At 42.2% G+C, this 71,443-nt stretch overlaps 4 protein-coding genes and 1 long non-coding RNA gene across 5 annotated transcripts; 2 read left to right on the forward strand and 3 right to left on the reverse strand.

The window, feature by feature from the left end:
- Positions 1 to 2,811: 2,811 nt before the first annotated feature.
- On the reverse strand, positions 2,812 to 4,386 carry LOC148790192 (uncharacterized). The gene has a single exon (XM_088892227.1). The coding sequence runs from the start codon at positions 4,384 to 4,386 to the stop codon at positions 2,812 to 2,814; it is 1,575 nt and encodes a 524-aa protein (XP_088748353.1).
- Positions 4,387 to 10,568: 6,182 nt separating this feature from the next.
- LOC104611356 (thioredoxin-like protein CITRX, chloroplastic) lies at positions 10,569 to 15,948 on the forward strand. Its single transcript, XM_010278375.3, has 4 exons — positions 10,569 to 10,928; positions 11,060 to 11,182; positions 15,216 to 15,296; positions 15,390 to 15,948. Exons 1-4 carry the CDS (start codon positions 10,686 to 10,688, stop codon positions 15,504 to 15,506), a joined length of 564 nt encoding a protein of 187 aa, XP_010276677.1. The 5' UTR covers positions 10,569 to 10,685; the 3' UTR covers positions 15,507 to 15,948.
- Positions 15,949 to 26,259: 10,311 nt separating this feature from the next.
- LOC104611357 (protein CLT1, chloroplastic-like) lies at positions 26,260 to 55,060 on the forward strand. The gene is made up of 10 exons (XM_010278376.3): positions 26,260 to 26,897; positions 29,347 to 29,492; positions 30,738 to 30,775; positions 30,962 to 31,077; positions 40,099 to 40,198; positions 40,290 to 40,325; positions 40,424 to 40,474; positions 40,604 to 40,727; positions 41,671 to 41,796; positions 54,726 to 55,060. Exons 1-10 carry the CDS (start codon positions 26,404 to 26,406, stop codon positions 54,905 to 54,907), a joined length of 1,413 nt encoding a protein of 470 aa, XP_010276678.1. The 5' UTR covers positions 26,260 to 26,403; the 3' UTR covers positions 54,908 to 55,060.
- LOC148790193 (uncharacterized) lies at positions 49,012 to 50,779 on the reverse strand. The gene is made up of 3 exons (XM_088891600.1): positions 50,284 to 50,779; positions 49,811 to 50,211; positions 49,012 to 49,737 (listed from the first exon to the last, which is right to left on the reverse strand). Exons 1-3 carry the CDS (start codon positions 50,585 to 50,587, stop codon positions 49,186 to 49,188), a joined length of 1,257 nt encoding a protein of 418 aa, XP_088747726.1. The 5' UTR covers positions 50,588 to 50,779; the 3' UTR covers positions 49,012 to 49,185.
- LOC148790194 (uncharacterized) lies at positions 54,723 to 55,690 on the reverse strand. The gene is made up of 2 exons (XR_016078633.1): positions 55,057 to 55,690; positions 54,723 to 54,950 (listed from the first exon to the last, which is right to left on the reverse strand). It is a non-coding gene; the product is annotated as an uncharacterized LOC148790194 (long non-coding RNA).
- Positions 55,691 to 71,443: the final 15,753 nt, after the last annotated feature.

Here is a 71,443-nt window from a genome sequence, read left to right on the forward strand (position 1 = left end):
ACAATATTACTGTAGAGGGAGACTGTAGACCATGGGGTACTTGTTATTGGCCCGGGCATAGGATCTCGTCACGGGGCAGTTTGTTGGGAAAACTCCTTGCCTTCCCCTTGCCTTCCCTTTGCGAGTTGACCCTATGATGGCGGACTGAGGGGTGATTTGTTCAAGAGATCACCTAACTTTCCCTGTTCTCTTCTTGACTGAAAATTCGATGATTTTATTGAATAAACTAGCTCCTTAAATAGGAGATTACAGGAGAGTTTCCTTCTTGTATTCGGCTAAGGTAGTCCCTCTCTTATCGCAACTTAAACTTCTATCGAAACTCAAACTCCTACTTCTAAGGGAAACACAAAAATAGGGGATAAGGGAAAGGTACAACTGGCATGTGGGCCCCGCTCTACGTTGGCGCGCGCGCCCCACCTTGCTGCTGCTGTGAGGTGCGTGCTGCTGCCGTGTGGTGCGTGCCGCTGCTGTGCGGTGCGTGCTGCTGCCGGGCGGCTGGCAGACTGTACCGCAGCACGCTGCTGGGCGGTGCGTGCCGCCTGTGCCATGGCACGCTGCCGGGCGGTGCGTGCCGTTAGGCGTGCTACTGTGCGCACTGCTGCTTGTGGTTGCGACACAGCGTGTTGCCGGGAGTTGTGTCCATAACATTACACCCCTCCTGGGCAACGAGCTTGTCCTCAAGCTCGAGGTCGGGGTAGGCGTTGTGCAGGTCGGTCCATGGAATCCAAGTGGCCTCTGTTGATGGTAGTCCATCCCAGTCTACTAGAACCTCGAAGGTGCCCTGATTGATGCGTGACCGGACGAGAGCTCTAGGTTGGAGGATGAGTCTGCCGTCCTTGAGAGGGGGTAGAGGAGGCACTTGCGTTGGGGGAGTCCCTGTAAAAGGCTTTAGCGGGGACACATGAAAGACATCGTGGATTTTGTTGTGCTCGGGCAGTTCCAGTTGATAAACAACCTTACCGATCTGTCGAAGAACTTTGAAGGGCCCGTAAAACCTTGGGGTCAGCTTTTGGGGGCCCTGTCACCTGAGGGAGAGCTGTCGGTAGGGTTGGAGCTTTAGCCAAACGAACTGTCCTGGCTGGAAGGTGACCTCACGGCGGTGCTGATCGTAGGCTATCTTCATACGTGTCTGTGCCTGCTGCAACCGTAAGGAGACTTCAGCCAGTAGGGCATCGCAGTCTTGGAGGCTACGGTCTACTTCTTCCAACCATGTTGAACCCGATTCGTAGGAGGGAAGACAAGGAGGGTCTCGCCCATACACCACGCGGAAGAGAGTCATGCCGAGGGACGAGTGGTAAGATGTGTTGTAGTAGTATTCGGCCCAAGGAAGGTAGTCCACCCAGCGTCGTGGTTGGTCCCCCACGAAGCAACGGAGGTACATTTCTATGGTGCGATTGACAACCTCCGTTTGCTCGTCCGTCTGTGGATGATAGGCGGAGGAAAAGGCTAGGGTCATGCCTTGTAATCTGAACAGCTCCTTCCAGAAGGTGCTGGTGAAGACTGCATCCCTGTCACTGACGATGGTCTCGGGTAGCCCATGTAGGCGGAAGATGTGTGCGAAAAAGGCATGGGCCACAGAAATTGCGCTGTAGGGGTGAGACAATGGAATGAAATGAGCATATTTTGAGAAGCGATCCACCACTACGAATAAGATGGATTTCCCTCCGACCTTAGGCAAGCCTTCAACGAAGTCCATAGAGATATCGGCCCAGATCTGCGTTGGGAGTGCTAGGGGCTGCAGGAGTCCTGCTGGGTGTAAGTTCTCCCACTTTTGTTGCTGACATACGGAGTAGTTCTGGATTAAATCCCTGACCGAGCCTCTTATACCATGCCAATGAAAGTCTGCACGGACGCGGTGTAACGACTTCTGCACCCCTTCATGGGTGGCGTTGTGGATGTTGGCGAGGATAGCTGGAATCAAGGGACAGCTGGAATCAAGGGACAATCGGTTGGGAGATATACCCTTCCTTTGTACAACGCAAGTCCCTCGTGAATGGTCCAGTTTGGTTTGGTTGTGCCCGACTGTAACTCTTGCATCAGGTCTCTCCACGTGGGTGATTGGGGCAACACGCTCCTTAGGTCTTCCAGTAGGGTCACGCCGGGCTGGGAGACCGCGCAGAGGTGCGTCGTGTCCTCTTCCCGCCTGGACAATGCATCAGCGGCCCGGTTGGAGGCTCCCGCCTTGTGGTCTATGCGGAAGTCAAATCCTAGCAGTTTGCTTGCCCAGTGCTGTTGGGGTGGAGTAGTAAGCCGCTGTTCTAGAAGGTATTCGAGGCTATAGTGGTTTGTCTAGACAATGAAGGGTCTGCCCCACAAATACAGCCTCCAGTGCTGGACGGCCTTGGCCAGTTCGATCAATTCGCGCTCGTAGGCCGGTAGCTTGAGGTGCCGATCTGCTAGTTTGCGGCTAAAGAAGGCTATGGGGTGCCCTTTCTGTTGCAGTACTGCTCTGATGCCTATGCCAGACGCATCACATTCTACCGTAAATTCTTGCTCAAAGTTTGGTAGTTGCAGCACGGGGGTAGTGGAGAGTGCGTCCCTTAGGTTTGCGAAGGCAGTGTTAGCAGCTTCATCCCATTGAAATGCATTCTTCTTCAACATCTTGGTCAATGGGGCCGCCAGGAGTCCATAGTCCCTTACAAATTTGCGGTAGTATCCCGTGAGCCCCAAGAACCCGCGGAGAGCCCTGATGGTCTGCGGCTTGGGCGATTCCCAGATGGCTTGAATCTTGAAATTATCTACCGAGACTCCTTCCCTGTTGACTATATGGCCTAGGTAACGGACTTGCGGCTCTCCAAAGGAGCACTTGGTTCATTTTAGGAAGAGCTTGTGCTGTCGCAGCAGCTCCAGAACTGTCCTTAGGTGACAAATGTGCTCCACCCACGAAGTACTGTAAATCAAGATATCGTCGAAAAATACTAGGACGAACCTGCGGAGGTGGGGCCGAAATACCTCGTTCATCAGGGCCTGAAATGTAGATGGGGCATTGGTGAGACCAATAGGCATGACCAGGAATTCAAAGTGGTTGTGATGCGTTCGGAAGGCTGTTTTCTCCACATCTTTAGGGGCCATTCGGATCTGGAAGTAACCTGACCTGAGATCCATCTTAGAAAAGTACTGAGACCCGTGGAGCTCATCTAGCAATTCGTCTACCACCGGGATCGGGAACTTGTCCTTGACGGTTCTACTGTTGAGCTCCCTATAGTCCACACAAAATCTCCAGGTGCCGTCTTGCTTTGGCACCAACAAGACTGGTGAAGAGAATGGAGAGCGGCTGGGGCATATGATTCCCTGTTCCAGCATCTCTGCACACTGCCTCTCTATCTCGTCCTTCTGTAGGTGTGGGTAGCGGTACGGCCTCACAACGACGGGTCCTGCCCCTGGTATTAATGGGATCCGATGGTCACATGACCGGCTAGGTGGAAGGCCCCTAGGTTCTGAGAACACGTCTGAAAAGTTTGCAAGAAGCCTCTCCATCTCCGCGGTGTGCAAGGTGTCGCCATTGAGAGTATGCACTTGTGGTTTCCTTGCTCTCATCTTGGTCCCTTTCCAAGTGACCCGCTTCCCATGTAAGTCAAATGTCATGGTCAAGGCGCTGAAATCCCATAGGATGGGGCCTAGGGTGATGAGCCACTTAATCTCCAACACTATGTCGAACTCGTCTAAGGTCAGTACAAATAGATCTGCGAGGAATGGTTCAGAATCCACCTGGATTTGGATGCTTCGGCAGATCCCTGGACTGTGAATTCTCTCCCCATTTGCTACAGCCACCTGGAGCCGCGGCCTGTTTTCCATTGGTAGCTTCAGTCGGAGCGCAGCCTGTTTGCTGATGAAGTTGTGGGTGCTCCTTGAGTCAACCAAAATCCGTACCTGTTTTCCTGCCACCTGGGCCTGTAGCTGCATGGTTTGGGAGTTTTGGACTCCAGTGATGGCATGGAGGGAGATCTCGGGTTCTTGTGCCGCCTGTTCCTCTTCTTCCTCCTCCAGCTCGTCTACTAGGAGGTAGAATAACCGATTGTAACGGTGGCCGGCTGAGTACAACTCGTCACAGTTGAAGCATTGGCCCTTGGCTCGGCGCTCTGCCATCTCGGCCCTGGATAAGCGTTTGATGGGAGGTGCTGGCGTGCTGCTACCCATGCTAGTTGCAGCTCGGGTGGTGTTGCTGGTGAAAGGGCGTTGTTCCCTGTTGGCGGCCATTGAAGGCCCTCCTATGGTAGATCTTGGGTTCGCCCAAGTCGTTGCAGGACGCCCCATGCTGGACGACCCTCGGTTGATCTGCAGCTTGCGCTCGAACGCTCGGGCCAGATTCATTGCTGTGACCAAGTTGGGTGGGCTCTGCATCTCCACATCAACCCTCAGAGGTTCCGATAGGCCGGCTGTGAACATATCCACCTGCTGGTCTAGCCGAACCGAAGAGGCTCTGGCGAGAAGGGTCTGAAACTCCGCTGATAATCCGCGATGGTCCTGGTTTGCTTGAGGTTAATGAGCTCCCCCAAGGGGTTGCTCGTTAATGGGGGCCCGAACATGAGGAGGCAATACGACTTGAACTAGCCCCAACTAAGGCCTGGTTCCTCCTACTCCACTCGGTAGAACCAGAGCTGTGTTTCATCGGTCAAGTGGACTGTTGCCAGGCTGACCTTGTCCTTCTCTTCCGTGCGCTGATTGCGGAAGAATTGCTTACAACGGTACAGCCATCCAAGTGGGTCACCGTTGCCGCTATATGAGGGGAACTCCAGTCGAATGTATTTGGGTATGATTGCTGTTGTTGGTGTGTCACTCTGTCGCTCACCGGAGCCCTCTGCTCGATCTGGGCGGCGGCTGTGATGAGTGGCTGCCCCTTCAAGGCTCCCTTCTCTGGTGGAGAAGTATAACTCCAGTAGACGTCGAAGTTCCCTGACGTCCTCTTTAACTTCCCTTACCTCCGCGTGATTTTCCACGAGACGGTGTTCCAGCTCGTGAACCCTGGTCGATAGCTGCTCCATGTCGCCCATGACGCTCGGCTTTGATACCAAAATGTTATGGGCCCGGGCGTAGGATCTCATCACGGGGCGGTTTGCTGGGAAAACTCCTTGCCTTCCCTTTGCGAGTTGACCCTATGATGGCGGGCTGAGGGGTGATTTGTTCAAGAGATCACATAACTTTCCCTGTTCTCTTCTTGACTGAAAATTCGATGACTTTATTGAATAAATCAGCTCCTTAAATAGGAGATTACAGGAGGGTTTCCTTCTTGTATTCGGCTAAGGTAGTCCCTCTCTTATCGCAACTTAAACTTCTATCGAAACTCAAACTCCTAGTTCTAAGGGAAACACAAAAATAGGGGATAAGGGAAAGGTACAACTGGCGTGTGGGCCCCGCTCTATGTTGGCGTGCGCGCCCCACCTTGCTGCTGTTGTGAGGTGCGTGCTGCTGTCGTGTGGTGCGTGCCATTGCTGTGCGGTGCGTGCTGCTGCCATGCGGTGCATGCTGCTGCCAGGTGGCTGGTAGACTGTACTGCGGCATGCTGCCGGGCGGTGCGTGCCGCTAGGCGCGCTGCTGCCTATAGTTGCGACGCAGCATGTTGCCGGGAGTCGTGTCCATATCAGTACCCTCCAGTAAAAAGGGTTATTTAACTAGTAATGTTGGCAAGAAAGAGATAGTAATTTCAAGGTGCAACTAATTCATAAGCCACGTAAGCCTGTCCTTAATTGAGGTTGAACCCAAGGCTTCCAAGAGAGGAACCAGCAAAGCCGTGGTAGTTAATTGGGACTATTATTCAACTTTATTTTTACTAGTTAGGCTCAGCTTGTTTGCAACACTGGTGTAAATATATGGGAGTGCAAATAGGTTGGATGGGTGTAAATTCTGGCTTAGTTTTGCCTCATATTTGGCTTTATTATTTGCTTATGGGAAGTAAAATAGGAATCCAAATGATATGGCCCCCATTCCCCACCTTATATGTAAGAGAGTGGAGGTAAGAGGAGGGCTATTTGTTTTGGAGTGAGTAGCAAGCAAGTTGAGATATGGTTTCCATTTCATATGAGAGAGAATTGAGATAGGAGGACAGTTAGAAATGGCAATGGGGCGGGGCAGGGACGAGGAGTCTCTCCCCATCCCTGTCCCCACGAAAATCTCCATCCTCGTCCCCACTAACGGGGACAAGGTTATCCCCATCCCCATCCCCATGGGGATCCCTATCTCTGCGGGGATCCTCATTCCCTATGATTCTTTATAATGCTAATCATTTTGTTTTTGTTTTTTATTTTATTTAAAAAAATAAAAATAAAATAATTAATATTTACAATTGTATTAGAAAATATTCAAACTTATTCAACCATATTTTAAAAAATATTAATATATAGATGTATGTTTACATATTTACATATATAACGTATGCATACATATATACATATATATTAGTGGGGATCCCACGAAGCGGGGATTGGGGTCCCTGCGGGGCGGGGAGTGCTCTCCCCGTCCCCGCCCTGTTCCCACTAATGGGGATGAAAATTTCTCCATCCCCGTCCCCGCGGGAGGAAAGTCATCCCCATCCTTGTCCCATTCGGGGCGGATTCCCACGGGATCGGGGAAATAGGGAAAATTGCCATCGCTAAGGACAATGGTGAAATTTTAATTTGCATCAGTTTTTGGGATGCAAAATTTGCACATCCGGTAATTACAAATGAGGCAAAATTACAGAGTCTATATCAGGTAAGAATGTAAATCATAGTTACAAACAAATAATGTAAAACGGAACTGAGTGCAAAATTTGTATCCAGCTCTGATTTGCATCGCAAACAAACAGAGCCTTATTGTTTATTTGTTTCACTTTTGATATGATTGCGGTTCTCTATTTTTGCAAAGAACATTGAACATATTTCTTCCCTTTTGTCTTCTTACATGCAGATTTGGCTATCAAACTATGATGGAAAGGCCATTTCAAGGCAAAAGCATACAACGTTAGAGATGATGTTGATGGATCCATTAGACAATAGATAAAATAATAAACATGCTTATGTGGCACTACTTAAGTCAATAAATTTAGGAAATTATAAGCCATTTTACACCCTAAAGTTTGCAAAGGTCACTTTAGATGTTAAAAGTCTATCAATTAAAAAATAATTTTTTTGGTAAAATTCCCAATTAATATATACTTTGGGCTTAGTGTCACTTTGGTCCCTAAATTTTAAAACACAACAATTTTGTACCCGAACTTTCAAAACGTACCAATCCGGTACCTACCATTATTCAGCCATTAATTAGGTGTTAAGTGGCATTTGAAAAGACAAAAATGCCTTTTGAGTGTCATATAATTCTCTTTATCAATCATCCAAGTGTTGATAAAAGACAAACAGTCTCAAATCCTTGCCTCTTTTATTCAAGAAAGTTGGGGTTACGTTTCAGTGGACATTCTCGCGACCCCAACTTTCTTGAATAAAAGAGACAAAGGTTTGGGACTGTTCATTTTTTTATCAACATTTGGATGGTTGGTAAAGAAAATTAGATGGCATTTAAAGGACATTTGTGTTTTTTCAAATGCCACTTAACAGCAGGTTAATGGGCTAGTTAACCTTGAAGTTTGGGTACTGGATTGACACGTTTTGAAAGTTTGGGTATTGAATCATCACGTTTTAAAGTTTGGGGACCAAAGTATAAGGTACTAATTGAAAATTTTCCCTAATTTTTATTAACCTTGAAGTAAATTACTTTAAGAATTTTGTCAAATTAGAGTCATTAAATTAACAATAATTAATTTAATAGTAAATAGTTGTTAATAATTAAGAGTAAATTATTACTTAAACACTAACTTAATAAGCTTAACCAATAGTAAATTAACAATCACTCGATTTACTTAATTAACTTTTTCAACCCATTGTTGACCCGACTAATAGAACCTTTCGAGCTATCATGCACTCATGATTCTAGGTCTAGTTCTCATAAAACCCCTTCTTTTTTGTCAAAGTCTACTGAGTTGGTAAAAAGTGTTCAACCTGGGCAGTTGAACCGTTAACCTGTTTGACCCAATCACATGTTATAGGTTTGTCACTAAATGTGTATACAATTTTTTGGAGGCCATAACCTTGCATTTGGATGTCTAGTTGGGGTGATATTTTTTTTTTCTTTTGTTATGGGTAACTTTTCAAGATACATGTGTCCCAAGGTGTGTTCGCCCACTATTTTCTCGAAAAAACCCTTTTTGGCCTCAAATCTCAAATTTTATCACTTTTATAAATAAAAAATAAAAAAAAATGATTTAAAAATATAAAATAATGAATATATTACATGTAGAATATAATTATACATTATTTATTGAGAAAATACATGGGTATACATGTACACACACGAATAGTCAAACCAGTGACTATGACCTAGAGGCAAAAATGGTTTGTCCTCCAGTTGACTATTAAAACATTGATTCAATGTGCTTAATTAAACTAATTTACTTAATTTCTTTAATTAATTTATTATCTTAATTTACTTAATTACCTTAATTAGCTCTAATTATTTAATTACTATATTTACTTAGCTTAATTTACTTAGTTGACTTAATTTACTTAATTATCTTAATTTGCGTAATTTATTTAATTTAATTACTCTACTTACTTTGCTTATAATTAGTTAATTCGCTTAATTGCATAGTTTTAAAATTCTCATTGACCTAGGTGGTCAAACTATTAGACCAAAGAACTAGTCAACTTTTGGTTCCATTTTATACATGGCTCATAATTTTCAAAAAATGTTGACTTTGTTAGCAAATCGTTGACCTGGATGGTTGAACCGTTAAACCATTTGACTTGATGAATTTTTTGGGTCATCTTCATTTAATTATTTTTTATTTTTCAAAACATTATGGGTTGACTTGTTTAGGTTGAATGGTCGAACCACTGACCCAAAAACTAGTGGCCAAGGTGGTCTCATTTTTGGGTTGTTTTTTAAAACCTTGCATAATTGGTTCAATTTATTTTTAGCTTTATTTTTTATTTACTTAATCAATTTAGCTTTCTTAATTAATTTAAATTATTTATTTAATTTACTTATTCAATTAATTAATTTAGTTAGTTTAATTTACTTAATTATCTTAATTGTTATAATTTATTTAATTAACTTTATACCATCATAAACCATGAAGTAATTTACTTAATTAACTTTATTAAAATGATATTTTTAAACTTTAGGGTCTAAAGTGGCTTTTTTAAACTTGAATAGTGTCACATAAGCATACTTTACTTGTCTAACGGTTTTATCATGACATCTCTAGTATGTTTTTGCTTCAAAATAATCTTTTTATCATAGTTTAAGGGTGAAATGACCATTTTAATTCTTTAGTTCAGTTTGGAAGGAGTACAAAACCTTATATTTTGTATTATTTTGTATGCATTTGTACTCTTTTCAAACCGAGTGAAATAGTTTTTGGGCAAAATCCTTTCTAAATATATTTTTTTTCCTTTGTTTTTGGCAAAGCTTTTTATAATTCATGTCTATGTACCATCTCCGATCTCCCTCTCTATTAGAATTGTATGTAAAATTAATTCCACGAAACTCTCTGAGAGAGAGAACAGAGAGCGAGACAGTTGGTCGCCTGATCGGACGGAGGGCCGGAGGCCATCGGTCCCTTGAGGAAGAAGAGAACTGAGACTGAGAGTCTAAGAGAGTGACAAAGAAAGTTCAGAGTCTCAAGAGAGGAAAAGAAAGGAAAAATTGGAAAGGCACGGTGGAGGTAGGAGGCTTATTAGGGACCAAGAGACTGCCAGACACTGATCAGACTGCCATGTTTGCCTACACGCCATTTTGCCAGCCTTTTAAAAGAGAAAGGCTGAAAGCTTGAAACCTGGAAGTCTCAGTTTGGCAGTCTGACACTCTCAGACTGCCGAACTTTTTTATTCGATTTTCAAAAAAAAAAAAAATAATATTATATAAATATATATTAGTCAGTTTTTTTTAAATGGTTAATCTAAACCGAATCAAAACTGTCAGTTTTTTGAAAACATGGAAACCAAACTGACTGGTTAGATTGATTGATTTTTCGGTTCTATTTCGGTCGATTCAGTTTTTCGAAACTTTTTGCTCACCCCGTCATTTTATTTGCAACCAGAGAGAGAGAGAGTGAGAGAGAAGTCCGAATCAGATAGATACATTTTTGTAAGCATATTAAATGAGCACGTCCACTACTTAGCTTTTTTTTTTCTTTGCATTCTCCCCTTTTTATTTTATCCTTATCTGATCTTGAGATTCATGGACCCATTTTTATTTCCATATTTAGGTATGTTTGGAAAAGCTTTTCGGCCCAATTCAGGTCCAACCTGATAGGTATTTTGTATATTAGAGTAAAGAATAGAGAGTAGAGAGTGCCAATTGCCAATTGTTGCTTAAAATTGACAGACCCAAAAAATAAAAGGATTGGATAGAAGTCAGTCACAGAACAGACCCACCAAATGGAAGGCGTAGGCCTAGACACTACACATGCCAATTCATACAGACCTAAGGCCTTAATCTGGCCTTTGAGATATTCACACTTGACACTTCATAGATACATGTTTTGGGCTTCATCCGGGCCCAACGGCCCAAGATATATAGAGGGTCATATCTGATCTTTTCTCTGCGTCGGATATTTATTTCTCTCGACTGTAAGTATAAGCAGAGCTCTCTCTCTCTCTCTCTCTCTCTCTCTCTCTCAGCTCTCCGTGGTTCGCACTTTACAGTCTCCCAGAATGGCTGTAATTCAAACCACCCAACTGCCAATCACCACCATGACCAGCTTTTCATTTCCAGCGCCACCATCGTTGCCGCTTCTTCGGTTTTCCTTATCCTCTATGAGAATCCATGAACCCAACTTCCATTCTCTCACCATACTTAATAGACCCTCTTCTCTAACTTCGACAATAACAACAACAAAAAGGAAGCTACTCTGCAAACCTCCTTCAGCAAAGTATGTGAGGGAGGACTATTTAGTGGTATTTTATGCCTTTATGGCTTACTATTGCTTTTGTTGTTTTATGCGTTGAGCTTTTGTGGGTTCTCTCTGTTTGGTCTTCTCGTTTAATAGTTTTATTTTCTCTTTACGGTTTCGGTTTTGGGTGTGCAGAAGAAATACTCAGCTCAGGAGGTTCAGGAACTCCTGAAGGGGGAAAGGACTGTACCTATCATCATTGATTTCTATGCGACGTGGTGCGGTCCTTGTATTTTGATGGCTCAGGAGCTGGAACTGGTACTATCTCCTCTCATATATCACAGTTTTTGTAACCATTTGAGTATTTTTATCTTCTTTACGTATATAAATTTGTTATTCAAGTTCAGTTTGTCTTAGTTCCTCAATTCCTCTCTACTTTGGTTTGGAAGGATAATAAGATGAGACCCGGGAGGGGGGGGGATGGAGTTGTTAAACTAGTGGGTATTGGAATGTGGATATGGAATAAGAAGGAAACTAATTTCACATGAGGCAAGTTTTCTGGGTCTGAGTTTGTTTTGATATTTATTTAACACCAAGTAGCAGCCTTACTTATTGATCAAAAAAAAAAAAAAAAAGAAGAAGACTAGCAGCCTTAATTGGAAGGGAGATTGCTAATATTGTATGTTTTAAGTTCATAGCTAACTCTGCAATTGCCAAAATAGCTTTAGATCAATGGATGACATGCTGGAGGTGTTGCAATTGATTATGCGTAGTATGGTGGCATTATAGAAGAACAAATTATTGTCAACAAATTGTAATGATGTAATTCTAGGAATAATGTCACCAACTTCAAAACCCTTATTGAACCCACTAACTGTTGTCCATTCAAGTCCCCAAAGAGAGGACTTTGGGGAAAAGTGGAGGAGCTGAATGTTTTTCTTATATGTCAATACTTTTTGTTTTCATTACTCGTTAATGGTGTATCAACAGAGTTTTTTTTCAGTCATCTAGGGGTTTGAGACAAGGGGACCCATTTCCCATTACTTTTTGTGTTAGTTGTGGAGGTATTGGCTTTGTTAATGAGAAAAAAGGTGCAGTTAGGGTTGACTGGGGGGTTCCAAGCCGGGGCAGGTGAACCTTTGATATCTCATCTGAATATGCAAATGAGACATTGATTTTCCTGATGCTTTAGTGGATCAAATTCAAAGGTGAGGTAAGATTGGAACTCTTGAAGGAGTATGCTGCTTTGTTGGGCTGCAGAGTTGGGGAACCTCCTTTCACCTATGTGGGACTTCCAGTGGGCACAATTGCTTTGCCAGCTTCTACTTGATATCCTATACTAGAAAGTATTTGATAAAAATGTTGGCTGATTGGAAGGTGAAGTATTTGTCTTTTCAAGGTAGGACTACTCTAATTAAGAGTGTGCTGTCAATACGTACATGATATTTATCTGTTTTGAAGATACCAGCTGTAGTGGCGCGAGAAAGGTGGAGACTAGGGAGTTGTCATCGTCATATGGGGTAAGCATTTGTGAAGGAATTATGTTGTTTAACCAACAATTCAAGAATCTAACATCTTATTGGGGGATGGAGCTAGAATCAGATTTTGGGAAGATGAGTGGTGTGAAGTTGGAAGGATTTCTTCTACCCATGATTATACAGCCTTAGTGATCATGATTTTTTTGATAAATAATTTCTATGAGTTAAGGGGAGATCCGTTATTATGGTATTTGGGAGGTGGAAGAGTGTCTTTCTGTTGAGCAGAGAGAAGATGAAGATCTCTAGTTCTGCAAGGGATGAACTTTGGTGAAAGGAATGCAAGAATGAGAGATTTACAGTGAAATTCTTTTATTTGGAGGAATCCTATTCCTCTGAGGGTGGAAGCTTTTGCTTGGTTAGTGGCAATGAATAGCATTCTGATTGTTGAACACTTGAAGAGTAGAAGTATCAACATGGCTAGCATGTACGATATGTGCTTTGGTCATAAGAAATGAGTTATTTCTTCATTTTGTGTAAGATGGCTGATTTTATTTGGCATTTCTTTATTGTTCTTTTAGGAGTAAGGTGTTTCCAGCCAAGGATTTTGGGAGAGATCTACTTTAGTTGGGTGAAGTTGCAAAGTAGCAAGAAAGCCAAAAAATTCTGGAGTTGTATTCCCTTTGCAGTCTGTCTGTTGGAGAATCTGAAAGGGATAAAAATAGAAGATTTTTTGAAAATGAGGGTTGGAGGATGGAAAGAGTGGTAGCTGATATTAGTAAAATGATTATAGAGTACGTGCTGGTATTGTCAGGTAGTGCTCAAGTTTGCAGATCAGAAGTTGGAGAGAGGTTTTGGGATCTATTTTTAATGCCAAAAATTGTCCCATTGTGTATCTATAGTTGAATGTACTAGGTGTTGCCTGAAACCTTTTTTTCAGTGTACTTATCTTTTATTTTTGGTTATCATAAAAGGAAAAAAAGGCAAACAATGCAATCCTCCATTTTGAGCTTCACTAAAATATTTGGGCCTTTTTTCTGGATACTTTTGGCGTGACATGTTACTTTTTTTCTGATTTTTTTTATCAGTAAACAAGCAATAAGTGTATTCATTAAAGAACAATAATATCAAAAAGATAAGAACAAGATAGTACAAAGAGAACAGCAATAGCTGACAAAATAGAAAACAAAACAGGAATATCACAAGGTTGCATCAGTCCCTGGGCCTGGTGACCTTCCATACAAGGCTGTCCTTGTTAACCCCTATCCTTGCAAGCCCATCAGCTAAGTCATTGGCTGCTCTTGGTATTTATATGAGCAGTTCAGTTTAGATGCCAGACTTCTAGCTTAACTCATTTTACGTCTTCACAACCAAGGGCCTTCTGCTTCAATCTCCATCCAGCTGATTACCACTTTACAATCCCTTTCCACAATCAGGTTAGCACATTTCAAGGTACATATCAGCTTTAGTCCTCGAGTGAGAGCATAAATCTCCGCTCTTGGGGAGTTTCCTACCCCTAATGGGCCCAGGAAATTCATTTTGAATAACCTTGATGGCCTCTGATGATTACACCCTCTATGCTTGATGGTCCCGGGTTGCTGAGATTGGGGTGAGATGTTACTTTCCAAATTGTTTTTGCAATTTTTCTCTTGTTGGAAACTAAAGGGCCTTGGAGAAAGAGGAAAGGCATCATGAAGTATCTTTCTATTCATGATATTTTGGTTGATTTGGAGTTAAGGCCATGTTTGGTTTGAAGGAAAAGGTAAAGAAAGGAAATAAAAGGAAGGGAAACATGTATAAACTTTGTATAGGTTTCCCCGCCTTCCCTTCCTTTCCTTACCTTTTCCTTTAAACCAAATACAGCCTAAAAGAAATGCTTTGCAATTTTGCATTTTGAGTTTCATTGTTTATGCAAGGAAGCAGTTCTAAGTAATGCCATTTTGATGGTGTATTCATGGTCATCTATTTGCAAGAAATTTAGGTAAGTCCTGTCTTACACCCCACCCCCCACACCCACCATCAAAGAATATATGATCATAGGTTGTGTTCTCTTGGGTACATATTAAGGGACCCCACCATATAGCTCTTTTTGTACATAGGCTACACCATTACATCTCTTAGTCCTAGACTTTTTGATGAACATAATCAATATTTTATCTTCTCAAAACACAGTCAGACACATTTTTCTCCTCAGTGATAAAAAAGTACAAGTTATTGTGGTATCATGAGAAATTAGGGGATGATGGGATGATCTTCTCCTACTTCTCCAAAGACTGCCAAATGTTATTTTTCTCATTAATGTCTTGTTAAGCTAATTCTTTTTTATGGGTGCTTGCTTGGTAACCAAAGATTTTGAAGTGAGCGAGTCTGTTTCCCACCCTTTTAAATGCAACTCCAATATGGAATCATTTTTGTCAGTTTTTTGAGCTTGGTCTATTGTAGAAAGGGGTTCTTCGGTTGAGTCTGGGAAAAAAATTAGTTAAAACATTCCATGAAATATTTTCTACTTTGTCAAAGAAACTTGAGACTTGGATATTAACATCTCCCCCTCATATTATGAGGTCTGCTGATGATTAATTTTCAATGCTCTAGAGCTGTCCGGGATATTTTGCTTCTTGGTAAGGTCTTTTCAATTAAAATTTTCTTTCTCTTGGTAAAGTTTTGTCAATTAAAATTTGCTTCTTTACTTTCTTTTCTCTTATATTTTTGTCTGTTTTTTTTTTCATTTCTATAATTAACTATTTATTATTGACAAATGAAAGGTAAAAGAAATATTTTTTAATCTTATAGAGTTCATTTTATTATAATGTTCTATCATCATTACCATTTTTGTTCATTCACTGGTAAAATTAAAATTTGCCCATTGCATGTTATAGCTTGCTGTGGAGTATGAGAGCAATGCTTTGTTCATTAAGGTTGACACAGATGATGAGTATGAATTTGCCCGTGATATGCAGGTAATGTGAACTGCTTACTGAATTTATTGATTATCAGCATTTTATAAGAAAACTTCACATCTTGAAGATTAACCTTCAATATTTGTGCCACAGGTCCGAGGTTTGCCAACCCTGTTTTTCATTAGTCCTGCTCCAAATAAGGATGCAATTCGGACTGAAGGGCTCATCCCAGCACAGATGATTAGGGATATCATTGATAATGAAATGTGAGCAAGGGAGTGCAAGTCATTCAATTACTGCAATTTCGTGTTCCAAACTTGATCAGAATTGGGTGAGGTCATCCCCTTTTCTAGAAGATCATTTGACAGGACTGATGGCCTAGGTTAGACACAAACAGGTGGATGGGTTAATTGCACGTTCATAGAAATGCTAAAATGCATTTACCTCCTATATTGATAGTGAAAGTCTTCCTGGTTCTTGGTCCAGGATGTTGGTTGCTGATGGTTCCAGGTGCCACAGATGAACTTTAAAGAAGTTGATTGTATAAAGCTTTACATGGGGTTGGGCCCTGTTTGAACCGTGTACTTTGGTGGTTAGGATAGATGTGTTATTTATTGGTTAGTCATGTGCATTGTGTGTTGAGCTTCTTCCAACAAAAATCTGCCCTTACAATTCTCTAGAAACTGTTCAAATGATTGATTATTTTAACTTACACACACTTGCCACAGCTCGCATGGAAAGAGAGTGCCCAGAGTCACAGATCCATGTTAGGCTGCCATATATCAGCTGGCTTGTATGACAATTGTGTATAAAATGGTCTTCTCACCAGTCACCACTTTAGGGTTTAAATATTAAACAACAGTTTTGGTCTCCTTTTCATCTTTTAATAACAGGGAGCGAGGGAAATAAGAAAAAGGCCATTACCCAATATTAGACTCAGCTACCTGGAGTGGAGGGGTGGACTTGACACTGGCCTAACCTTCTTCTTTTAATTATTTTTTACACCAAGTGGCTTCTCCAAAACTTGAAACCACATTCTTAGGTTTGTAATTTCCCCATCCCCGGTAACTAGGTTGGTGGAAGATCATAGATTCTATAAACAAAACAAAATTGTACAATGTTCATTGTTCAATGTTGCCACCTATGTGCCGATGACCCAGTGGTTTGGACTTTGGATGGTCACTTAGCGTTCCTCCAAAGGAGACGCAGGATCAATCTCTTGTAACTGCAAGCTCTGTGGCTTGGCCACATGCGCCCTAAAGGAAGTAACTGTGTACTCCGGATTTTCTACCCACAAATTGTTCCCACATCTATATCCATGGAACACCAATGCTGTGTATTGGGAACATCTCCCATGAATGACAAGTAGGGAAGGCAATTTTTCCCATCTCGAGTGGGGATTGTTTTGGTGGGGCGGGCATGGGGATAGGGATTAATAGGAATTTCCAATCGGGGTCAGGGTCAGGATGGGGATTGAGGTCCCCCTGCCCCACCCTATGGGTAGCCCATCCTTGTCGAGGATCAGGGATGGAGGATAAATTTTATCTCCGGCGGGGATCGGCAATGGGGACGGGGGATATGAATCCCACCCTGAACCTGCCCCGTTGCCATTCCTAATGACAGGGGAGATATTCTCAATGCGTAGTTGTACTTGGGTAGGGATGTGAGAACAACTAGTGGGTAGCATAACTAGGGGTGAGTATTCGGTTTATTCAGTTAAAAAGCGAACCTAGTAAATCAAAATTTTAAAAACCGAACCGAAATCGAATTAGAGAAAAACTAAAATAACTGAAACCGAAATTTCCGGTTCGATTTTCAATTAAAATCGAATTTCAAAAATGTATATACTATAATATATATTACATATATCATAACATATTAATCAAACCAAATTAACTAAAAACCAAAATAAACAAACCTAAAAAACCGAAACCAAAATTTTCTATTCATTTTTTGGTTTTAACCGAATAATGCTCACCCCTATCCATAACTAAGATTATCATTTTAACCGCTTCAATTCAATTGCACAGGTTTGTCAAAGACAAAGAATATGAATCCTCTTATCCATCAAAAGAAGAATATTGATGAGGGTGGCTTTGGCCTTCCAATGACATTGTGACACATGGCATCTCAGAATAGCTAGATGACAGTTAAACACCACCTAAGTGATGATTTGGAGTCCCAGATTGCGATTCGTCTTTACCCCAACCTGGCGACCTGTCTTTACCGCTGACCTAGAAACCTGCCTTCACTGCTAATCTAGCGAACTACCTTTATGCCGACCTAGCGACCTCGACCACAACTTAGGTTGGCTTGTAGCACATCGTCCAGGGTCAGCCTATAGCACCTTGTCACTAGCTGAAGTGACCTCGACGCGAGGAGTGCCCTCCCTCGAGGGCTTGCCGACCTGATTAGGGACCAGGTGGTGACCTGCGAGATGTGCTCACCGACAAATTCGACATGCATATCCTGATGCTCCTAGGTTTCTTGGAAATTGGCCCACATACCGAATATTCCAGAGGATGGTCAACGTGCATGGCGGTTACCTTCGAGGATCTCGGACCAGTTAGGCACGACCTCTCGGAAATCTCGGATGCAGTGCGTGAGGCCCAAACCAAACAATGCCTATATAAAGGCCCCAACCCCAATGACACGAGAGGCGAGTAAGCACATTCTAGGTTCATACTTTATGATTTTTTAGCTTGCGATCTACTACGAGAGTACTAACTTAATCATCAGAGCGACCTCGCCAGGTTAGCCACCCAGGGTCCTCTAACATTGATTCCTTGTAGGTTTCTCTAAAGAGCTACCCAGCTCGGCACCCAATCTACCCCCAGCTTGGCTTAGTCAGCTCGACATCCAAGTCCTCATCCAACAAAAATCCTCCACTTCGGCATCTAATTTATCGGCCACCTAGAAATAGTTCGAACAATAAGGTACTGCCAAAATACCCTTTATCAAATATGAATCATGTTCTTCCACTTGTTCAGTGCCATATTAAATTTTGGGTCAGTTGAGGAATGATCAGTCTCCCCTAAAAATGACATTTGATTACGTTTGGCACCATTGAATGTTTATACCTGAAACGTTCAGGTATAAATGTCAATAACAGGACATGTTTCAGGTTTCAGGTTCATAAATACAAAATTACAAATGCTGTTTCTACCTGAAAATGTCAATAACTACAATGGTAATGAAGTTTCACACATGCATTTTTCAAACTAAAGTGACCTCACATGTGATGTAACAGGACATGTTTCTCACCTTCTAAACTTTTTCAGAAACAATGGTGCCAAATACAACCTTGATGAGCGAGATAGCTAATGATAAGGCCTTCACGAGATGGGCCATGAAAATAACTACGCTATGAGTTCAGTAGTGGATGGAAGAATCTTTAGTCACGTGGCCTCCCTCCGGCAGAACTTAAAAAAAAAAGTGGACAAAAAGTATGTAAGCTAACATCTTTCTTTCTAATTTATTCATTGTCTTCTATCAAAAAGAAAAATAATTTAGTACAAGCTGTGACTTTGTCTATGTTGTTTTTCAAGGGGACCCTTGATTGAATCAAGATCCCTCTTATTTAGCACTTCCTTCGCTTCAAGTAAGTCTATTTTTATGAAGCCACATGTTATTTTTAACATTATCATAGTTACTAATCTCTTTCCCATTAGCACCCTCAACATGCTCATTTAATAACTTTCAATTTTTTTTTTATTTTTCTTTGATTTCTCATCCTTTACCAAGAATCTTTGATCTTTTTCTTTAATGTATCCAATTATATTCATATATTAAAACACGATATGCCATGTCAGCATGACTCACCTTTTTCTCCTACCATTTGTCTATTTTGTGGTTTTTTTTAAGTTTTATTTTTAAAATTGAACAAAATTACTCAAGTAGTCAATCAACTTTAAGTCATTCATCTTTCCTCATTAACTTGCCATTAACTCTCTCTTCTTTTTCTCATTAACTCCTTTGATTATCTCTCCTCATTAATCATTCCATTAACTCTCTCCTCTATTAGCTCACTCCACTAATTCTCTTTTCTCTTAACTACTCCATTAAATTGCTTAAAATTTATTTACTCTTTTTCCTTTTTTCTTTTATGCTATGTCCTCTCCTCATTAATTTAATAAACCAAAATCAATTTGCTTAAGGGTGATCATTTTAGTCTAACTTCAACCCAGGTCCATATTAGGCCCACAAATTCCAAGGCCAAAGTGGGTCCAACCCATCCTGTAAACAAATAATAGTTTAAAAATTAGTTAATAAAAATATCATATAGTCAAATCACCTAAAAATAATAAGAGAGAGAAAAAAGGTGTATATGTATACATAATTTATCAATTATAAACTGAATATAATTATACATAATATAATATTTATATGTATACATAATTATACTACATATATACATAATTAAGAAATGTTTACAAATTGTAACATTTAATCATTAATAAAGTAAAATAAATAAAATAGAACACTAATAGGTAATATGGAAAAAAGTAATTATTTTATTCAGTAACTAGTAGTAATTTATTATTTTTGTTAAAAATTATTTATATAATTAATCAAAACTACTAAATTATTTTTGTAACAAATTACTAAAATAAAGATTAATTATTTTAAACAACATTGCATTCCTTCCTTATAAAATTTACCAATTTCTGTTGTTTCACTTTCCCTTGACATGCAAATCTCGTGCTCTGCACGGGTCCCTGCTTATTATGGTTTAAATCTCTACCTTTCCTTTTTCTCGTCTTTTCTAGTATATAAATTCCATTTTCTCTCTGTTTAATGATTAATTTATGATAGAGCTCATTTTATGACTTAAATTTATTTTATTATTATTTTAACTTTGTTTCTTATGGTTTTATACTTTTCTAATTTCCCCTATTTTTAGTCTCTTGCCAATCTTATAGCATGTTCAATTTAATTTGATTAATTATATTTTAAACATGTTCGTTCTAACACGAAGTTTCTTTAGCATTTTATTGTTTCTTTGTAGATTCTCCTAAAATATCATTTGTTATTTTCTTTATGCAGTTGCCCGTTTTCCTTTTGATATCAACTTGTCTCTAAAATATTAGAACTATTTTCAGATTCCTAAAAATACTTCCTTTTCTAACCATATCTTTTGTTATCACCTATCCATTTCAACATTCATATTTCCTATATATGCGTTTTTTTTTTTTCTTTTTAACTTCATTTCTTCATAGTTTTATATTTTTCTACTTTTCCCTTTTTTTAGTGTTTCGCTAATCTTTATAACATGCTCAATTGAATTTGATTAATTATATTTTAAGGAAAATTCCTGAACCGTATTCTGAACTTTGGGGATTGTGTTTAGTCAGTTACTAAACTTTCAAATGTGTCTCTGCACTTCAGCAGTACCCTTTGGAAAAATACATTACGACCCTCATCTAAAAACGGGTTTATTCATCGGATGGACGCATTATTGTTCACTCAAAACAGTGTCTTTATTCTGAGGTTGCAGCGGTTGGTGTGATTGTTCGGGTAAGCGCAGTCGAAGACCACTTTCTAGTAGTTTGAAATCATCGCTGACGATTAACTGGGCATTCAATCCGGTTTGTGGTTAGAGGGTTTTCTCTGATACGGTTGTTTAACGGGAAGAAAGTAATATCAGTCCCTTACCGTCGCCGAAGAAGATACTACACAGTGGTCATCGCTAGAGAAGACAACACCCCCTTGCCGTTGCTGGAGAAGAAGGTAAAAAAAAATCGCTTTTTAACCATATTTTTTGCCCCTCTTACCACATTTACAATCCTTCGGCTGGTATTTAAGGTAACCGGCCGGCACTTGTGGGCTAGGAAGAATAAGACATCCCTTTGCATCAAAAGTGGACAAACCACATAAACAATCTTCCAAACATGCAACAAAAATGGGAGCTTAAACATAAGAAGAAACAAGCAAAGGGAGTCCATTAGTCCACCTTCTTCCTCTAGTACGGGTTTATGGTGGATGGAGGAGCTTGAACAGGGATCACAGTTGTTGTCGCCAGGGAGCTTCAATAGTGGCTCATGGTGGACGACGAAGACCGAACGGAGAACTTCAACAGTTGTTCACGGTTGACGGCGGACACTGAAAAGAGATCTTCAACAGTGGATCGTTGACGACGAGCTTGAACCTGGGAGATCATTGACGGCGGGCTTCCTGGGAGATCATTGATGGCGAACTTCGGTGTCCTTGTTCCCCTTCCCGTCTGCTTCCCCTTTCCTTCTTCCCTTCGGCTGTTTTAACACTCAAGTGCAATGGGCAAAATGGCTACATAAATATCATAATGTCATAAAGGGTAATTTTGCCAATTTAAAAAATTTTATTTACACTCACGTAACGTTATTGACTGACGGTCAACTAACAGTTGGGACTTGTCTGACACAAATTGAAAGTCTAGAGTACTAAAGAGACATTTTAAAGTTTCGGGAACTCACTAAACACAACCCCTAAAATTTAGGGTATTATTCAGGAATTTTCTCTATATTTTAAACATCTCCATTCTAACAAGACATTTCTTTAGCATTTTTCTTTAAATTCTCCTAAAACATCATTTGCTATTTTCTTTACGTAGTTGGCCATTTTCCTTTTGCTATCAACTTTTCTCTAAAATGTTGAAACCATTTCTTAGATTCCTATAAATGCTTCTTTTATGACCTTTTATCTTTCTTTTTTTCAGTCAAAGCGAAAGCCAATTTTTTATGTCCCCTTGCATACGAGGGCCATAAATAAGCCAAGTTCACTCTACTCATTTGTGAATTTCGATTACATGAATAAGTCCAAGTAATGTTGTAGAAATTTATCCAGAATTGGAGCCGTTCTAGCCAGTCCATTAAACAGATTGATGATTTGACTACTCAGATTAACGGGTTAATAACCAATTCAAAAGTTTTTGATTAGGAATCAGATTTGAGATAAGATGAAACCAATTGCATAAACGATTCGCTGAACAGTTTTAAATAACATGGGCTTCAATGGTCTTCAAAATGAAATAATGTAAAATAAAGCTCCAATTTGTTTTAAAAAACTCGACTCCGATGCATGGTTTGACTGTTTGACCTGAAAACTATCAATGATCCATTGATCTAGGTGGTGGAACTATTAATTCAGACAATAATTTTTTATTTTTTAAATTGGAATAGGCCATTCATTTCAGGTCAGTTTTGTAAACATTGCTCTAACGTTTGGGGAAGTTTAATAAATCTGAAATGGCTGAATTGAATGAGTTATTGCTTAAAGACAAAACCAACCATTCAGTTCAGTTCTCTTTAGTCTTTTCTTTCTCTGTAGTTGAAAACATGGAGACTCGACCGTCGGATTTGAGCTTCATCCTAAACTCCATCCTAATTAATCTTGACTATCTTTCATGCGACAGCAAAGCACATCTTAAGTGGGTCCTTACCTGGTTTTCACGTCACCTGTCAACATAGATAAAAGGCACAAAGCCGTGAGACATCATCTAACAAAGATAATCTACACGTCCCGTCCATAAAATTCATCTTTAATGAGTCATTGAGTCTAGGGGTGGTAATGAGTCGAGCTTTTCACGAGTTGTTCGAATTTGGCTTGGCTTGGTTTCAGTCGAGCTCGAGCCCAATTCAGTGGCTCGATTATTAAATGAACCGAGTTCGAGCCTATTAGAGATTAGCTCGTGAACCTCGCGAGCTAGCTCGAATATATATAATAAAAACATTATAATTCTTAAATTTGTAAATATAAAATAAAAAAGTTATATATATATATATATTATTTTTATAATAAAATATTTTTATAAAATATAAAATGAGCCAAGCCAAGCCGAACTCGAGCTTATGAACTCTTGACTCGAGCCGAGCTCGAGCTCAAGGTTCTAGCTCGAATCGAGCTCGAGCTCGAACCTGGTACTATTCGGCTCGGCTCGGCTTGGCTCGAATCCACTCCTAATTGAGTCCAACACACACCGCACGCCTTGCTTCATGGTTCTTAATTCTAAATCATCTTAAGCACTGTCAAAATTGGGGGTAAGGGGATGGGGATGGACTATGGTTTTTAAAGATGAACCGGTGATCGAACCAGTCAGGGGTCCAGTTATTGGTTCGAATGGTCCGATCGTTCAACCCGAACGACTGACTCGTTCTGACGAAAAAATAAAAAAAATTGAAAAACAATAAAAACCGTTCAAACGGTTAACCGACCGGTTCAGCGATTTGCTAACCAAAATCAATGGTTTTGGGGGAAAAAGCAAATTTGGAGGAAAACGAAACTGGTCAGGTGGCCGATTCCCAATTTTTCCGGTCGACTGTCCAGTCCAGTCTGGTCCGGTTTTGAAAACAATGGGATGGACTGTTCGGATCTATTCCTCACAGAACTTGTCTCACACCAATTTAACATGTCCCTGGTTCGGGAAAATCTCCCATACTTCTATTTATTATTCATGGGGAGATGTTTTCAATATAGGGTAAGGATGTGACTGTGAGGCACCCTCTATGAGGAGCAGATCCCAATTCATAAAAAATACTTCAAATCATCTCTATGTGACAGCAAAGAAGATATTAATTACAGCAGGTCCATACTTGGTTTGCCATGTCATTTGACAACAAGGATAAAAGCATAAAGTGGTGAGAGATTGTGATGAGTTCAAATCAGCCCCCCACAAGATTGCCCCCCACAACGTCCCACAGCACATCCTCGCCATGTATTGAGAATATCTCATGATGATAATATCAGAAATGATGATGTCATCATCGGGAGATGTTCCCAATACATGGCAGGGATGTGTAGTGGGACGTTGTGGGGGACTGATTTGATCTCGATTGTGATGATGTTTGGTATCATGGTGTTGTATGGGTGTTGCATTTATACTTCGAAAATTGGAAAAAAATGGTTGTGCATAAATGTTTGTCCATGAGAGTTATATGTAGGAAATGCTTCCTTTTAATGTTTATCTCAATACTGAGGTTTAGCTTGGGAAGAGTACAAATACAAATATGTCCATAATAAATGTATACAAAATATTACAAAAACATGGTTTTGCACTCTATATATTTGTATTTATATTTCTTCCAAATTGAGTCTTGAAGGAACACGAATACAAAACCTTGTATTTTGTATGTATTTTTAATTACATAGTTGTATTTGTGCTCTTTCTGTAATGAGTCTAAAGTATTTATTCACTATTCAACATGTCACTTAGGCTGCATTTGTTTGCGGTATAAATACAAAAACTGATGGAGTTTAAGAATGGCTAGATCTATTAGTTTAAAAAGCAAACCGGTTTTTACACCTATTTACATTCGTATGTGTTTGGATAATCGATGTAAAACCAACATTGCCCTTTTGCTCACATTTGGAGAATACCAATCGATGTAAATCACCATCCCTCTTTTTGTAGATCACATAATACAAAGCTTAAAGGCTACTGGCGAGATGGCAAGAGGTTCAGAAGCTCCATCTGTGCAACCCATGTGGTAGAGGGAATTAGTGTTTGCTCGTGTCCTACCGTGGGTGTCATGCTTGCATTTTGGGTATAAGGAAGGAATTGATGGAAGCAAGGTGCTCATCTCACTTCTAGCTGACGATGATGAAATGGTTTGACGGTCATTCTTTTTCAGCTGAAGAGAAAATATCAGTTCTATCCAAGCACCTACCTCCACATCTCATTAGTTCTAATAGTTTGTTTATGGCCATGTTACATAGATTATTGATGTAAAAGTCCCTAAAAGGGACATTTTACACCATTCTTTTACATTCCACCCAAACAGCCTTAAAACTGGACTGGAGTGTAATATTACACTGATCCATCATTTACACCATTGTTTTCAAAATCGGATCGGATCAGAAAACAGAGAACCGGTCACTTGATTGGTTTCGTTTTTCTCCAAAATCGCTTTTTCCTCCAAAACCGTTGATTTTGGTCAGCAAATCATTGAACCGGCCGATTAATCGTTCGAACTGTTCGAATGATTTTGACCGTTTTTCAATTTTTTAATTTTTTCATTAGAATGGATCGGCCATTCGGGTCGAACGATCAAACCGTTCAAACCGGTAATCGGACTCCTGACCAGTTCGGTCACTGATTCGTTTTTAAAAACCATGATTTACACCACAAACAAACGCAGCCTTAATGATATTTAATATAGCACTAATCATAAAAAAGAAAAACATATAAATAGTAATTTTCAACCGGTTTTCTTGTTTTCCAACTATCATACAAAACATTTATTAAAATGGTGTTTGTTTTTGTGAATGTGTATGTGAAAAATGGTATTATATAACGGGGAAACACCATTATTTGACAACACTATTTACTAAATAAATGTTTTATCGGTTTGTGTGAAAGTTAACATTAAGACAAACACCATCTTCAATGATCCCAACAAAATGCAACTGTTTATTTGACGTTGAAAATTACAAAACATTTGTTAAAATAAAGGGCAACAGTGATAAACATCCGCTAAATAAACTGCATCAGAATGAAACAACCCCATAATTAAATAAACTCTAATTGCCTACGTGGCAAATAAACACACAAACAATACCAAACACGTCCAACGAGATCATCAAACAAAGATAACCTACTCGGTCCGTCCAGACAAACCCGTTTCCCCTTTACCAATGAAAATGTGGAGAACCGTGGTCGAATTGAATTCAGCATCCTTAAACAAGTCAAGCACACCTCATTTTGGAATTCCGAATCTTCGGTTTAAAAAAAAAGAATAAAAACAAATTTCTGGTCTCAAAACTCTCAATGTCTTATATATCACCCATCACTTCCACACTTCATCCATTGACACTTGAATAAAACCATAATATAATAAATAATAATAAAGGCCAAAAAGGACTGAATTCCTCTGATAAGAATCCAAAACACGAGAGCCCTTTCAAACACTTTCGGAAGGTGCAGTGAAAGCTAAGGTAGGACGTCCTCTCTCTCACATCTCCTCGTGCTCCACCAAGAATTTCTCATTTATTTATTTATTTATTATTATTTCTTTGTCTTTTTCATTCATTTCTTTCCATTATTAGTTTCACTGTTCTCGATTCTACCCCCAATTTCCCCATTGATCTTTTGACTCATAGCTCAATCCCTCCCCTCTTTTCTCCACTCTACCATTGAGCATTCTCCCTTATTCTTCTTTTATTTTTTTTTTTGGATTTGTTTGTAATAATTGCGATGTCTGGTTGTTCTTGTGGCCGGGTGTTCACCGCCGACCGACTGATTCCATCTCGGAATCCCGGACGTCGCTTCGTGGTTTCGCCTTCACAGCAAGCTCTGTTCTTCTCTCCATTTCAGCAGCGGCAAAGGATTGCTCTAAGATCGTGGCACGCGAGGGTAGTATGGGTTGTCGGATCCCACGGTCGAGGTGGGGCTTTGTTCCGATCGGACGGAAAAGGAGGGGGAAATGCGAAGCCGTGTTCTTACGCTCTGGATGAGGAGAGCATCGAAGATGTGGAGAAGATCAATCAGGTGCTGGAGGAGGAGGAGGAGGAAGAGGAAGAGGAAGAGAAGCTCAGTTGTCGTGATCGTGGTCGCGATCGGACGGCTGAGGTCATGATGGCTGCCGCACTTACGGTGGTTCTTGGAGTAGCAAATCGGGTTCTGTACAAGCTCGCTCTCATCCCTCTCAGGCACTACCCTTTCTTCCTCGCTCAGCTCGCCACGTTCGGGTAAGCTTTCTTCTGCTGCCTTTAGCCTTTACTGATGATCTCAGGATTCACAATGATTCTAATTACCCTGTTCTTTTTGGGTAATAGAATAATAGTTTATTGAACAGTTTCACTTTGTGCTTTGGTGGGACCTTTTTGTTGATGGACGGCTAGGGATTGTTCTGCTCGGTCAAGCTGGACCATCCGATCTATTGAATGAATGCTCCTGTGGGGTTATTAGTAACCACGTGGTGTCCCACCATCTAATCCAACTGTAGTTGTGTTGTGTGAGCGAGTGATGACTGATGAAGAAAACATCTGGCAGAGTAGAGAGTCCATTTTTTATTTTTTACAATTTTTATAGTACTAACCACGTGGTGTCCCACCATCTAATCCAACTGTAGTTGTGTGAGCGAGTGATGACTGATGAGGAAAAGATCTGGCATAGTAGAGAGTCCATTTTTTATTTTTACATTGTAGTCCGTGCCATGTGGACCCCATGGAGTTAGATATCCTGCAGATACAATTTGGGCTTCGGTCTTTTGTACAGTACGTTTACTTTGGCTATGGGCCTTATAGCTGACCCCCACTATCGTGGGGAAGACAAGGACCGAACCCACTGTTATAATCGTTGATGTACATTATCTTTGAAGCTTTATAGGAAGAATCATAGCTTTGCTATGCTATTCAAATTTACAGGTGAAAAAGTGAAAACAAATTGACGCCCATGGTAGGAGTAGGACCCATTTGGTGGGTCCGGCCACCAATACGGGATAGAGAGTTTTTTTTTTATTTAGAAAATACGGGATACCGAATTGGGGTCCTTTTTTTTTTACGAGAAGGGCCTAGCCCAAACTTTGGCTTGTTTTCTTTGTTTTTTAATTTTTTATACTGGTGGGTATGTGTGTAAATAAACTGAATTCCAATACGAGGTTTGTAGCGCTCTCTGCACCCTACTTTGATCAAATCGAAATACTATCATTTGTTGTCTGTCCTCCACATTGATGAGTTGGTGGGACCCTTTTGCACTATTGCATTGCTTTTGGCCTTTTGTTTCATGTCGTGTTCAATTGACATATTGACATAATCACATAATGGCTAGGAGTGATCATTCCTAGCCCGGCTGGTCGGACCCGCAAATTTTCAGGCTGAAGTTTAGGTGTTGTCTAGGGCTCCAAGCCCACTCGGGCTGGGCCTGATGCAAGAGCACATATTAACATGGGTCAGGCTTAGGCTGGGTCTGGGCCTACATTCTAGGCTTGGTGTGTGGATTGGGCCCGGTCCTGGGCTTGCATAGATCATGTTGTAGGTCTGGCCGGCTGGCCTGGTCAATGAATCTATGATCACTCCTAAAACACTAACCTTTTAAATAATTGGTTCCATCCCAAAACAACTTACTAAGGGGTTGTTCCATAGTGTGGTTGAGAAATTAGGTGGTGTGTTTTCAATTACACCATAGGTGTGGTGTGGTTCACACCATAGCAGAATAGGTGTTCTTTACTGTGGTCAAAACTTGGTAGCCTAAACCACACCACACCTATATATAGGTGTTTTACAAAGTGTTGTGTCGTTCAGGCCACACCTTGTATTTTGATTCCATGCATCTCATATACACAATGTGAGGTGACCTACGTCATTGATCAAGAGTAAAATTTTTTGGTGTTTTTAAGTAAAATGCAAATCAATAGTATGAATTAATTTAACATGTGATAAAAATTAAAAAAAATCCTTTTTGATATTATAAAAAAATAAAAAAACTAAAAATTAATATTGATTAAAAAAATTGAAAAACACTAGTAATAATTAAAATAATTAAACAATAATAATACTACTAATAATAAATGAAAAAAACTAATACTGAATTTCGGGTCGGATTCGGATGCAGGTTTTTAGTAGTTGGGTTGGATGTGGATTTTGCTAAATCCAATTTGAGTCTGATCCGGTTACAACCCTAGTTCCCCTAGTTCTATATGTAACACATGTATTGTTTTATATTTTTTAATTATGTATTAAATTTTTTATTTGTAAAAATATATTAAAAAATGCAATTTCAAGTTTTTTTACCAGAAACAAAAAAAAAAAGAATCTACCCCTTGTTTGGCTAGAACATCAGCCATGTTTAGTTCACCATTTTACCCATAGGATTTTGACTTGCATTGTCCAGGTTAGCCACTTAAACTGTTTGAGTCCATTTCTGCAATGCCATAGGACTAAATCACTATCAATAATTAATTTACTTGTTAATATATATTATGTTATTTCACTGGGCTGCCCTTTTTATTATATTCTTGCACATATTTTAATACACACCATATACTATAAATTTTATATACAATACATATATTACTGTAATGTCATTCATATTATTCTGTTAATTGGTGAATTGGAAGTCAAAATTGTTTAGTATTAACCTACTACGTTTTCTCTTCAGGAAGTATATCTGTTTGGCTTACATATTTTCTTCTTCCAGATATGTGCTGGTGTACTTTTCTATCTTGCGTTTCCGCTATAATGCTGGCATTGTTACGGATGAGATGCTCTCCTTGCCGAAAACTTCCTTTCTTTTTGTTGGTCTCTTAGAGGCTCTTGCTGCAGCTACTGGAATGGCAGCTGCAGGTAAATCACACTTTAGTCTTTGTTGATCTCTGTCCTTTGCATTTATGCCATCAGCCTCTTTTCCTCCTGATGCTAGAGACTATTTGATTGTTGAATGTGCGGCTTTCTTCTAGGCCAATGTATTTTATAAGGATATCTTTTTTGTTAGTTGCTGAGTGGTTTGACACATTTCATTATTATGCTGGAATGCTTTCAAATTTGTAGTGTTAATGATGGAATTTTTGCATCTTAGTTGAATGGAATGTTACCTTAACTCATTTATGTTGAAAACCATCCAATAAGTGTTTGATATTTGTTGGGGGGAGGGAAGGAGGTTGTATGTGTTTTAGTTCTTCTTAAGTTAATTATGTTATATTTCTCATATATTTTGGTAATACCATTTTCTTTCTATATGATTGTTGAATAGATAATTTGGCATGCAAAGTCCTTTTCTTTTTTTCTTTTTTTTTTTCTGAATAGATATTTCTTAAACATGTCACCATTGTATTTAAATCCATGTAGCACTACTTATGAGGAGATCTAAATTTCCAATTTTCGTTCTTTTCTGATTTGGGACAGTCTTGATTTTGGGGACACAGGACCTGCAGATGGGTGTGGATCTCCCATGATTGCCACCTGCTCCATGTTTCAAGAATTTTGACCCACATCCTATCTAAAAAATGGCTAAGCCAAACATGTCAAATGATTCTTAACCATTTGTTTTGGGCATTAGCTGTAGAGTTGCTTTTTAACTTTAAGGAAAACTTTTCCCAAAAGGTAAGATGGTTGTCTTCTGAGCATGTTAATGTTTGAGCCAGCTGAACTTGTAGGTAGGACCCATCTGATGGGGGATCCTGATACTCAAGACATGGACAAGTGGCATTTTTATGGGGTACCAGATCCATATATGAGACGTGTCTTCAGACCCAAAATTTAACCTCATGATTTATCTATTGCATTGTTATTTTCTGCTGCATGCTTCAGGCTGTTCCATATCTGGAATCTTTTTTTGCAAAAACTTGTGTGGGTTTATCCATTTATTATGTTTAGCTATCTGAGGTAGTTATGCATGCATTACATAACTTAGTGCCAGATGTATTTGGGAATTGGGATTTATGCACCTCTAATTCAGAACAACCATTTCCTTTTTGTGAGAGTTTTCAGTTTGATCTTCACATTTAGTTGCATTTCTCACAAACATTATTCCATGTACTGTATACGTGTCAATTACAAAAGCACAACCTTATGTTCCCTTTTCTTTGGCAGCTGTTCTTTCTGGGGCATCAATTCCAATATTGTCTCAGGTGAGGAGTTTCATTTGATCTCTTTTATGGAAACAATGTATTGGAAACTAGATAGCCACTTTATTGGAATATTTTTCTATTCTTGTGTTTCCTTTTCCTTTTCCTGGAAAATTAATTTTGCTCTCTTGCTGTACTGTTTTTACAATTCCTTGCAATGCCTAAATTTATTTACATTTTACTTTGCAGTCTGCACTTGTTTGGCAGATTCTCTTGTCAGTCATTTTCCTTCAGAAGCAATATAGAATGAACCAAATACTTGGATGCTTTCTTGTGGCTGTTGGCGTAATAATAACTGTTGCAAGGTAATTAATTTAATGTAATTGTTCAGTGAAGCTTATTAAACCATTGTTGCTTTGTCACTGTTGAATTTTGTTTTGTTTTTATCTTTGTTAGTTTCGTTAGTTGGCAGTGTAATGGGTAGTCAGATTAGTTCAAGCTTTCACCTTACACTCTTTCTTTATTGATTTTGAAGCCTAGGAGTAGGGATTTAAACAGGTTATATTTAGATGTGATATACAAAGATTGGAATTTGTTCCACCATATATTCATATCAAATTCAATTTTGACTAATTGGATTTTATTAAGGAATTATAAATCCTTAACAAAATCAATTGAAGATACCCTTTTATTAAAATATAATATTCAAAAAACACTGCTTTTGGATTTATTAACTGCATACATTGACCAGATCAGATTGGGATCATGAGCTGATCTATTGACAGCTTTACCTTGGCAAGAGATCATGTTTAGAAACCACAATGAGGATAATGGAGGGATGAGTTTAAATTTCACTTGGTAGAGTTAAGTAAGATATACTCCCCTAAAACAGAATATCACTCAGGTTTGTGTAATCTATGGAAAGATATTATAGCATTACTAGGAAAGTAGTAGTAGGGATTTGGACAGGAACCAGAAATTTTTTGGAGGAAAGTAATACCCTTCTTAGAGGCTAGGCATCTTTTTTTGTAACTAATATGTGTCTCCCTACCCACTTTGTTTTTTGATCTCAATATGTGTCATACTTTCTCTTTTCTCAAAAAGAAGTATGGCTGCAAAGTATTGATGCTGAAGCATCTACTGGATTTGCAGTATGGAGAAGCATTGGGAGATACCTGAACTTGTAAGAGTGAGGTTCAGGATGGGCATTGGGAGCAGAATTAGATTTCGGTTTTGTTATTGTCCTTGGTGTGACAGTAACACCCTGCAGGAGCTCTTTCCCTCTTTTTTTCTTTTTTTTTTTTTTTTTGATCAATAACTGCACCATTTCATTAGATTAATAATTAAAAGTTACAGAAGAACGAAGGGAGAGAGAAACTCTCCTATCTCTCCCCTTAGAAAGTACTCAAGTTTACAACAAAGCCCAGAGAAGTTGATTTTTACCCACCCCTTGTTTTGCTGAAACATCAGCAAAAGAGTTGGCACTTATTTTCACCCACTGTAGCTTAACTTCCATGGCTTGTGCCACCCACTTGAATCTCTTTCCCTCCTTTTCCATATCTGACAATAAAGAAGCCTAAGAAATGACTGCTATTGGGAGAGTGGTCTGTAGCTCTTCCATGTGATGAAGTTGCCACCCAGAAATGTACAATAACCTGTGGTAGATCCATGGTCTGTGGGTGAGCCAACTAGTCTGCATCTGTATATTCTGATATAGTTAAGTGACCATGATCTTAATAAATCACTCAAAGGCCTGGGAACCTTTCAAGTTCCTTAGTATTCTATATACGGCATCCAAATTAAGCACCTTGGGTGAGTCCATAAGCTGACTATTACACTAACTGCAAATGATATGTAGGGACGTGTGATACTCAAATAATTCAGCTTCTCAACCAGCCTTCTATACTGCCCTGTATCGTCCTCTAGCTCCTCTTCATCTGCTGTAAGTTTGATGTTAGGATACATAGGTATAGCCACTGACTGACATCCTAGCATGTCTGTCTCATTTGATTTTCTTTCATCAGTTCTCTCTTCTCTCTATCTCATGCACCTTGACTAGATCATGTTCAACAGCTATGTTGTTGGTAACTTGGTTCCTCATGGAGAAAATTTTTAGACCTAAGAAGTCTAAATGACTGGAGAATGGATGATATGGCAGCACTTAGTTGAAGCTAGAAAGCAACCTGCGAAGAGCTGATTATGGTGTCTCTAGGTTATGGTTCTGGGACAGTATGAAAACTTGATGATATGATCCTTTTATAAGGCTACACATCCCAACTTCAAGGAAAGAATAGAACTCCTTGGTGCTAAATATGGGATACTAAAGTCTATTTCAGAATTGCATGAATGGTGTAGATTGGTGCCTCTGGAAAGAGTTTAACTAAAGATAAGCTGCTTGCCATAGGTATGAATGCCCAGGACCTTAAGAAGTAGATGAATCTAGTAGCCATTTGTTTGTTCATTGCAAGTTGATCTCTCTTGTCTTGGTTCATTTCTTTGAGATTTTGGGAGTGCAATGGTGTTTCTTGCAATGGGGGTAAGGCTGGGTTGCTCCATTGCGACCTGGGTGACTAGGGTTCAAATCTTGGAAACAGCCTATCTGTATGTGCAGGGGTAAGGCTACATACATCTGTCCCTCCCCAGACCCTGCATTGGCGGGAGCCTTATGCACTGGGCTGCCCTTTATAATGGTGTTTCCTGCAGTATGTCCAGAAAAAGCTTGAGGTGGTGTCATATCAACAACTTAAGAACAGGGTAAAGCACTCTAGCGTATAGTTTTATTGGCTGTTATTTAGTTGGTTTAGATGGAGAGAAATGCTAGAATTTTTGAGAAAAAAGACTCTCAAATGGAAGTGGTTTTAATGAGGATGCTTGGCAGTCTCTTCTTGGATAGTGTGTGACCCCAGCTTATTACAAACTTAGTCCACCTTACCCAACATACCCTTGTAAATAAACTTCACAGAAGCTGTAGACATGACTCCATGCATTTTCTCACACAAACCGGCAATCAACCTTATGCTCTGGTTCTTTGATGAAAAGCTGAATTTGATGCAATATGGGCAGCACCTTGGTAGTCAGAATATAACTAAATAGTATCTGACAAGGAATACCCAATCTCTTGATGGAAGTATTGCAGCCGAACTAGTTGACATGTAGCCATAGCCCTATAGTCAGCTTGAGCACTCCTAGAAATATGCAATACTCAGTAGTAGAATTCTTGTCAAACATGGAACCAACCAATTAGCATCTTTATATCTTTCAACTACTAATCAATACATCCCATTGTGGAACCCAAGGATTATACATAAACTGACTTACAACAGCAATTGCAAATGAAATATCTGGGTGAGTAATCATCAAATAGTTTAGTTTACTAACCAATGTCCTATACTTTCCTGGATCATCAAATAATTCACCTTGATCAACACTTTAACTCAGAGTTTGAGTCCCATTAGGAATGTCTTAACAAAAAATCAATGCCATTCCTTGAGTTTTCTATTTTAATGCCCAAGAAATATCTCAACTTTTCAAGATCTTTGGTTTGAAAGTGTTCCTATAAAATTGTTTAAACTTTTTTTTAATACTTTTCAACCTCACTACCTGCAACAACAATATATTAACATAAATCACCAGTAGAGTTCTTCTTAAGGTAGTTTCAAATTGAGAACAAAATGGTTAACATAAACTACTTCATTCCAAATTCCTTTATAACTTTACTAAACTATCCAGACACTTGATTGATTTCAGCAATAAAAATTGTCTAAATATGATGCTATAAATAGGGATGTCAGTGGGTCGGGTTAGGTGGTAAACCTGCACTGACCCGACCCTATTGGGTTAGGGTTGGGCTGTTCTTAATTGGGTTTCAGGTCAGGTCGGGTTGGGGAGAATCCACATTCTCCCCAACCCGACCTGAGCTGTTGACATTGCAGCCTTGAAGATATTAGTATATATAACATCAATTGGATATTGGTATACTATACATGAGGCGGGACAGGTGGGTTTGGTAGCCTATCTTCATTTAGTTGGGTCGGGTCAGGTTCAGGTTTAGGCAAATCCTACCGAACCTGACCTGTTTACACCCTAGCTATAAAAAGGATTGAAGATGAAGGAAGCTTTAGCAATAGAGAGGAGGAAGAAAGAAGATGAGAGAAGAGAAGAACGGAAAGAAACTACTCCGTCATGGGGGTGTAAAGAGTTCCTAAAGAAGAATGGAAAGAAACTACTCCAAGTCATGGGGTCTCTTGGCCGAACAGTGTAGAGAACAAGAACAAACTTAGGGGGTGTCAAAAATAGTTAGCCCCCACCCTAAAGAGCCTCTTTTATATTAAAGACTATTCACAATTACAAGAATGTCCATACATGGCTGAAAGAGAAAAAGGAAATAAAGAATACCAACAAGATAATGTACAACAAGGACTATACTAATAAAATACATCAAGTCACAAAATCTCCACACTCCCCTTTGAACTGATGTGTAGAGATAAGCATTAGTTTGCTTATGAGAAAGAGGTGTCGAGCTCTAGTCATGGCCTTGCCACCTTGGTGAAGATATCAATAAACTGGAGGCCACATGAGGAAGTGATATGGATCCAACATTGAAAAGATCTCGGATGAAGTGATAGTCCACCTCAATGTGCTTAGTCCTCTTGTGGAAGATAGGGTTAGAAGCAATCTTCATAGCATTTGTATTGTTTGTATAGAGAGTAGGAAGCTGAATGTCAAGATTTGTAAAGAGAGATTGTAACCAAAAATATCTCACTGTAAACAGAAGAAATCCCTATACTTAGTTTCAGTGGAGGACTTGGAGACTGTCTACTGTTTCTTACACATCCAGGATATGAGAGAATCACCTATAAAGACACATCACTCAGAAGTGGACTTGCAAGTGTCAGCACAATTAGCCCAATCTACATCAGCATATGCTCTCAACTGATGGGAGAGGAGGAGAAGAACTGTCCTAAGAACTCATCCCTCTAATATAATGAATGGTGCAATGAACAACAATCATATGAGATTGGCAAGGAGCAAAAACAAACAAACTAACAACCTAAACTATATGTGAAATATTAGGCCGAGTCATGGTGAGATAGATGGGAGACCCCATCTAACTTGGTATGATGATGAAGATATTCGTGAGTTGAAGTCCTTACTCCATAATTCCTTCCCAATGAAGGACCTGGGCCCTTTCACTGACTTCTTGGGTCTTTATTGCAATGATCAGGGGTATTTTTTGTTAGTAGAAATATGCCTTTGACCTCATAAAACTTGCTAGCATTACTGATGAGAAACATGTTGATAGACCTCTGGAACATCAACATGTTTCTCATCAGTAATGCCAGCAAGTTTGATGAGGTCAAGCCGTCAAAGGCATATTTCTATTGACAAACAAAATACCCCTCGATACATTGTGATAAACTTCCAGACCCAAGAAGTCAGTGAAAGGGCCCAGGTCAACAACATGTCATCAGCATGCAATAGAAGAATGGTAATACCCTAAGGTTGTTGCCTAACAAAGAGAGTGGTCAAAGCATAGTTTTCAAGGTGTTCAGGTGATTTTGGGCGACATTGGGGCGCCTAGTCATCCTGTCACCTAGGCGGTCGCCTAGGTGATAAGAATTTTATAATATAAAGAACTATCTTTTGGCTAGTTCCCTAGTTTTATATACCATTCAACATGTATATTAATTGAAAAAATAGCAATTCTCTTTTTTTTTTTGAGAATTGCTATTTTCAAAAAAAAAAAGAGAAATGCTATTCTCTTATTCATAAAAAAATAGCAATTCTCTTTATTAAGAACATTAAGTTTCCTCCAAAAATGTGGCAAGTGATCACATCTAAAAGATAAAAATCTTTTACATATATTAATTTCATTATTTTCAAAAATGATACTACTATAATAAGTATTTAATAGAGCAATTTCATATCAATTAGCAGCTAAAGAAGGTTATTAACTTTATATGAAAAATCTTCAAGATGGAAAGTAAAATATAAAAAACAAGGATGGAATTTCTATTTTATTTACTTAGAGAGAGAATAGAAAAAAAGAACCTCTTTATACTTCTATTCCTTCTTTACTTTTTCTTTTTTGATTTCTTTCTTTCTTTTTCTCTCCTCAAAACCCTTTGATCTTTTAAATTTCAATAGTACAACATTAAAACAATTAATAACTTTGTATGACAAATGTTCAAGATGGAAAGTAAAATATAAAAATCAAGGATGGAATTTTTGTTTTATTTACTTAGTGAGAGAATAGAAAAAAAAAGAACCTCTTTATACTTATTTCTTTGCTCTTTCTTTTTTGCTTTCTTCTTTCTTTTTCTCTCCTCACACCATTTGATCTTTTAAATTTCAATGGTATAACATTAAAACAAAGTATATATATATATATATATATAGCAATGTAGCATATAATAAAATGTAATAACATACATATTAATAAGATACAACAATATAAATGATATTATATAAGGCACCTGCCTTGTCATTTTTGTTGCCTAGGTGGGTGCTTAGTTTCCTAGACAAGTGCCTAGTTGCTTTAAGTCAAGGTACTTGGGCGAGGCGCCCAACCAAGGGTTCCTAGTTGCCTAGGCGACACCTTAACCATAGTTGTCAAGGCAACACCTAGGCAGGCACATTTTTTGAGGTTATAATTTTAAAATAGACTTATTTAAACTAAAATGTTCATTTTGTGTGTTTATATACTAATTTCTTTTTATTATTTTCTTATTTGTTAGGGTTTAATCAACACAAACATTGCTAAATGCTGTATTGAACCCTGAAAGAGTTTCAAAATGTGAACCAATAAGTAAGGAAGAACTTAAAATGTTGTCTAACCAACACATTTACTTCTTTTTCTTTACGAATTTTGTGTCTATACTATATACCAATTTTCTTCTTCCACCTATTCTTTTCTTCTTTTCCTATAACAGAAATAGGGGGTTCAACCCTTATATTTTTTGAAATTTCTTTTTTTTTCTTCTTTTCTCTCATGAATATGTTCGAATATGTTGATTTTCTATAATTTAACATGAATTTTATACTTTTCTCATGAAAATTATGGATGATTATTAAGGAAATATGATTATGGAACCTAGGGAACTACCCTACGGTACATATTTTTACTTGAAAAAACCCATCGCCTAGGCAACTAGGCAACAAGGCGCCCCCTTGTTGCCTAGCCTTGCCTTGGCACCTTGAAAACTATGACCTTGACAACTATGGATCAAAGGAACTCTAGCTATATCTGGTAGCAACTACAATATCTTGAAAACATTCAAACTATGCTCGGGGAACCTATTTCAAATCATATGGGGATTTTTTTGGGGACATACTAAAGAAGAATCATTGCAGTATCCAGGAGGAGGCTTCATGTAGATTGTCTCCTTCATCTGACCATGAAGAAAGGCATTCTTTACATCTAACTAACAAATGGTCTAAGATTAGACAATAGACAATGCTAAGAGAACATAGACTATGGTGATCTTAGAATCTAGGGCAAAGGTTTCTTCATAATCAATGCCATACTCCTGACTATATCCCTGGGCAACTAATCGAGCCTATTTCAATTAGGAGATAGTTGACAATTACACCTACAGTAATTCAAATAATGCAAGAAAGAAGAAAAGAAGTTTTAGCAATAGGTTGTGGAAGAAGAAAAGAAGGGGAGAGAGAAAAAAAGAATTCAAACCTCTCTCTCTAGCCCCCTTTCATCACTTTTATTAATAATTCAAAGTCTGAGTACAATTACTTGGATGTCCTTAATGGGGTGGCCAGCACTGAAGAAATAATTAAAGAAAATAAAAGAAGGCCGATAAGGCCCATAACTAAGAAACATAACTTTTAAACACTACTTTAAAGAAATAAAGAACACTAGGGCCCATTCGGCCCATTCTCACTACACTCCTCCTCAAGCTGAGTATAAATTTCAATCATGCCCAGCTTGCTTACATAATGTTGAAGCTTTGCCTTTGGGACTCCCTTAGTTAGAAAATCTGCTAGTTGCTCTTCTGATGCAATGAAAGGTAGGCACACCTCTCCTGAAGCCACCCTCTTCTGTATAAAGTGTTTGCCTACCTCAATGTGCTTAGTTCTATTATGCTGAATTGGGTTGTGAGCAATGTTAATAGCAGCTTGGTTATCACAATACAACATCAGTGGCTCGTCACATGAAACACTCATCTCATTAAGGAGAGATCTAAGCCATAACAACTCAGAAACACCACAGGGCGGCCAGCACTAAAGAAATAATTAAAGAAAATAAAAGAAGGCCCATAAGCCCCATAGCTAAGAAACATAACTTTTAAACACTACTAAAAGAAATAAAGAACACTAAGGCCCATTCGGCCTATTCTCACTACAGAGATCTATCAAATTTCAGCTTGATGGTGTAAAAATCATCTGTAGGAGCAGGCACAAGGTCCCAAGTGTCATTTTCATGAAGGACCTTGATCTTGGCATCCCTGGCTTCTCTCCAATGAGAATTTTTAATGGCTTGCTGAAGTGAACGAGGAATATCTATGGAGGATAAAACATCAAAGAAAAAATTATGGCTTGAAGGAAAGTCATAGAGGTTAGGAGGCCAAGAAATGTGAGTAGAACAGTGAAGAGGAATGGAAGAACCTTAAAGAATAAGCATGTAAAAGTTTAAACTGCCTTTGAATCATTTAAGCTGTTTAACCATAGGTGTTGAATTGCTTTCAATGTATAGAGTTAGAAATAAGCCTTCCATCATGTCTATTTTTATATGATAACTACGAATGGGTATGAGATTTGTAAACATAAGAAGTTTGTAAAACTGGAGGTAGTTCATTTTGTCTAATTCATACTAGGAAGTGCATGGACCTTGGGCTAAAACCTAAAAGCTAGTTTGTTATTGTTCAGTATAGATTGTTGGAGACCGGATCTGCTCCTCACACCTTGCGCCTCGCAGGCACCTCACACGCACATCCTATCATGCATTGGGAACATCTCCCGTACTTATTAGTTATTATTCATGGGAGATGTTCTCAATGCACGGTGGATGTGTCTGTGAGGTGCCCATTTGTGAGGAGCAGATCCCGTCACAGATTGTTGATATGACTTTGCTATTACAAGACTAATTATATTATGCATTATATGAAATGCTAAACAAAAATTTATGGAAATCTATGGTGTCTCTATGATGGAACAAAAGTTACACAGGCATCAAAGTGTCATGGCCATTTCTTAGAAAGAGACTGGCTTGTAGACTAAACAAGTCATTCTTTTCAGTACTTTGATGTCCACCTTCCATGCAACACAATTGGGCAAAGCAATCAGAAGATTTAATTTGATAGTTCATCAATGGTCCTGTATGCTGGATACGATTATATGACATTGTTGTTTGGAACATTTGTCCTGTGCAGTGGATCTGGTGGTGGCCTTTCACTGAAGGATACTGGTATCTTTTGGACTCTTCTGATGATTATTTCATATTTGTTTCAAGCTGCCGATACTATATTGAAGGTTGTCAACCTCCCGAATGGATTTGATAGTCTCCAATGTACAGAATTGTGCAACCTAAGTTTTACTAATGGTTTTCAATTTCTTTTGATAGGAAATAATTTTCTTGGATGCTGCACAGCACTTGAAGGTAATTTATACCAGTAGTCACTGACCATGTTTTCCATCCATTGATACTCAAGCTAGTATGATTTGTATATAAGCTTGTCCAATTTGTGTTAATTTCAGGGAGGTTCTATTGATGTTTTTGTTGTAAATTCCTATGGATCTGCCTTCCAAGTAAGAACTCTGCAATGATTTGTATTCAAAATTCTTAAGGTGTTTCAAAATTTTGAGCTAACTTCATTAACTGGCTTTACAAGAATATTCCAGATGAAGCTTAATGTTCTCGTATTCTTTTCTATTCAGGCACTGTTTATCTGTCTTCTGCTACCTTTTCTTTCAAAGTTTTGGGGTGTTCCATTCCCGCAACTGCCAAGCTATCTTAAGGATGGGGCAGCCTGCTTTCTAAATATTGGTTCCTTGTCAAGTGGTATGTTGTAGCTAATTTATAGATACACCTTGTCCATTTCTATTTTAGTAATTAAAGTTTACTCCTATATATCTTAACATTGGATAGAAGCATGAAATACGTATAGGCTAGCTAATTTAATTATTACTGTTAAATCAGCAGTTGCTCAGTTGAGACTTGAGAGGTCAATTAGTTAATTCATAAGCTATATACTGGAAAGAACTCGAGATGAAAAACATAATTAGTACAAAAGTTGAGAACGTAATATTACTTCTAGTCTCTTGAATCAATTTTCATTACCATAGGTGGATTGATTTCAGCAATAAAAAGCTACTTGAATCAGTGCAAGAAAAACAAATGGAAGATAGAAAACTGTAGCAAGGAAGGAGGGAAAAGAGAAGAAAAAAGGAGTGGAGAGAAACAACACTCCAATTGTGGGGTTCATGAGAGCCCCCACTATCTTCCGTATTAAAGATCAAATCCGATGAAAATTGCATGAATACCCTCCCTCAGTGGGGCGGCAGCAATTAAAATATGAAGAAATATAGCCAAAGGCTCATTAAGAAATATACTAATAGCATCCCACTAACAAGGATATAAAAGAATAACTCATAAATGTTGATTACCATCTATAGAATGAATCACTGAATCTCTCTATTCACGTAGTGCCCACCTCCAAGTTGATGCCATTTACTAGTTTTTCCAAGTCGATATTAATATAAACATGTTGTACTAAGAATGACTAATGAATTATTCTACTATTAATAATAGTGTGAAATGGATGAACATTTGTATGGGACAAAATTAGGTGGGAACCACTATATAGGTGCTTCGCATTTAGACAGCATTTGAAACGTAAAATGCTCTGATCATGCAATTACTGTTCATTCTTATTCATGTGATTCCATCATCTGCCACGTCATTCGACTAATTTGATTGCTTGGGATTTTTGGCTTGATTACAGGATGTGATGGGGCACCATTGCTACCAATACTTTTTGTTATTGTCAACATGAGCTTCAACATAGCGTTGCTGCATCTCCTCAAGATCTCATCAGCTGTTGTTTCTTGCCTTGCGTATACTTTTTCAGGTGTTCCCTTAATCCTTACTCTGTCTTCTTTTTACGCTTGAATCCGCCACCAGCACTACTCACTACTAACCCAGCTTCCAACTTGATCTATAGCCACACATCTCAAACATGATTGCCATCTCAAAAGTACATCCCTATCAATTATGTGATGGGATCTCTTACAAACAAAAACCTTGCACACATCGTAAAAGCACCGGCATTTGAGTTCTACTGCACGGAATAGCTCTCCATGAATTTAACATACATATATGGTAGATATATTCAAAATGCAGTTGGATTCCAGTGTATGCAGAGTTTTGCTTGTAGGATATCTGATTCGGGTTCATCGATTACAAGTATGAAACATGATGAAGGGGAATTTGGCCTGACCTCGCAATCACCCGACACGTGGCAAAAACAAGCAGCTCGAGACAGTAGAGTGCCCAAAGCAAGCACCGAAAGCAAGTCCAAACTCACTACTGAGCCCTACTAGGAGCCCGAGCTCCCCACAAAGTCCGAGCTCCCTATTAAGAGCGAGCTCCCTACTGGGAGTCCGAGCTCCCTATTAAGAGCGAGTTCCCTATTGAGAACCTGAGCTCCCTACAAGGAGACTACTGGGCCCCAAGCCTCACAAAGCTGTGACCCGAGCTGGCCCATGGCAGCTCGGAACACTCCCCAAACCGAACTCAAGACACATCGCTCGCCACTCCAACACAGCTTCTGAAACACCAGGCTGACCAAACGTACCTGACACCAAGGACGTCCGTATCCAAGGGCGACGCACATGACTGATTTGGGATCTGACGCCTGACAGCCGCACTTCAAACGGTCTCCTGCCACCGCCACCTGCAACCGTCGTTACTAGCCGCAGAGACGGCTCCGACAAAAGGAGCAGTGGCGGTTCTGTCCGGCCGGAGGAAATGACATCCGAACTAGCAGGGGTTCAGAAGTAATCATGCCCGATCTGACGGAAGCTTGGAAGTGAGTGCGCGAGGTGGTTATAAAAGGCTCCTACCCCCCAGGAACGAGGTATGCGAACTTTTGCGCTATCTGGTCTATCTTGCCTTTGAAGGACTCTAACTTGAGCTTCGGAGCCCTTACGCCGGGTCCTCCCCGGAGCTTCTCTTCCCCTTCCGTTTCAGGTCCCTGCCACTCAGTTCAGAGGCAAGATCGTTGACAGCTAAGATCGGCCGGATTGTGCATCATCAATTGGCGCCGTCTGTGGGATCGCTTCAAAAGGCCTCCCTCCAAAACTTTCATACCCCTGTCTTCTTCTTTGAAAAACTCAATACTCATGGCCTCCTCCAGCAACGCCGGACGCGGCACAGAGACAAACACCACCGGGGAACAGCCTCAAGTTCCCGTGGTGTGTGTTGGACAGTTCACCATCCCCCTCTCGGTGGACGGAATTCCCAATCTGAATACGCCACAAGCAGTGGCGCCTACAAATCTACCTGCCACAAACATCCCCTTCCCTCTCCCCATCGAAACTACCCTCACTGAACCAACCACCATCCCCCTGGCAGCTAGCCAAAATCGGTTGGACGACCTAATGCAGTGCATGCGGGCAATGCAAGCCCATATGCAACAATTCCAGCAACACCAGCTTCACCAGCACCAAGTGTTGCACAACCTCTCCCAATATCACTATCAACAGCAGTTCCCCCAACTGCCACCGAACCAACCATTACTTCCACCTCGCCACCCTGCTCCGAAGCCGGTCAAGGCCTCTCCGCAGGATGGATGCTTCCACCAAGGAAAGGCCTCCAGGCCCCAGATCCCCCCAAACAGGTAGGCCTCGTCCCCAGGCCGGAGAGAGAGAAAAGTCATCCCCGCCTCGTAGCTCGCAGGCGGGTCAGGAACCTCGCCCGCGAGATCGGCACCTCGGTGCTCCAAACCGGAGTTCCCACTCGCGGAAAACCGATTCGGCGCACTGGCAGCAGCGGACTACCAGCACTCCGGGCCCATCGAGCTCGGCAACACGGAGGCCAGCAGCGCCAGTACAAGGCCCACTCAGCAGCGAAGGCGCCGTCGAGGTCGACGAACCACCACCCGCGTCTTGTCAGAGCTCAGAGGCAAAGGCGAGACGAGCTCAGACGAGGTAGGAGTTGCCCCGATTCTCTCAGTTCCTTCCCCCCTCGCGTCAGAACTCCTGGTAGTCCCCCTGCCCAGAGATTTCAAGCTCCCGCCTCTAGACAAGTATGACGGGTCCTTCGACCCCAACGACCACGTTGACGCTTTCCAGTCCCAAATGCACCTCGCCAGAGCCAGCGAATCATGCATGTGCGTGGCTTTCACCACCACCCTCAAGGGGTTAGCCCGCACTTGGTACAGGAACCTGGCCCCCGGGTCGATAAAGTGTTGGGCTCAGTTCGTACAGGTCTTCACTGCACACTTTGTCACCAGTAAACGGTGCCCGAGAGCAAAGGAAAGCATCTTCGGGGTAGTCCAAAGGGAAGGAGAACCCATACGGGGCTACATCAAACGATTCAATGAAGCATGCTTACAGATACCGGGGTTAGACCTCGCGGTGCAGCTCGCCGCAGCAAAAAGAGGGGTGACGCACAAGGAGTTCAAATGGCACATGGTAGCCAACCAGCCCGCGACCGTGGCCGAGTTCCTCAAGCTCGCGGACAAGTTCATGAGAACGGAGGAGGAAATCAACCGGCGGACCGAGGGTGGGAACGAGAAAAGAAAGAGGGATGGCGAGCCCTCTAACTCAATCGACCGAAAAAACCCGGCCCGGGAGCCGAAACTGAACCAGTCGTTCCGAGCTCCCTTGCCAGTTCGGATGGATTACACGCCACTGAACACGAGACGGACCGAGATCTTAATGACAATTAAGGATGCCCCGTACGTGAAATGGCCACCTCGCCTAAAGGGAAATCCGAACGAAAGAAACAAGAATTTGTATTGTAGTTTCCATAGGGACCATGGTCACAGTACCGAGCAGTGCAATAACCTCCGAGACGAAATAGAGGGGCTCATCCGTCGCGGATACTTAAGGAACTTTGTACAGCACAACAATAATGGCAATAAAGCGGATCGGCCAGGCGAGCACGAAAAGGACGCCCCCGAGACTAGCAGCAGGCCTGCCGAACCGATGCAGCGACAGCCTCCGGCAGAGAGGCCAATTCGGGGAACCATCCATGTAATTGTGGGAGGTCCGGTGGTAGCGGGGTGCACATCGGCGGCAGCCCAGGCTTCAGTTCGTGAAGCGGTCCTCGAGGAGCGGAACCCTCCGAAAAGGCCAAAGACCGAAGAGCCAATCCTCTTCACAGAAGACGACGCGCGAGGAGTTCGCTACCCTCACGATGACGCGCTTGTCATTAAACTAAGGATCAGCGACTTCGAGGTTAGGCGCGTGCTCGTAGATTCGGGCAGCTCGGCAGACATCCTCTTCAAATCGGCGTTTGATCGGCTACAGCTGCCAAGGAGCGAACTAAAGCCCGCAAGCACTCCCCTGGTGGGCTTCAGCGGAGAGGAAGTCAGGCCCCTTGGAAAAATAACGGTGCCCGTGGAAGTCGGCACGTGGCCTTGTGCGGTCAAACTCAACCACGACTTCCTGGTGGTCGCAACCCCCTCCCCATACAATGCCATAATAGGGCGGCCAATCACGCATATCCTGCGGGCAGTGGTCTCCACCTACTATTTGGCCATGAAGTTCCCTACGGACTTCGGTGTGGGGGTAGCGCGGGGCGACCAGCTCGAGTCCCGCAAGTGCTACGTTGCCGCCCTAAAGGGAAAGACCAAGGCGGCCGGCGACCTCGATCTGGAGCGGCCCGCGGAGCAAGGCGAAGAACGAGCCTCGCCCACAGAAGAAACAGTCGCGATCTCGACCTCGCCTACGGACCCAGCTCGCGCACTCCAGATTGGTGCTTCTGTCAAAGAACCCCTACGGACCGAACTGGTAAGTTTTTTACTCCAAAATTTAGATATTTTTGCATGGTCCGCGGCCGATATGCCCGGTATTGACCCTGGTCTTATAACTCACAAACTTAACACTGACCCTTTAGTCAGACCCGTTAGACAGAAGAAACGGAACTTAGCCCCAGAGCGCTGGAAAGCGGTCGACGAGGAAGTCGAGAAGCTCCTCGCGGCAGACTTCATAAGGGAAGTCCATTACCCGAGCTGGGTGGCCAACCCTGTGCTGGTGAAAAAGGCGAACGGCAAGTGGCGCATGTGCGTCAACTACACCGACCTGAACCGAGCTTGCCCGAAAGACTGCTTCCCCCTTCCTAGGATCGACCGCCTAGTGGACGCGACCTCGGGACATGAATTGCTAAGCTTCCTGGATGCCTACTCAGGCTACAACCAAATCCGGATGGACCAATCCGACGAGGAAAAAACCAGCTTCATAACCGAGTTCGGTCTATACTGTTACAAGGTCATGCCCTTTGGGTTAAAAAACGCCGGGGCGACCTTCCAAAGACTTGTAAATAGGCTGTTTCGGCCCCTGATCGGCACAAAGATAGAGTGCTATGTAGACGACATGGTCGTCAAAACACAGTTTTCACAAGAATTAATACAAGACTTAGATTCCATCTTCCAAATCCTGCATCAGTATAGCATGAAATTGAACCCCAACAAATGTGTCTTTGGTGTCACCTCGGGCAAATTCCTAGGCTACGTTGTCAATCGACGCGGTATCGAGGCCAACCCGGACAAGATAAAGGCCATCCTAGATATGAGACCACCTCGGAAAATGAAAGAAGTCCAGAGGCTAAACGGCCGCATAGCTGCTCTAAGCCGCTTCATGTCCAAGTCGGCAGATCGCTGCCTACCCTTCTTCAAAGCAATCAAAGGCAAAGGGTTCGAATGGACCCAAGACTGTCAGCTCGCGTTTGACGAGCTAAAAGGCTACCTCGCCAGTGTGCCAACCTTAGTTTGGCCCGAGGAAGGCGAAGTCTTAGAACTGTACCTCTCGGCTAGCGACGAGGTGGTCAGTTCGGTACTAGTAAAGGAAGCAGACCAGGTCCAACGACCCATATATTATGTTAGTAAAATCTTGTAGGGAGTAGAGACAAGGTACCCGCAGATAGAAAAGCTAGCGTATGCACTGGTGGTAGCAGCACGAAAACTCCGCCCGTACTTCCAGGCTCACACCGTCATCGTCCTGACCGACAAACCTTTGAGACAAGTTTTACTCAAACCCGAGGTTTCCGGCCGACTGATGAAGTGGGCCATCGAACTCAGTGAATATGATCTCCAGTACAAGCCAAGAACTGCCATTAAGGCCCAAGCCTTGGCAGATTTTATCGCAGAATGCACGTTTAGCCTCGAAGCCCCTGAGCCGGTCGAGCCCGAGATCCCCAGTTCGGGCGAACTCGGAGCTCCCAAGCCAAACGAGTCCGAACCCCGTGAAGTAGCAGCCAGTGTGGCATCCCTCCTGGTTAGATCAAGCGTGAACTGGGATGAGGAGCCCTAGATCCTTCACGTAGATGGCTCCTCGAACCAACAAGGCAGCGGGGCTGGAATAGTGCTACGCGGCCCGAGCGGAACAAAACTGGAATACGCACTACGCTTTGAGTTCGCGGCATCCAACAACGAGGCGGAGTATGAGGCACTGATAGCCGGGCTAAACCTAGCTTACAAGGTCGGAGCAAAGCACATGGTTATCTGTAGTGATTCCCAACTCGTGGTCAACCAAGTTACAAGCGAATACGAAGTGCGCGAGCTCACAATGATTGCATATTTGGCAAAAGTAAAGGAGACTCTGCTCAACTTCCAGTCACACTTCATCAAGCAAATCCCGAGGTCAGAGAACACTGAGGCTGAGGCCGACGCCCTGTCCCGACTGGCTAGCACGAGCCACAACGCCAGGAGAACCATGTACGTAGAGGACTTACCTCGGCCCAGCATTCTCAGTGGGGCAGAAGAGGTCACTCCCATCACTGAAGCAGAGCCGAGCTGGATCGACCCACTCGCGAGCTTCCTGTTGGACGGAACCCTCCCCGCGAACCGCAACGCAGCCAAGAGGGTGCAGCGCCAGGTAGCCAAATACGTCATGATAGACAAACGGTTGTACCGACGATCCTACACGCTCCCCTATCTGCGATGCTTGCGCCCAACCGAAGCCGAGCTGGTACTCCGCGACATCCATGAAGGCTTGTGCGGCGGACACCTGGGGGCAGAGCCCTCGCCCAAAAGGCACTTCGACAAGGATACTACTGGCCGACAATGAAGACAGAGGCAATTGAGCTCGTCAGAAAATGCGACAAGTGTCAGAAGCATGCCAGCATCCACCATCAGCCCGCCGCCGACCTCAAATACCTCACCAGCCCATGGCCCTTCGCCCAATGGGGCATCGACCTCCTGGGGCCATTCCCACCAGCGACAGGCGGGAGAAAATTCCTAGTGGTGGCAGTAGATTACTTCACAAAGTGGATAGAAGCTGAACCCCTGGCAATAGTTACAGCCCGAAACATACAGAACTTCTTTTGGAAGAACATTGTATGTCGCTTCGGGCTACCTCAGGTACTGATCTCCGACAACGGCAAACAGTTCGAAGATATCAAGTTCCAAGAATGGTGCCAAAGTATGGGAATTAGTCAGAACTTCACGTCGGTCGCACACCCGCAAGCAAATGGCCAAACAGAAGTAATGAACAGAGCCATCCTCTGCGGACTGAAAGCACAATTAGACCGAGCCAAAGGTTTGTGGGCAGACGAACTACCAAGTGTTCTATGGGCTCACCGAACCACGGAAAAAACCGCCACAGGAGAGACCCCCTTTAACCTCACCTACGGCACCGAGGCGGTGATCCCGACGGAAATCGAAGTGCCTACGTTGCGACTAGAAGCGTATGACGAACAGACAAACGAGGGCGAGTTACGCACCAACCTCGACCTACTGGACGAAGTGAGAGACCTCGCGCACATCCGAACTGCGGCCTACCAACAAAAGGTAGCTCGGTATTATAACACGCGAGTAAAGAAGAGGAACTTCCGCGTCGGCGGCCTGGTTCTCCGTAAGGTCATGGTGCCCGAACCCGGTGTAGGGAAACTTGGACCAAACTGGGAAGGACCCTACAGAGTAATGAAAGCACTCGGTGGGGGAGCATACGAGCTCGGAACCCTAGATGGAAAACAAGTACCCCGAGCATGGAACGTCGTCAACTTAAGAAGATACTACCTATAAACCACCAAGGCAAGCACCCCGAAGCCTAGGTAGAAAACGAACTGAAGGACCGAAATGGTCAGTTCGGCAAAAAACACAGCTCGAAGACGACCAGAAAAACAACCATTTCATTTCAGATAAAGGTATCAGAAAACGAACTGAAGGACCGAAATGGTCAGTTCGGCAAAAAAAAAAAAAAAAAAAAAACGTAGCTCGAAGACATAACCAGCACTTGAACAAAAAGCCATTTCATTTCAGATAGATGTGTACATTCAAAAAAAAAAAAAGCCATTACAAGCTTGGGGCTACTTCATCCTTATCAGAAGCCACTTCGACAACACCCGAAGGACCTGCCTCCCCCTCGGAGTCCGATTCGGCATCCGCAGCATTAGCCATCTCTTGAGTAATGCGCGATGTGGATATGGCACTGGTATCGAGGTCGGGGTACGTATTCCGGATCATCCACCGGCTTAGCTTGAAACCCCTCCTGTAGGAGTCCACCATCAGATCATCGAAATCTGGCGAAGCAATATAATCACTGACAGCTTTCTTCTTCGCGTCTTCGATGCCTTGAGAGAAGATCTGAGTCCTCTCCTTGATATCCTCCTGAAGATACTCGACCTGGTGCTCCAGGTCCAGCTTTAATTCCGCCATATGCTTCACCACCACTGCCATGGCCTTGGCATCACTCTGAGACCTCGCCTGCCTAGACCGTGCGAGGCGAGCAGCAGCCTCGGCAGCACGAGCATTCTCCTCGGCAGTTCGAGCAGCCTCCTCGGTAGCTCGCGCCTGCCTCGAGCATCTCTCCACTTGGTTCGCCAAGGCGTGAATGGAAGAGTTCACCTATCAAAGGAAAACGAGATCAAAGGAACGAATAGAAGAATAAAAGCCGAACTCTAAAGAAGGGAGCACTTACCACCATGGCATGAGTAACAGCATGGCAGGCCACTTGGTGCAGAGGGAGCTCGGTCCACGCCGCAACTTCCTCGGGAAACATCGCCTCCTTACTCCGTTGAACAGCATGAACAGGCGACAGCACGCTCCTGAAGTCCCCCGGGGCATCCGAGCCCGACGGCCCAGCTCGCGTATGGGCAGACTCGGAGTAAGCGGGAGCCCCCGTGTGTGTGGTTTCAGCATAAGGAGCCCCCGCTGGCTCCTGCATAGGAGGAACCATCTCGGGCTCCTCTGCCGGATAATCCGGCACCTCGGGCTCCGCACCCTGGGATGGCTCGGCGCGAGCTCGCTTAGCCACCCGTTTTCTCCTCTTCATGTCCTGGAACAAGTGCCCACCTCGGGTCCCTCGAGAGTCCATCGTACCTGCGAAAAGGAGTTTGGCATCAGTAAGACATGTAAGAAGAGCAAGACAGGATCACTAGGGAAAGAACCTACCCGAACTCAGGCCCGCAGCAATAAGCTTGGCCTCCGTCAGATACCGTTGACAATCCAGCCCAAGCCGCGCCCATTGTCGGAGGCCCTTCGCCGTCTCCTTATCAAGTGTGACGCCGGAATCGGGAGCGGCCATCCCCCAGCCGGTCTGAAACGGCCACCCCAGCGCACTTCGCACCCCGAAATAGTCCCGCTTCCACGCCGGGACCTTATTAGGGAGTCCGTGTAAGAGCTTGAAGCCCGGGCGAGGAGACAGGTAGTATGCCCGCCTACGCCCAGGAAGGGGACCCGCTTGTTTTTTCTGCATTAAAATAGAGGAGAAAATCTCCAGATCCAAAGGAAAGTTCTCGTCACAAAATAAGGAAATCGTCCCCACTAAATTTCTAATAGAGTTCGGGTGAAGCTGGCTGACTGTCACATCGAAGTGGTTTAGAACCTCGACGAGAAGGTTTAGAACCTCGTCACAGTCGCAGCCCCACAGCAAGCTGTTCCCAGAAAATCACGATCTCATTAAGACCGTGTTCCCAAGGGAAGCTACCCGTAAGGATGAAGTAACCGTGCTCCCCAGGCAAGTCGTAGTAGTCTATGAGGGATTGAAGTCCCTCAGGCGTCATAGTCGAAGGGCCGAACTGATCTACAACCCGGCCACGACGGGAGGTGGACACCGACCTACCCGAAGCAGCTCGGGCTGAAGGCCCGACCCCTTCCTCAGGACCTACATCGGGCTCACTTGAACTACCGGGGGACGCAAACTGGTTCGTAGAACCTACATCAAACCCGCTTGAACAGTCTGAACCCTCCGAACTAGACATCGGGAAATGGAACGGGATTCCAAAAGCACTCACCCGGGAAGAAGACAAGTAGACCACGAAAGCTCGAACAAGGAACCTGGGACGCGAGCTGAAAAGCCTGGACGTGAACGGAAACTTAGGCGCGAGCTCAAGAGGTACAACAGTAGCGAGGATAGGCACAACAACGCACGTCTTTCCGAAACTGACGGAGCGTCGCGCACGTCCTGTCAGAGGATAGGTGTCAGCACGCACCTTCTCGAAACTAACGGGGTGTCAGCACACGTCTCCTCACAATAAAAGCGTCTGCAGCCCAACTCTCGAACGACTGCCGTCACGTCTCCCAAACGCGCGCCCTTTTTTGAAAATCAAATTAAAGCAAGCGCGCTTAGCATGGACCAAAACCCTCCTGCTACCTTACAAACTCCCCGCGCCAAGACGGAACCCTCGTCGCAGGGAGTGGGGGGCAATTGATGAAGGGGAATTTGGCCCGACCTCGCAATCACCCGACACGTGGCAAAAACAAGCAGCTTGAGACAGTAGAGCGCCCGAAGCAAGCACCGAAAGCAAGTCCAAACTCACTACTGAGCCCGAACTGCAGACCGCCCTACTAGGAGCCCGAGCTCCCCACAAAGCTCGAGCTCCCTACTGGGAGTCCGAGCTCCCTACCAAGAGCCCGAACTCCCTACTGGGAGTCCGAGCTCCCTACCAAGAGCCCGAGCTCCCTACTGGGAGTCCGAGCTCCCTATTAAGAGCAAGCTCCCTACTGGGAGTCCGAGCTCCCTATTAAGAGCGAGCTCCCTACTGGGAGTCCGAGCTCCCTATTAAGAGCGAGCTCCCTATTAAGAACCCGAGGTCCCTACTGAGAACCCGAGCTCCCTGCAAGGAGACTACTAGGCCCCAAGCCTCACAAAGCTGTGACCCGAGTTGGCCCATGGCAGCTCGGAACACTCCCCAAACCGAACTCAAGACACCTCGCTCGCCACTCCAACACAGCTTCTGAAACACCAGGCTGACCAAACGTACCTGACACCAAGGACGTCCGTATCCAAGGGCGACGCACCTGACTGATTTGGGATCTGACGCCTGACAACCGCACTTCAAACGGCCTCCTGCCACCGCCACCTGCAACCGTCGTTACTAGCCGCAGAGATGGCTCCGACAAAAGGAGCAGTGGCGGTTCTGTCCGGCCGGAGGAAATGACATCCGAACTGGCAGGGGTTCAAAAGTAATCATGCCCGATCTGACGGAAGCCTGGAAGTGAATGCGCGAGGTGGTTATAAAAGGCTCCTACCCCCCAAGAACGAGATATGCGAACTTTTGCGCTATCTGGTCTATCTTGCCTTTGAAGGACTCTAACTTGAGCTTCGGAGCCCTTACGCCGGGTCCTCCCCGGAGCTTCTCTTCCCCTTCCGTTTCAGGTCCCTTCCTCTCAGTTCAGAGGCAAGATCGTTGACAGCTAAGATCGGCCGGATTGTGCCTCATCAAAACATGTTTGAGGTGTTTGGGTATGGATCATATTAGAAATTGTGTTGGTAGCAGGTCCAAACTCTTTGCTTGTTAATAAATGGAAGACTAAAATTATGAATATGTATGGCATCGATGCTGCAGTTGTAGTACCGTTGCCTTTTTATATTGTTTGGAATCATTGGTGCCGGGTAGGATGTTTGCTTGAGCAACTACTTTTTCTATTTGATACCAATGCTCAAGAAACATTTTTTGCATTTCTATCCATTACCCAGTGTAACATCAATGCCCTGTTGGTAGCAACAAGCTGCCATTCCAGGAAAACCCAAATTTGGGGTTGTTCCAAACCATATCTTCCCAATTTTCAAGATGTGACTTAAAATACCGTTTTCTATGAAAAAAGAGTTCCAAATAGATAACTGTTTCTGGAGCACTATTTTTTCTTACGTGGCACTGATATGGCAACAGCCGCTACAATAGCCCCAGGCCCCAGCAATAAATAGAATGGGAATTCATAAGATAGCATTGGCTTGGGTTCCATGGTGTAATCAGAGGTTAATGACTTCATGTTCAACAAAGCCAATGGCTGAGTCGTTGAGATTCCTGTTCATCATCAACAAAGCCAATGGCTGTTCATCATCAATAAAGCCAATGGACTGGATCCAAGGCCCAGAAAATGGAGGATTTGAATTTGATCCCTCTCCTGGACCAAGGACTTCGGTGGTCTACAATCAGACAAAACATTAGAGGTGACGATACATACATGAATACAACCCAAGACAACGAAACGACGACCCCACATTTCTCGTCTTGTCTCTCTCGCTTTAAACACACGCTTGAGATGAGATTGACAGGAGATCATCTCAAAACCAGGCTCGTAATCTTTCGAAAGGTGTCTTCTGTAATGAGATTTTGGAACACCATTTTGCTTGGGTCCCACCTGACATGTAAAATGGTCTTTGTCCCTTTGATGTGATGAGACATTCATCGGTACTTATCGATATCTCAACCTTTCGTGTCAACTGCACTGGTGGGGCCACAGCCTTCCTTTACAACTAAACTGAGATGTTGTCGTTTCCCTTTTACTTTAGGCTGGATTCATTATTCATCTTCTTCCTGCTTGTGGCCGGCACGCCGACCAGGGGTGAAATGTCTAAAATACCCTTATCACACGTTACTACTTACTACCTATTTGACAAGAGACGCGCCAGTGAGTTAACGAGTCATTGACTCGGCCGTTATTAACGCCGTTAATTTTTAGGCGGGTGTGGATTTTTTGAAACCCGAGGCGAGGGATTCCTTGAGCAAGCTATCACCAAGGAATCCACGAGCACCCTATCGTGTTCATCATTCATTGGGGCTAACTTTTTCTACATATATCCCCCACCCCACCCCAACAGTACAACGCAGTGGGGTATTCGTGGTTAATAGAATGAGAGCGCGCCCATGTAATCATCATCACCCTCTTTTTCCCCTGCTAACCCGGCATCGACAGGGATGCTAAGGGGGTGGGGGCCCACTCCTCTAGCGTGCGTGACGCACGTTTCCCCTTCTTCCTCAAAGCTCAAAACCATGGGCAGTTTGTTTGGGTTGATTGCTCTGCATGCCTCTTTCGAAACCAACTCCTTCCCCTCGGCCTTCGTATGGACGACGGACCCTTCTCCGTGGTTAAATTGGAATCTCATTTTAAGTAAAAACTCGAAAGAAGTTCCTCCCTCACGCACGCCACTTCTAAGAAAAAAAAAAAGAAAGAAAGAAAAAACATGATAGATCTCATCTTCATTCTCTGAATGCTTAGATGAGATCATCTCATTGATGTGACTGTTATGATGATAATCAACGGTGATGAATGTGCTTGTGTCTGTTGGTCTTATAATACACAGACAAAGGTTTTTTTACTTGGAATTTGGTACCAAGTACTACTTCCATACTTTCTTGTTCTTCTCTGCTGGACGGAGACTGAGCAACAGCATGAGCAGATCATTCCAGACCAGACCAACCAGACCGAATCACCGAATCAGAATAAGCAAACCCTCTTTGTTTCTGTTCTCTCTGAGAAGAAAAGTTATTGCGTGTTTGTGGATTTGTGGCTTTGTCTTGTGCATGTATCATGTATGCATGTATTATCCACTTACTGTTGGGTTTCGTGGGGGCTTGACTTGATCTTGTTTTTTGACCTTGTGGGTGCAGTGCCTCTCTCCGTGTACGTATTCACCTTACCGCTACCGTACATCGGCGTCGCGTCGACGTTACCTCAGGGCTTCGTCTTGGGCGTCGCCATCCTCGTCGTCGGCATGCTTATCTACTCTTGGTCGCCTTCCCTGGGTCCCACTCCCCGAACCACCACCACCGCCCATCCTCATCAAGCCTAATGTTCAGTACAGACACCCGGCGGCGGCTCTTCTCTTCCCGTTTCTGTTGTATTGGTGAAGAAGAAGAAGAAGAAGAAGAAAGAATGTTATCTGCTGTAATAAAAATAGTTAATTTAATAAGAATATAATGATAATAATAGTAATCTTACAGAAGCGTCCATGGAAACGTTCAAGGTTCTTCCATTGGCCTCCCTGGTCTGATATTTGTTTTTAGTTTTTTGTTTCAAAAAAAGGGGGCAGGGGGGGGGGTGGAGGGAAAGAAGAGTACTGTGATCTGGGCTGATGGGGGGAGGGGGAAGATCAGACAGAAGACATGACGATGTTGGAGACGTCGGAGGGGAACAAGGCGAGGAACATGAGGAGGGACATAATGAGGACGGGGACGAGGAGGAGAATCGACGGCGGCGGAGGCAGCGGAGGCAGCACCAACGGCAAAACCAGGAGTGAAGCGGTGAGCACGAGGAGGATCAGAATGGATGTAGCACTGAAGTACCTAACCATCAACTCCAACAAAGAACGCGTCTCCACCACTCTCGCTGTCTCAGAAGTCGACTTCATGAGCCCTGAACGATCATCATCTGGCCTTATATAAGCTCGTCTCTGTGGCTTTAGACAGACCCGTCCCTGTCTGTCAGATCTCCTCCCTCCGTACTGTGAACTGGAGATCGATATTAAAAGAACCAACGAAGCCCGGAAGGAATTGATGAAGAAAGCGAAAACCACAACTGAGGTTTGGTGGGTGCATAATTTGCTTATGAACATGAGTGAATGTATGAATATGATACGTCATAGTAATGCAGTGTCTACATATATCGGGGGCGATACAAGTGGGAAGCGACTCAGATTATTATAAAAACTTGTGATTAATTAAGACCTTTTAAATAAACCGGTATTAAGAACTTAAGACTTAACCCCTCTCAAGTCTTAACCCATCCTAGGCTACTGTTGACTGTTGAGGAGGCCATTGACCCGATTCGCCCATGGTTCAACAAGATTCACCCGACCATAATTTGAAAGTTTTTGTCAATTAGGTTTGGATTAATGGGGGTGCGTTATATATAATTTAGGCCTTCTAATCTGAAGGGTAACTAGATTCAAAAGGGTTGGTCTGATCAGTTTAAAAGAAGACAATTTAGTGATGCAAATGTGTAGAGTTTAGGGTTTGTAGTTGGTTTTGTGGAGTTTGAGACGAACATTTGGGACCATTGTTAGGTCGTTGGCTTTATTATTCTTCATATATAGCTTGGAATAGAAAAAGCATGCTTGAACTTTTGAAGAGTCTCTGGATTGAGCTTCAGGACATTGGGTTCTGCATGTTCTATTGTACCAACTTGGTTAACAACTTTCATGCATTTTTATTCTTCTTATTATAAAAAAGTTTTACTAAAAATAAAGGAAAGAATAATTATTAAAAAAAAAGATAAAAAAAAATGAAATTTCCCCTTCCTCCTTCTTAAGGAAGCTTTCACCTCCTTGTGTTTGTGTTTGAGAGAATTGCGCCTCTTGCATTTTGAAATATACCTCTAGGTAGTGGAATGCTTTTATGTTTTAAAATATTGATATTTATTTTTTTTAATTTTTAGAATAAAATATGCAAAATAATTATTTCATCTATTATGTCCATAAATCCATTCAATTTTTTGTTACATATTTACTTTTCTTAATTTTAATTTAATTTTTAGAATAAAACATGAAAAATAATTATTTGAATAAAAATAAATAATTATTTAGCTTTTAAAAGATTAGAATAAAATATGCAAAATAATTACATGATCTATAATGTCCATAATTAGATAGTATGTTTCTGTTCCCGACTTCATGTTTATTAATTATAATATGTTTTTTCATAAAACCCACTAAAACATGTTATTTTTATGCATAAATAGCTCATTTATGTCTTATATTCAATGATATTGATGTTTATTTATGATTTATTAGAATACTTATAGTATTTCTAAGTGTTTCCATACGTATCTTAATTTTTCATCTGTATCCATGCGTATCCAAGGTGTATCATCTTGATACATCTCTTAAATTTTCCTTTCCAAAGGTATAGCGTTTCTGATACTTTGAACCTTGATATACATATGATGTATTTATATATGTATGTATATATGTATATGTGATAATATATACTTCTAGCATTTTAGTATGGGTTCTTATTAGATCAATTTTTTTTGCTCGTTTTCCTAAAAAATGAATGAAAAGGATAAAAAACTTAATTTTGTCATATTGGAGATTAAGTTTTTTTTGAAAAACAATTAGAGATTAAGTTGCATCAAAGCGGGCCGATGACAAATTAGTGTACAATTTCTTTTGATTAAACCCGGTCGAACCAGCCCAAAGAAAGAGCCGCCCACTTGGTCTAAAATCTAAATTTGAACCCAATACCTCCCCGGCCGGACAAGGAATTATTCATATGAAATGACCGTTGGTTAAAAACTGGTGGGCCCTATGGAGGAAGTTTTGATCAAGAAACTAACACGATCCCTAATTTCTGAGGTGGGTCCAGCCCATCCAGTTGGTGGTGGGGGGAACCACGTGATTGCAACGTGAATACCGATACTTGTACAGCTTGGATGAACCTGTAAAACAGGAGGGTTTAATTTCTTACATTGCAGATCCTCTTACGTTTCCAATTAGACCCTTCTGGGCCCACATTTAGGGCTTTTAGATACTTGTCAGTTATGCTTGGATTGGAATCATTTGTCCTAATATATACATATCACCAGAATAGGAAACATTCCAATCAAGTGTCAGCAACAGTTTGCACGGCTTTTCTTTTATACTGAAAGCCTATCCCTTCAGTCCAGTGCCTTTGGAGCTTTTCGAAAGGTTTGCAGGAGCGGGAGCGGTAGCGGTCTCGCTGAGCGAACTGTGTGAGCCCTATCGTGTTCATCACCTATTGGCTCCAAAACTTTAACTGTCAATGAACAATTGAAACGTCAGCGCTCGCACCATTTTTCCAACGTGACCGCTCCCGCGTGATGGATATTACATCAAGTAAAGGGAAATCGACGTGCTAGGAGCGGTCACGCTAGAATAAGCAGTGTGAGCGCTAGCGTTTTGATCAGTGATTTGTTGAAACCTAAGAAGCAATAAAATACAGCCTTGGGTGACGTACACAGTAGGTCTCACAGGATGTATTCAGCGGGACCGCTCCCGTGTGATAGTTTTGCTTAAAAAATTAGGTTGGAGTATCAAACGGGTACGATGTCTGATGATTGACAGCGCGGTTCAATCAAAGCTTTAATCGTACTTAATATTAAACGGTTCCCTCTTTTCCAATGAAGAAATGGACCCCACAGAATGGCAATTCGATAAGTTCAAATTGTAAAAAGGGTCAAAGAGATTTGACTTTGATTCTGATCCAATGGCTCAGAACAGAGAAGACACGTTATGCAAACTTGTAAAGCATCTTGTGGACCGGAAATTCGGGTGGAATGTTGGTCTTTCACCCGAACCGGGTTTCCAAAATCGACGTGCCAACTGCCAAACAAGGGAAAAAACCAAAGGCCAGGGCCCAATGGGCAATGGGTCCAAAATAACACAAAATTAGGTCGTCCATGCCGACTCATCAGTTTCGGTGGTGATGGATAATCAGGATAATCATCACCATGGTGTTAAACCCTAGCTTATTATAACCAGATTCAATGTATCTATCCACTCTCTCTCTCTCTCATCAAGTCATCATCCCCTATCTTTTTTCATGTTTAGCCTGATTGGAGTAGAATTAAAAGGGAATATCAATATGGGTAGTCAAATATGGGCCGTTGGATGGTCATTGAGATTCAAACCCCACGAATCTCAAAGACCATCCACATGAGGAAAGAAAATCATAATGGGTCATGAAGTTGAGTTGAATGAAAGCAAAAAACAACAAAAGAAGAAAGGAATTGTTGCATTGGGTATCATACCATAATTGTAGACGAAGATTGCTACTTTCTTAGTTTTTTTAATGTATTATATTTAAAATACATATTTAATAATAGTTATAACTTATAATGAATAAATTATTATTGGATAATACAAAAAAATCAATTTAATTTAACTTAATAAAAAAGGGGGACATGGGTGGTTGAGCAATCAGGATCCACATTCTAGAATGCTTGGCTTACTCCTAACAGTGTTGCATTATTATTTAAGTTTTATATAGTAGATTCACAGTGAGGGAATCCTAGTTCCTAGTCTTTGAAATCTGAAGCTATAAGAGCCCATTCCCTAAACAGACAGGGTTTCATTTACCCATACAAGAAAAACATGTTTGCTTTCATGTATGAAGGAATCCATCAGTAAGTGGGCCCTATTAAGGGATTGACTACATGAAAATCAAAAAAGGAAAATGATTAGATAAAGTCCAATAATAAAGGATTTATTTAAAAAAAAGTACTTTTGGATCTTAGTGGAATTTTTTTCTACCAATCTTCCAAATGAATGTCCTAAAGATATACGGTTGTGATTATCTGTTCATATAGAGTCCAATGTAGGCAATTTCTCCAATGTCTTAAGGAGAGGGTACTTTGAAACTCATATCTTAGAGAAACAATCTCTCATTTCTAACCATTTGGTTTTGGGGGTGTTTTAAATTTGGGTTTCAGCTTCAAAAGTTCAGGGTCTATTTGGGAGGGCTGAGCTGAAGATTCAGCTACTGGTGAAGCTAGCAGACAGTCCTTCAAATGACTGAATAAAAACTGATTTGGGCTTTCTTGAGTTTTCACAAAACATAGCTTATAAGCTTTTCATTTCGGGTCCATCTCAGAAAGCCAGAAGCCACTGCACTTCAACCCTCCCAACTGGGCATTTAGTATGTAAGAAATGAAGTTCTAAGCAACAAAAATGATACTACTTCATAGAGAATTCTCTCACTAAATTTGTAAGATTCCTTAAAATTTTTCCCTCAAGTTTATGTTTCTGGTCTCTTCTCAAAAATGTCACCCATCTCTGACAGTTGCTGGGGTTGGACTATGTGGCAATACCCATCAATAAACTTGTTCTAGTAGGCCATTTTGTCAAAGATGGTTTAAGGTGATGTCCATTTCATTAAACCATTGAGCTTATGAAATAGGTTTTCTTATTTTATTAGTCTATAATTGAATTATGCCTAACAGGGATCAAACTAGGCATTTCCATTGCCTGCCACTTATTCGTCAAAGTTTCTATTCTTCTCTTGCGTATAATTGTAAGCATTCCTTCTTGTGTGTTTTTGTGTTATTTTCTATACATATGTTCATTTAGTAGCCTTTCATATCTGGATCAATTATTGGTTAAATAATAGGTCACTGCAGTTAGTTAGCTAAGACTAGTACTGATGGTGTGATGGCATGTCTTTTGGGGGGTTGAGTAGGGCAGAAAACGAATCAGATCTCGAATGGGATGTGTCTAGATTCATATTTGATTCAATTATAAATAGATCGAATTTGGCTCACCCTTAATCAAATTGAATTTAAATAATTACATACCATTTGCAGCCGTAGTTTTGAGAGACAAATAAATACAGTAATAGTATCGGTTTCATTGTAGATAATAGGAAAGCAATTATATATATTTTGGTATCTCATCAAGTGGTCAGCCAGAGGTTGGTAGAGACTCAATGGTGCATGAAAGGCCCATTGATCATATCACAGAGAGACTGCAGTTTTGTTGAATAGATTTCATGTCTTGTGACTAGAGGAGTGATGCCAAGCAGCCATGGGTGTGCAATTTGAAACTGTGGTGTTGTGATTCCATTTCGCCTCTACATAAGTGCGATATAGGTGTTTTGACTTTATCTAACCAAATTCATGTTCGTATCACCCTTCATCTTAGGTTAGGTGGAGATGGCTTTGGAAAAAAAATTCATTGACATTCCTAATTCCAAAGTGTCACTTCAGTATCTAAATTTTCAAAAAGTGTCAAGTTGGTCTCTACCATTAATCGACCATTAGTTATCTATCTGTTGAAAATATCAAAACTATTCTTCAAAAGAAGACATGGTTCAGTGTCTTCTACCTTGAGACTGAATGGGTTTATCTTTAAAGAAAAAGAGAGAAAAAAAAATATGAAACATGATAGAGGGAAACAATAACTGAAAGCAAAAACTAGACAAAAATGTGTTTCGGATCTAAAGGTAGAAGACAATGATTTCATTAGTCTAGAATCCCAAACACCTCAACCCGTTCAGACTCAAAGTAGAAGATAGTGAACAGTGTCTTCTTTTGAAGGGTAGTTTTATCATTTTCAACAGATAACTGAGGATTGGTTAATGGTAGGGACCAATTTGACACTTTTTGAAACTTTAGGTACTGCAGTGACAAATTTGAAAGTTTGAGTATTAACTTGACACTACCCCCAAAGTTCAGGTACTAAAGTGGAATTTTACCTAAAAGAAGTATTCTTCACTTTTGTTTCCCTCTTTTCTTGGTTTACTAAAAATCTTGGATAATAATATTAAGAACAAGACTGAAGAAGAAGATCCAATTTTGTGTTATATCAACAAACAATAGGGGCATACGACAACACGGTTGGTTTTGATTTTGAAAATAACATAACAACTTTTTAAGATATTGATTGCAGATGGATTGTCTTAATTGCTTTTAACTTTTTAATTTAATTACGATAGAAATAAATAAAATTGTTAAGAATAAGATAACAACTTCATGAATCATAAACAGAATGAATTTAAGAGGCTCATTGCTATTGCATAACAACATTCTATTCTCTAACTCTTATCTTTAGTTTCAGTTTTACCATATTAGAGTGGGTCATAACATTTATATTAGAAACAGATTAACATGACTCTTTGTATAATTATTTTACAGTTGTCTGAGTGTGCAAAATTTATAGTCCTACAGTTTCACAGTATCCAGGAAACACAGCTTTTGAAAGGGAGAACTGCTCTGCTGTTTTTCATAACTTTGTGGAGAAAAGAATGCTGTGTTTGGTTTGATAGAAACTAAAGAGAAAAAAAAAGTTGAGGGATAATTCTTAAGGAATTTCACAAAACTCCTTAAAAACTTCATTGTGGTTGTCGTCCACCAAGCCTGTAATTGGCATCAAGCAATTCATCTTGCTCTAGTATCGACATCAAGACTGTAATCGGTGATCAATTTGCGAAAGGGATTGGTTCCAGGTTCATTTTGGAGTGTAATCGGCATCAAGCCTGCAATCGACGTTGAGTCTAATCGGTGATAAACCTCAAGGGATGCATACAACTAACGTCGAGTTTAATGACTGATCGCTTGGTCGAACAAAGCAAAGTCTACATGCTAAGTGTTCGATAAAAGACTTAGCTTCAGGGCTAGAGATCAGCTGACTGTATGAGTCAACTCACCTACCATTGGTTTTGTCCAATGGTATTTCACGTTTCAGTCCTTTTTTTGAATTTCTTCATCTGTATTTAAGCAAATTAGCTACTAAAATTTTGCTTGAAAACTCAGCTACGTTTCTTATTATTCTTTATCTTCCTTCATTATGTTCGATCACCAAAACATGTTAGAATTTTCATTTTTTTAGACTTTGTTTTGTTCTTTTAACCCAATTATCTTCTACTACGCCAGATGTAAAGGATTATTTAATCGTCAAATAAGTTGTCAATCTCTTTAATTTGTTATTTTAGTCACAAAAATATCGATCCTACCTCATATTTTGTTGTGGAATGATTCTCAAATCTTGCTGAAAGCCAAAGCACAAGTGAAGAGAATTTCGAATTGCAGACAAAGTTGTATCTTCTTAAATTTTTTTAAGACTTTTTTGTAATTTTTTTGTTGGTAATTTTCTGTGTCTTTTAATACATTTTCATGTAATTTAAATTTTCTGTTATGTTTCTACGATTTGTATTTTGTTCATTTACCACATTTTCTATACTTTTTTGTTATATTTTCTTATAATTTTAAATATTTTTGTTCATTTGTTTGTATTTTAATAATTTAAAAAAATTAATGGGTTGGGCCAAGGTGGGTTTGGACAAAATGAAAGTTTCAATTTCTATTTTTCAATTTATTATGTAATTCTCTATTAAATTTATGCATTTTTGTTTAATTTCTATTTTATTTCCTTCAATTTCTATTATTTTTGTGTAATTTTCATTATTTTATGTAAACGGGTTGGGTTCAGGTGGGTTTGGGTTGAACCCAACCCATTTAATCTATCTAATTGGGTCATTAATGAGTTGGTGGGTTAGATGGGTTGGGTTGAAACTCAACCCAAACCGAGCCCAACCCAACCTGCCCAATTGCCACCTCTAATTATACACAAAACATTCGTATGCTTAGCCATTTAATATAATAGTTGAAGTGGTTGATTTGAAGAACTTATTGCTTTGTCTTGAGCTCCTTAATGGATGAAGTTGATGTTGAATAGGTTAGAATCCAGAATATAGATGGCCAAACCAGATTTAATGGCTAGCCGAATTTCAAAAATTTTCTAACCCAATACAGGAATCGATTTCTCAGAAATTTTGAAATTTGAAATTTTTAGATCGATCTTGCACTAAATCGGACCAGATTTGAAACCAAAATTAAAATTAATTATACCTAATACAGAATCCACTAACTGTTGCACCCAAAGTAGTAGTTCGCATCCAAAATCAATCTCAAAAACCAGCCTCCAATTGAATATAGCATAGTGAATGAGAAGTTGATTTAGTAACACTGTTTTTTGTAAAACTGCTTCAATTACCTTGGATCGATTGAGCTTGATTTTCTCAACGTTTTTCTTGCAAAAACAAAGTGGGAAAAGTAATAAAAATCAGTTTTTGCAATGGCTAGGTTATGATAAAGTTTTTAAGAGAGGAGAGAAGAGAAGAGAGAAGAGGATAAAGACAAGTTATATTCGCTCTCTTCCTCTTAACTCCCTTATATGGAGCACTCTCTTAATCTAATTAGCAGATTATCCAAATCTTTTTTGGATATGAACTCTTTTAATAAATAAGCATTATCCTCTTAAGAGGATATGTGCTCCATGCCCAGAACCATGCCTAGTTTTGACTAAAAGTTGTCTTATGACAGCTTAACTAATCGCATTAGTAATGCTTTAGTGGCTCACATTCCTAAGTGTTGCAAAGCCACTTTTGGCCTAATATTTTATGGTGTGGGACCCTACAAAGGTTTCACACAAGTCCATAAAGGTTTGGCCCCCCTGAGCTAATCAATATAGGTTCAGTTAGGGCTCAACATTTACACCTAAATGATCATTGAATTCAGCCACCCTATTAAGACCCAAGGATAATTGACTTATGTGAAATAAAGCCCATAAGGTAATCGGCCCTGTAATGATTTCTTACAATTAACCTCTTAGTCCACAATTATCAAAACATTGGCCACAATGAAGGACCTCTCTCCTGACTATAAAATACAGTGTTACAATCTCTACTCAAATAGATCTCGAGATTAAAACCTTTTGCAAATCTTATTTTTATAAAATAGTAGTATAATAATATATAAATATATTTTGCAAAAATAGATTTCAAACACAGATGAAATCCATTACTGGTAGTTTAAGTTTTCATTAGAGAAAGTGCAAAGCCTGACATTCACTTTGTCTAACAAAGGGGTCGATTCTATCACTATGATCACCCACTCAATTAATTTCCCAAACTATCCCAACATGCCTAGGTATTTTGACCCCAGATGGATCTCACTAATTAACACGTCAATGGCAACCCGATCCACTATTTAGTGCAGTATTATAATCAAGTTTGGGGTTATGTGTAACTTTCTAGTTTTTTCCATTTATTTCCAAGGTCTATGGCATAAATAGAAATTAGTCTAGGTTTAGTGTTGCTTCCAAACACCCACTGCCTGTGCTTGGGGTCTAACCTTAATAGTTGTGATAAGCTGCTCTAACTTTTTGACAGTACACCAGTGTCAGCCTTATCTGGATAAACTCCTCAAGTTTATCCAATGATTGAGAACATTCTAAACTAACATGAGTATTGTAAGTGTCCAATTTAAGGGGTAATATAGAGAAAACATACCATTATTAACATGAAACAATAATATACCTTATTTATTTATAAATAAATGTTTATATACATCAATCTAATTAGAGCTAAAGGCATACATTGTCTAACATTTGAAGTTTTGATTATTGTTCCCTTGAACATTTAATAATTTAATTACTTTGTCCAATGAAAGACAAAACAATAAATCATTTAGTTGAACCACTTCAGCCATTACGAAATGATGGAGGGAGATTTGACTTGACGCCTTGGACATGCGACACGTGGAGGCAACCAAGAGTGACCTGGCAGATGTGCCAGCTCGGCACGGTAGCGGGCCCACAGCCCGAGCTCCGAGAAAAGGAGTCCCGAGCTTCCCCAGAGGAACCTACAAACCGAGCTCCGAGCTAAGGAGTCCCGAGCTCCCCAAGGAGGAACCCGAGCTCTCCCTTCGAGGTCCTGAGCCTTTCAAGGAGCACAAAAGGCAAAAAACCCGAACTACCCACCCAGGGGTAGTTCGGGCCACACTTCTATCCGAACTCAAGACCGCCTCGCACACCACTTCGGCTCCAAGTCGTCTGACTAAACAACCGTACCTGACGCCCAGGAAGTCCGTACACGGAGACGGCGCACCTGACTAATTAGGGGTTCGACACATGACAGCCGCCCGTCAACGGCCACCTGCCACCGCCATCTCAGACGTGGCAGAGACGGCCCTGACAAGGAACAGTGGAGGTTATGACACCCGAACTGGCAACTGGCAACTGGCAGGGGTTATGACACCCGATCTGGCGAAGGTAATGATACCCGAACTGGCAACTAGCAACTGGCAGGGGTTATGACACCCGATCTGGCGAAGGTAATGATACCCGAACTGGTAGAGGTATGGAAGTAAGTGTACAGGGTGATTATAAAAGACCCCCATCTCCCAAGGAAGGAGGTATGTGATTCTTGCGCTTTCTGGTCTTAAAGTTCCTCATTTCCCTTGCCTTCTCAAGAGCACTAACTTGAGCTTCGGAGTGTTCCAATCGGGTTCCTCCCCGGAAGTCTCCATTTTCTTCCTTGTTTCAGGCACCTCCAATCTTGTCAGAGGCGAGGTAACCGGCAGCTAGGACCGACCGGATTGCGCATCATCATTTGGCGTCGTCTGTGGGAACGACTTCAAAAAGCCTCCCCTAACTTTTAACTCTCTCTCTCTCAAAGAAACCTTAGCTTCCATGCCTTCCTCCAGCAGCAATAGGCACAACGCCAACTTGAATGTTGTAGGGGAACACCCTCAGCCCGCCACTGTATGTATCGCACAGTTCACCGTTTCCCTCTCGACGGACGGAATCCCTAGCCTCAATGCACCAAGTGCGGTGGCACCTGTGAATGTTCCCCTTCCCCCCCCCCTATCGAAACCACTTTCGACGAACCAACTGCTGTCCCTCTGGCGACTAGCTAGAACCAGCTTGATGACTTGCTGCAGTGCATGTGGGCAATGCAAGCCCAAATGCAGCAGTTCCAACAACATCAACTCCATCAATAGCAAGTACTACACCACATTTCCCAGCATCACTATCAACAGCAGTTCCCCCAACTGCCTCTGAACCAACCACAGCTCCCACCTCGGCACCCTGCTGTCAGGCCGGTCAAGCCCTCTCCTCAGGGTGGGCGCCTATGCCAAGGGGAAGCTTTCCAGCCGATCAACCCCACCAGAAGCCAGACCTCATCCCCGAGTAGGAGGGAAAGACTAACTACCCCCGCCTCGCAACTCGCCGGCGGATCAGGAACCTCCTTGCCGAAGTCAGCACCTCGGCACTCTAAGTTCGAGCTCCCGCTCGCAGAGAACCTATTTGGCGTCCTGGCCGCGGACTACCAACAGTCCGGGCCGATCGAGCTCGGCAACACCGAGGCAAGTAGTGCCAATACCAGGCCTTCTAAGCAACAGCGAAGACGCCAGCAAAGTTGCCGAACTACCACCCGCATCCTGCCCGAGCTCCGAAGTAAAGAAGAAACAAGCTCGGACGAGGTAAAAGTTGCCCCTATTCTCTCAGTTCCTTCCCCCTGTCATCAAAACTCCTTGCGGTTCCCATGCCCAAAGATTTCAAACTCCCTCCCCTAGACAAGTATGATGGGTCCTTTGACCCCAATGACCACGTCGATGCTTTCCAGTCCCAAATGCACCGGGCGAGGGCCAGCGAGTACTACATGTGTGTGGCCTTCAATACCACCTTCAGGGGAGTGGCCCGCACCTGGTACAGGAACCTGGCCCCCGGGTCAATAAGAAGCTAGACTCAGTTCGTGCAAGTCTTCACCGCGCACTTCATTACTAGCAAGCGGTGCTCCCGAACTGAGGAGAGCCTCCTCGGAATAGTCTAGAGGGAAGGAGAGTCCATCCGGGGCTATGTCAAACAGTTCAATGACGCATGCTTGCAGATACCGCGCCTAGACCCCGCGGTACAGCTCGTGGCAGCCAAGAGGGGTGTGACACACAAGGAGTTCAGGTGGCACATGGTAGTTAACTAGCCCGCGATCGTGGCTGAATTCCTCAAGCTCGCGGACAAATTCATAAGAATAGAGGAGGAGATCAACCAAAAGACGGAAGGTGGGATCAAAAAAAGGAAGAGGGAAGGCGAGCCCTCCAACTCAGATGACAGAAGAAAGAGAGACCCAGCTCGGGGGCCAAAGCCAAGCCAGCCGTTCCGAGCTCCCTTAGCAGGTCGGACGGACTACACGTCCTTGAACGCGAAGCGGGCCGAGATCTTAATGACGATCAAAGATGCCCCGTATGTGAAGTGGCCACCTCATCTGAAGGGAAACCCGAACGGGAGGAATAAAAATTTGTACTGCAACTTCCATAGGAACCACGGTCATAGTACCGAACATTGTAATAATCTCCGCGATGAGATAGAGGAACTTATCCGTCGCGGGTACCTAAGAAATTTTGTACAACATAATAATAATAATAGTAATAAGATAGGTCGGTAGGGAGAGCACAGCAGAGATGCTCCCGAGTCCAGCAGCCAGCCAGCCGAACCGCAGAAGCAGCCCCCGGCGGAAAGACCAGTTCGGGGAACAATCCACGTGATCGTTGGAGGATCAATCGTAGTAGGATGCACCTCGGAAACATCTCGGGCATTAACCCGGGAGGCCTCCAGAGAATAACAAAATCCCCCAAAGCGGCCTAGGACGGAAGACCCCATATTCTTCACCGAAGATGAAGCGCGCAGGATCCACTACCCCCACGACGATGCACTTGTCATAAAGATGAAGATCAACGACTTCGAAGTCCGGTGGGTACTCATTGACTTCGGCAGTTCGGCAGACATCCTTTTTAAAGCGGCCTTCGACAAGCTCCAGTTCCGAGAGAGTGACTTGAAGCCCGCGAACACCCCATTGGTCGGCTTCAGCGGAGAAGAGGTCAGATCCCTGGGAAAGGTCACATTACCTGTGGAAGTCGGCACGTGGCCTAGCACGGTAAGACTCAGTCACGATTTCTTGGTGGTCGCGACCCCCTCCCCCTACAATTCCATAGTAGGTCGGCCGATCACCCACGCTTTAAAAGCCGTGGTATCCACTTACTATTTGGCCATGAAGTTCCCAACGGACTTCGGCATCGGGGTAGTGTGGCGCGACCAGCTCGAGTCCCGTAAGTGCTACGTTGCCGCCGTCAAAGAAAAGGCCAAGGTAACCGGCAACCTCGAACTGGAGCGACCGGTGGAATAGAACGAGGGGCGAGCTGCACTCACAGAGGAAACTGTTCCCATTTCTGTCTTGGTAGAAGACCCCGCCAGATTACTTCAGGTCGGAGCATCCCTAGAAGAACCCTTGCGATCCGAACTGGTACGCTTCTTACTCAGTAACTTAGATGTTTTCGCTTGGTCCGCGGCATAAATGCCCGGCATAGACCCTGTGCTCATAACTCACAAACTCAATATTGACCTTGTAGTCAGACCCATTAGACAGAAGAAATGCAACTTAGCCCCAGAACGTTGGAGGGCGGTCGATGAGGAGGTCGAGAAGCTCCTCGCAGCAGACTTCATAAGGGAAGTTCATTACTCGAGCTGGGAAGCCAACCCCGTTCTGGTAAAAAAGGCAAACGGCAAGTGGCGCATGTGCGTCGTCTACATCGACCTGAACCGAGCTTGCCCAAAAGATTGCTTCCCCCTCCCCAGGATCGACCGCCTAGTGGACGCGCCTTGGGACACGAGTTGCTAAGCTTCTTGGATGCTTACTCGGGCTACAACCAAATCAGGATGGACCCGTCCAACGAGGAAAATACAACCTTCATAACCGAGTTCGGCCTATACTGCTACAAGGTTATGCCCTTCGGACTGAGAAATGCTAGGGCAACCTTTCAAAGGCTTGTGAATAAGCTGTTTCAACCCTTAATTGGCACAAAGATAGAATGTTATGTAGACGAGATGGTCGTCAAGGCACAGCTTTTGCATGAATTAATACAAGACTTGCATTCTGTCTTTCAAATCCTGCGTCAATTTAGCATGAAACTAAACCCAAACAAGTGTGTCTTCGGTGTCACCTCGGGTAAGTTCCTAGGGTATATCCTCAACCAGTGCGGTATCGAGGCCAACTCGGACAAGATAAAAGCCATCCTTGATATGAGACCACCCCGAAAAGTGAAAGAGGTTCAGAGGCTGAACAGCAAAATAGCCGCTCTGAGTTGTTTCATGTCTAAGTCAGCAGACCGTTGCCTGCCCTTCTTCAAGGCAATAAAAGGCAAAGGGTTCGAGTGGAACCCGAAATGCCAACTCGCATTTGATGTGCTCAAAAAATACCTCGCCAGTATCCCAGTGTTAACCCGGCCCGAAGAGGGAGATGTTTTCGAACTGTACCTCTCGGCAAGCAACGAAGTCGTCAGTTCGATACTGGTAAAGGAAGCAGATCGGGTTCAGCGACCCATCTACTATGTTAGTAAAATATTGCAGGGAGCAGAAACAAGATATCCAGAGATAGAAAAGCTAGCCTATGCGCTGGTCATTGTGTTCCGCAAACTCTGTCCGTATTTCCAAGCCCATACCATCATCGTCCTCACTAGCAAACCCTTGAGCAAGTATTACTCAGGCCCAAGGTCTCTGGTCGATTGATGAAGTGGGCCATCGAACTCAGTGAGTACGACCTCCAATACAAGCCACAGACCGCTATCAAAGCTCAAGCCTTGGCGGATTTTGTTGCAGAATGCACGTTCAGCTCTGAGGTCCTCAGCCCGGTTGAGCACGAGACCCCCAGTTCGGGTGAGCTCGATGCTCCCAAGCCGGTTGACTCTGAGCCACGTGAGGTCGCACCCAGTTCGATATCTCTCCTGGTTAGGCCGAGCGTGCATTGGGATGAGGAGCCCTGGATCCTTCACGTAGATGGCTCCTCAAATCAGTAGGGCAACGGAGCCGGTGTAGTTCTCCGATGTCCGGGTGGCACGAAACTAGAGTACGCGCTACGCTTCGAGTTCGCGGCATCCAACAATGAGGCAGAATACGAGGCGTTGATAGCCGGGCTAGCCCTGGCGCAAGAGGTAAAGGCAAAACACATAGTTATCTGTTGCGATTCTCAGCTCATGGTCAACCAAGTTACAGGGGAATACGAAGCCCGCGAGCCAGCTATGATCCCCTACTTGGCAAAGGTAAAATAGGCACTGCTTAGCTTCCAGTCACACTTCATCAAGCAAATCTCGAGGTTAGAGAACACTGAGGCTGACGCCCTGTCCCGGCTAGTCAGCACTAGTGACAACACCATGAGAACTGTGTACATAGAGGAGTTACCTCGGCCTAGCATTCTTTGGGGAGCAGAGGAGGTCGCTCCTATCGCCCAAGCAGAACCGAGCTAGATTGATCCACTCACAAGCTTCCTGCTACATGGAACCCTCCCCGCAGAACGCAACGCCGCTAGAAGGGTAGAGCGCCAGGCAGCCAAGTACGTCATGATAGACGGATGGTTGTACCGAAAATCTTACACGCTCCCCTACCTGCGCTGCTTGCGACCTCTCGAAGCCGATCTCGTACTCCGTGACATTCATGAAGGCCTATGTGGCGGACACCTAGGGGACAGGGCCGTCGCTCAAAAGGCACTACGACAGGGGTACTATTGGCCAACAATGAAAGCAGACGCCGTCGGGCTAATCAGGAAGTGTGAGAAGTGCCAAAAGCACACCAATATTCACCATCTGCCCGCTACCAACCTCAAGTACCTCACCAGCCCATGTCCCTTCGCACAATGGGGTATCGACCTACTCAGGCCATTCCCGCCAGCAACAGGAGGAAGGAAGTTCCTAGTAGTGGCAATAGACTACTTCACCAAGTGGGTTGAAGCTGAAACTCTCATAACCATCACAGCTCGAAACATCCAGAACTTCTTCTAGAAGAACATAGTGTGCCGCTTCGGTCTACCTCGGGTGCTGATCTTCGACAATGGAAAGCAGTTCGAGGACATCAAATTCCAAGAGTGGTACCAAGGCATGGGGATCCGGCAAAACTTCATGTCAGTTGCGCACCCACAAGCAAACGGTCAGGCAGAAGTCACGAACAGAGCTATCCTTCGCGGACTAAAAGCCAGGCTAGACCGAGCTAAAGGGTTATGGGCAGACGAGCTGCCCAGCGTCCTATGGGCATACCGAACTATAGTGAAGA

The sequence above is a fragment of the Nelumbo nucifera genome, chromosome 7 (assembly GCF_055504915.1).
Source record: "Nelumbo nucifera cultivar China Antique chromosome 7, China Antique-T2T, whole genome shotgun sequence".
NCBI lineage: Eukaryota > Viridiplantae > Streptophyta > Magnoliopsida > Proteales > Nelumbonaceae > Nelumbo > Nelumbo nucifera.

What these genes read in the sequence shown, in the direction of transcription:
- LOC148790192 (XM_088892227.1), bottom strand. Translation starts at nt 4,386, where the DNA reads ATGTTCACAGCCGGCCTATCGGAACCTCTGAGGGTTGATGTGGAGATG.
- LOC104611356 (XM_010278375.3), top strand. Translation starts at nt 10,686, where the DNA reads ATGGCTGTAATTCAAACCACCCAACTGCCAATCACCACCATGACCAGC. An exon ending in TGAGGGAGGACTATTTAGTG is followed by an intron (nt 10,929 to 11,059) that starts GTATTTTATGCC and finishes TTGGGTGTGCAG; the next exon opens with AAGAAATACTCAGCTCAGGA. An exon ending in TGGCTCAGGAGCTGGAACTG is followed by an intron (nt 11,183 to 15,215) that starts GTACTATCTCCT and finishes TGCATGTTATAG; the next exon opens with CTTGCTGTGGAGTATGAGAG.
- LOC104611357 (XM_010278376.3), top strand. Translation starts at nt 26,404, where the DNA reads ATGTCTGGTTGTTCTTGTGGCCGGGTGTTCACCGCCGACCGACTGATT. An exon ending in TACTGGAATGGCAGCTGCAG is followed by an intron (nt 29,493 to 30,737) that starts GTAAATCACACT and finishes TTTCTTTGGCAG; the next exon opens with CTGTTCTTTCTGGGGCATCA. An exon ending in TATTGGTTCCTTGTCAAGTG is followed by an intron (nt 40,728 to 41,670) that starts GTATGTTGTAGC and finishes GCTTGATTACAG; the next exon opens with GATGTGATGGGGCACCATTG.
- LOC148790193 (XM_088891600.1), bottom strand. Translation starts at nt 50,587, where the DNA reads ATGCAGAAAAAACAAGCGGGTCCCCTTCCTGGGCGTAGGCGGGCATAC. An exon ending in TGCTGCGGGCCTGAGTTCGG is followed by an intron (nt 50,212 to 50,283) that starts GTAGGTTCTTTC and finishes TCCTTTTCGCAG; the next exon opens with GTACGATGGACTCTCGAGGG. An exon ending in CTGTTACTCATGCCATGGTG is followed by an intron (nt 49,738 to 49,810) that starts GTAAGTGCTCCC and finishes TTCCTTTGATAG; the next exon opens with GTGAACTCTTCCATTCACGC.